The sequence below is a fragment of the Solea senegalensis genome, linkage group LG7 (genome assembly GCF_019176455.1).
Source record: "Solea senegalensis isolate Sse05_10M linkage group LG7, IFAPA_SoseM_1, whole genome shotgun sequence".
NCBI classification, from domain to species: Eukaryota; Metazoa; Chordata; class Actinopteri; order Pleuronectiformes; family Soleidae; genus Solea; species Solea senegalensis.
Genome location: NC_058027.1, coordinates 8,106,020 through 8,178,108, shown reverse-complemented (window position 1 = coordinate 8,178,108; position 72,089 = coordinate 8,106,020). Strand labels below are relative to the sequence as shown.

The 72,089-nt window shown below is 39.7% G+C and overlaps 2 protein-coding genes and 1 long non-coding RNA gene across 5 annotated transcripts; 1 reads left to right on the top strand and 2 right to left on the bottom strand.

Moving 5' to 3' along the window:
- Positions 1–38,998: 38,998 nt before the first annotated feature.
- Positions 38,999–41,956, bottom strand: LOC122772591 (very-long-chain (3R)-3-hydroxyacyl-CoA dehydratase-like). Of its 3 annotated transcripts, XR_006360788.1 has the most exons (5): positions 41,787–41,956; positions 40,449–40,494; positions 40,256–40,329; positions 39,789–40,103; positions 38,999–39,254 (listed from the first exon to the last, which is right to left on the bottom strand). XR_006360788.1 is itself a non-coding variant. In XM_044030770.1 (4 exons), exons 1-4 carry the CDS (start codon positions 41,865–41,867, stop codon positions 39,213–39,215), a joined length of 243 nt encoding a protein of 80 aa, XP_043886705.1. In that variant the 5' UTR covers positions 41,868–41,956; the 3' UTR covers positions 38,999–39,212. The 3 variants fall into 3 exon arrangements, 1 of the variants encoding a protein (XP_043886705.1); XM_044030770.1 differs by lacking the exon at positions 39,789–40,103; XR_006360789.1 differs by lacking the exon at positions 38,999–39,254 and having other exon boundaries at positions 40,069–40,097.
- Positions 41,957–43,611: 1,655 nt separating this feature from the next.
- LOC122772711 lies at positions 43,612–45,038 on the bottom strand. Its single transcript, XR_006360807.1, has 3 exons — positions 44,177–45,038; positions 44,037–44,088; positions 43,612–43,957 (listed from the first exon to the last, which is right to left on the bottom strand). It is a non-coding gene; the product is annotated as an uncharacterized LOC122772711 (long non-coding RNA).
- A 3,159-nt stretch (positions 45,039–48,197) lies between these two features.
- Positions 48,198–56,941, top strand: slc22a18 (solute carrier family 22 member 18). Its single transcript, XM_044031232.1, has 10 exons — positions 48,198–48,688; positions 50,267–50,364; positions 50,468–50,613; positions 50,747–50,879; positions 51,223–51,335; positions 54,371–54,481; positions 55,242–55,342; positions 55,452–55,553; positions 55,911–56,031; positions 56,395–56,941. Exons 1-10 carry the CDS (start codon positions 48,434–48,436, stop codon positions 56,577–56,579), a joined length of 1,365 nt encoding a protein of 454 aa, XP_043887167.1. The 5' UTR covers positions 48,198–48,433; the 3' UTR covers positions 56,580–56,941.
- Positions 56,942–72,089: the final 15,148 nt, after the last annotated feature.

Below are 72,089 nucleotides of genomic sequence, written 5' to 3'. Positions count from 1 at the left end.
TTTCGGGCTGATTGGTCAATGTTTGGTGAATTTGAAGGGCACTTCCTCTTTTAGACAATCTACTTCCTGTGTGCAGGTGACGTCTTGCAGATGTGTTCAGGACGGGCCCTTGGTCTCACATATCAAGTTTTGGGCTGAGTGGTGAATTTTTGGTGAAGTTACAGGGCACTTCCTGTTTAGCGGCGAAACACGCAATTCAAAATGGCCGACATCCCGTTGGGGTCAAGTTCGCATTTGTAGACGTGTTCAGGGGCGGGGTCTGGTGTCACATATAAAGTTCCGTGCCGATCGGCGAATGTGTGGTGAAGTTATAGCACACGTCCTGTTTTGTGGCGAGCCGCCGAAATTCGACAAAATTCCGATGGCTGCCGTGGCCACACCCCTTTGAATCTGCGAAAGCTTCCTATAACTTTTGATCTTGGATGGGTCTGGAACAATTTGACGCATTTTCCGTGTTGCTACGATGAACGCCCTCAGACAAGTTAGTTCAGTTACGAATCTTGTAAAACGCCATGGTGGACACCAAATCCAAGATGGCCGACTTCCTGTTGAGTTGAGGTCATGGTGACAAATGGATTTTTTGTTCGGCTTGCGCTGAACAATCACCCCACCACATTTCGGGAAATTCGGTGAAACTAAATGTCGATTGGTCAATGTACGGGCAAATGGCCTGGCACTTCCTGTTTCGAGCGACCTACTTCCTGTGTACAGGTCATACTTTGCAGACGTGTTCAGGGCGGGCCCTTGGTCACACATATCAAGTTTCAGGCTGATTGGTCAATGTTTGGTGAAGTTGAAGGGCACTTCCTGTTTTAGACAATCTACTTCCTGTGTGCAGGTGATGTCTTGCATATGTGTTCAGGGTGGGCACATGGTCTCACATATCAAGTTTTGGGCCAATCGGTAAATGTTTGGGCGAGTTACAGGGCACTTCCTGTTTAGTGGCGAAACGCGCAATTCAAAATGGCCGACATCGCGTTGGGGTCAAGTTCGAATTTGTAGACGTGTTCAGGGGCGGGGTCTGGTGTCACGCATGAAGTTTCGTGCGGATAGGCCAAAGTATGGCAAAGTTATAATGCACTTCCTGTTTCGTGGCAAGCCATCGAAATTCGCCAAAATTCCGATGGCTGCTGTGGCCACGCCCTTTTGAATCTGCGAAAGTTTCCTATAACTTTTGATCTTGGATGGGTCTAGAACAATTTGATGCGTTTTCCGCGTCGCTATGATGAACGCCCTCAGACAAGTTAGTTCAGTTACGAAACTTGTAAAACGCCAAGATGGACGCCAAATCCAAGATGGCCGACTTCCTGTTGAGTCGAGGTCATGGTCTCAAAAGGGTTTTTTGTTCGGCTTACGCCGAACAATCGCCCCACCAAGTTTCGGGAAATTCGGTGAAACTAAATTTTGCCTGCTCCATAGGCACGTGACCTGTGGGGGCGCTACTGAGCCATTTTTCATTGGTTTTTCGCAATTCCAGTATTTTATCGAATTTTTCGGCAGTTCTGGTGTGCGTGCCAATTTTCGTTCGTTTTCACGCAGGTTCAGGGGGTTAAATTTGAGATTCCCCGCGGAGAAAAATAATAATAATGAAAATAACTAGTACCGCGCGCGGTTCTGAACGGGTTCGAGCCGACCCACGCGGGTCGCCGTGTGCCACGGCTCCCCGCGTGCCTCGCACTCTCACCCGTTCATTCACCGCGCGCGGTACTAGTTATTTTCAGTACTAGTTATTTTCAGTACTAGTTATTTTCAATACTAGTTATTTTCAGTACTAGTTATTTTCAGCGGCGTCCCCGCACATGTCGATCCAAATTTCGGGGGGGATCGGCAATGTATGGCAAAGTTATAGGGCACTTCCTGTTTAAAATGGCCGACTTCCTGTTCGGTCAAATGCGCGTCCGTAAACGTGTTCAGGGAAGTTCCCTTGTCTTACATATCAAGTTTTGTGCAGATCGGACAATCTTAGAGTTTACTTCCTGTTTCGGGCATGCCACTTCCTGTTGGGAGGTCATCTTTTGCAGACATGCTCAGGACAGGTCCCTGGTGTGACATATAAGGTTTTGTGCAAATTGGACAACGTACTGCAAAGTTAGCGGGCACTTCCTGTTTAAAATGGCCAACTTCCTGTTCGTCTCTGGAAACATGTTCAGGGAAGGTCCCGTAACTCACATATCTAGTTTCGTGTCAATCGGACAATGTAAGACTTTACTTCCTGTTTCGGGCATTCCACTTCCTGTTGGGAGGTCATCTTTTCATAACTTCCTGTTCGTCAACGGCCTCATGTTCAGGGAAGGTCCCTAACTCCTGTTCCAAATCAAAGTTAGAGGGTTTAAAATGGCCGTCAAAGAACATGTTCAGGTCCCTAAGGTTTGTGTAAATTGACAAACGCAAAGTTAGAGGGCACTTCCTGTTTAATACTTCCTGTTCATGTTGTCCCTTAACTTACATATCTGTTTGTCAATCGGACAATGTAAGACTTATCACTTCCTGGGAGGTACATGTTGAGGAAGGGTCTGGGGTCCCACATACTAAGTTTCAAGTGGATACAACGCTCCCTGTTGGAGCAGCATCAAAAACTATATATGTAATTCTGTCTGCTGTCACCAGGGGGCGCTGTATTTGAAAATTAATATTTTCATATAGACGTGTTCAGGGCCGGACTGTCATCAATCCCAGCAACTTTGGTTCAGATCGGACCAGGATTGGCAAAGCTGTAACAGTTTGTTTTTTCAGAATTTTCTACCACCACCAGGAGGCGCTGTTTTCAAAATGTACCGTTTCAGCAACACAGTCGTCTTCAGGAACTAACCATCATCAACTAAAGCAAGTTTGGTTGGGATCAGACCTTCCATCGCAAAGTTATAAGAGTTTCACTGTCTGTTGTGAAAAATTATTATTATCTCCAACTTTGGCGCCCCCTATCTCGTACGCCATACAATATTTTAAAAAGCTTTTGATAACTTTTGATGCTCAACTCGTCCACATTGATCTCACCAAGTTGGAAGGTGATCGCACAAAAGCTCTAGGAGGAGATAATTGAAATACAAGCTGTCATACTGTCTGCTGTCACCAGGGGGCGCTGTTTTTGAAATTGAATATTTTCATATAGACGTCTTTAGGGCCGGACTATCATCAATCCTAGCAAGTTTGGTTCAGATCGGACCAGGATTTGCGAAGTTGTAGCAGTTTGATTTTTTGTCCCAAAAATCCGACTTTGCGTCGTTGCCATGGCAACACCGTTAAACGATTTGTCGTCATATTGATCACGCATCATCTACCATGTGTTTTGACTGTTGTCACTAATTTTGAGTGCGGTACGATTATCTGTGTAAAAGTTATTCCCGAAATCGTAAAAAAACTTTTTTTTTGTGTATTTTCTTTCACCACAAGGAGGCGCTGTTTTCAAACTTCACCGTTTTTTCATAGACGTCTTCAGCCATGGCCCATCATCAATGGTAGCAAGTTTGGTTCGGATCGGATCTTCCATCGCAAAGTTATAAGAGTTTTGTTTTTCTGATGCGAAACATCAGAATCATCACGAACTTTGCCGCCCCCTATCTTGCGCGCCATGCGACATTTGAAAAAACTTTTGATACCGTGAGCTCCTCAACTGGTCCACAGGGACCTCACCAAGTTTGAAGGTGATCGCACGAAAACTCTAGGAGGAGTTAGTTCAAATACCATTGCTGCGAATTCGCCAAAATCGCTAAAAAATCGCCAATCAACCCAAGATGGCGGATTTCCTGTTGGGTTTGGATCATGGTCATAATGTAATTTTTTCTTCATCCTGACCCACTACACATGTGTACCGAATTTCGTGCATGTGCGATATTTGTATTGGTCATGGTGAATTTGGACAGGTGGCGCCGCACTTATTGGCCCCTCCCACATTCAATTTTCAACGCACATTCCCCGAACCTTTTTCAGACGTAAATTTACACCAGGATTGATGCGGTCACAAAAATCTGTGAGTTTTGGGGTATGGGAAAGGCCTCAAAAATGCGATTCATTTGGGGGAATAATAAGAATAATAATAATAATAATAATAATAATAATAATCCTTCCAGTTTCAAGAGGGTTCTTGCAACCTTGTTGCTCGAACCCTAATAATAATTAAAGCTGCAAGCAGCGTTGTACGGGACCTCGCGGCAGCCACCCTCTACCGGCATGTCATGTATAACGTGGGCTCTGGCCGGGTTACTTATCTCACATGTGAAGTTTATTGCAGATTGGTCAACGTATGGCAATGTTACGGGTCACTTCCTGTCCGGGAAGACCTACTTCCTGTGTGCAGGTCATGGTTTACAAACATGTTCAGGGCGGGCCCTTGGTACCACATATCAATTTTGGAGCTGATTGGTCAATGTACGGGCAAATTACAAACCACTTCCTGTTTAGGGCTACCTACTTCCTGTGAGGAGCAGATGATGTCTTACAGCATGTTCAGGGCGGCCCTTGGTACCACGAGACAAGTTTCAGCCAATTGGTCAAAGTTTGCGGAGTTGAAGGGCACTTCCTGTTTCGGTGACCTACTCCTGTGTGCAGGTGACGCCCTTGTGATGTGTCTCAGGGCAGGCCCTTGGTACTACATATCAAGTTTTGGGTTGATTGCTTAATTTTTGGTGAAGTTACAGGGCACTTCCTGTTTTAGGCAATCTACTCCTGTGTGCAGGTGACGTCTTGCAGGTGTGTTCAGGACGGCCCTGGTCTCACATATCAAGTTTTAAAGGCTGATTGTCAATTTTGGTGAAGTTACAGGGCACTTCCTGCTTAGCGCTAAACGCTAATTCAAAATGGCTGACATCCCGCGTTCAAGTTCGCATTTGTAGATTTGTTCAGGGCGTGTCTGTCACACATAAAAGTTTTGTGCCGACGGGCTAATGTGTGGCCGTTATAGCACACGCCCTGTTTCGGCGAAGTCACGAATTCGTACCCGGATGGCTTCTGCCACACGCCTTTGAATCTGCTAAAGCTTGCTATAACTTTTGATCTTGATGGTCTGGGAACAATTTGACACATTTTCCGCGTTGCTACGATCTCAGACAAGTTAGTTCAGTTACAAAACTTGTAACGCCATGGTGGACGCCAAATCCAAGATGGCCGACGCCCTGTTGAGTTGAGGTCATGGTGTCAGATGGATTTTTGTTCTGCGCTTTCGAACAATCACCCCACCTTTCGAAATCTCGTGAAACTAAATGTCGATTGGTCAATGTACGGGCAAATGGCCTGGCACTTCCTGTTTCTGGCGACCTACTTCCTGTGTGCAGGTCATTTTGCAGACGGTTCAGGGCGGCCCTTGGTCACACATATCAAGTTTCAGGCCGATTGGTCAATGTTTGGTTAAGTTAAAGGGCACTTCCTGTTTCAGGATCTATTTCCTGTGTGCAGGTGATGTCTTGCATATGTGTTCAGGGCGGGCACATGGTCTCACATATCAAGTTTTGGGCCAATCGGTCAATTTTTGGGCGAGTTACATGGTACTTCCTGTTTAGCGGCGAAACGCGCAATTCAAAATGGCCGACATCGCGTTGGGGTCAAGTTCGAATTCATAGACGTGTTCAGGGGCGGGGTCTCGTGTCACGTATGAAGTTTCGTGCGGATAGGCCAAAGTATGGCAAAGTTATAGCGCACTTCCTGCTTCGTGGCGAGCCGTCGAAAATCGCCAAAATTCCGATGGCTGCCGTGGCCACGCCCTTTTGAATCTGCAAAAGTTTCCTATAACTTTTGATCTTGGATGCGTCTAGAACAATTTGATGCGTTTTCCGCGTCGCTATGATGAACGCCCTCAGACAAGTTAGTTCAGTTACGAAACTTGTAAAACGCCAAGATGGACGCCAAATCCAAGATGGCCGACTTCCTGTTGAGTCGAGGTCATGGTCTCAAAAGGATTTTTTGTTCGGCTTGCGCCGAGCAATCACCCCGCCAAGTTTCGGGAAATTCGGTGAAACTAAATTTTGCCTGCTCCATAGGCACGTGACCTGTGGGGGCGCTACTGAGCCATTTTTCATTGGTTTTTCGCAATTCCACTATTTTATCGAATTTTTCGGCAGTTCTGGTGTGCGTGCCAATTTTCGTCCGTTTTCACGCAGGTTCAGGGGGTCAAATTCAAGATCCCATGGAGAGAAAGAAAATAATAATAATAATAATAATACTAGTACCGCAAGCGGTAATGAACGGGTTCGAGCTTGAGGGCTCGCGAGTTGCCGTGCGCCCACGTCGCTGTGCGAGTCCTCTAGCTCATCTCCCGTTCATTCACCGCTTGCGGTAGTAATTATTTTCAGCGTCCCTGTGCTAAGTCAGAGGCACTTCCTGTTTAAAATGGCCAACTTCCTGTTGGGTGAAAGGCGTGTCCATAAACGTGTTCAGGGAAGGTCCCTTGACTCACATATCAAGTTTCGTGTGGATCGGACAATGTTAGACTTTACTACCTGTTTCGGGAGTTCTACTTCCTGTAGGGAGGTCATCCTTTACAGACATGTTCAGGGCAGGTCTGAGGTTTCACATATCAAGTTTCAAGTGAATACAACCATCCCTGTTAGAGCAGCTTGAGAAACTGTAAATGTTAGATTTGATAGATTTGTAGGCAAATGCCTCCATCATGTGGCGAAAAATGGTATTGCATGAACAAACCACTCAGTTGAGGTAATCCATTGCATCTTGCCATGGCAACACCGTTAAACGATTTCTTCTCATATTAGGCACGCATCATCGACCATGTGTTTTGTTTGTTTTCACAAATTTTGAGTATGATACAAAAAAGTCTGTAAAAGTTATAAGGGAATTGTGAATTTGTTGTATTTTCTGTTACTACCAGGAGGCGCTGTTTTTAAAATGTACAGTTTTTGCATAGACTTCGTCAGCCATGGTCCATCTTAGCACCCAAATGTGCACCCTAGCACATTTGGTTGTAAAAAGGACCTTCTATCGCAAAGTTATAAGAGTTTTGAGTGAAAGCTTTGCAGTGTTGACATGGCAACACCGTTAAAGGATTTGTTATCATATTATGCACACATCGTCTACCATGTGTTTTAAATTTTTTCACCTATCTTGAGTTTGCTACAATAAATTCTGTAAAAGTTATATACAAAATTGTGATTGAAATTGTGAAATGTGTTGTATTTTCTGTTACCACCAGGAGGAGATGTTTTCAAAATGTACAGTTTTTGCATAGATATCTTTAGCAAGGGCCCATCATCGGATCGGACATTGTACAGCCCAGTTAAAAGGGCACTTCCTGTTTAAAATGACCAACTTCCTGTTGGGTGAAAGGTGTGTCCGTAAAGGTGTTCATGGAAGGTCCCTTGACTCACATATCAAGTTTTGTGCGGATCGGACAATGTTACACTTTACTTCCTGTTTCGGGCGTGTCCACTTCCTGTGGAGAGGTCACGTTTTACAGACATGTTCAGGGCAGGTCTGAGGTGTCACATATCAAATTTGGTGCAGATTGGACAATGTATGGCCAAATAAAAGGGCACTTCCTGTTTAAAATGGCGGACTTCCTGTTGGGTGGAAGACGTGTCCGTAAACGTGTTCAGGGTAGGTCCCTTGACTCACATATCAAGTTTCGTGAAGATCAAACAATGTCAGAGTTTACTTCCTGTTTGGGGCGTTTCCACTTCCTGTGGAGAGGTCATGTTTTAAAGACATGTTCAGGATGGGTCTGGGGTGTCACATATTAAGTTTCAGGTGGATACAACAATCCCTGTGAGAGCAGCATCAAAAACTGTATATGTAGTTCTGTCTGCTGTCACCAGGGGGCGTTGGCTTTGACATGGAATATTTTCATGTAGACGTCTTCAAGGTCGGACTATCATCAATCCTATCAGGTTTGGTTTGGATCGGACTAGGATTGGCAAAGTTGTAACAGTTTGTTTTATTTAGTACTTTCTGCCACCACCAGGAGGCATTGTAGTAAAAATTTACTCTCTTTTGCAACGTGGTTGTCTTCAGCAACTACCCATCATCAATTATAGCAAGTTTGGTTGGTATAGGACCTTCCATCGTGAAGTTATAAGAGTTTTGTTATCTGTCACGAAAAATGAGAATCTGCGCCAACTTTGGCGCCCCCTATCTCATACCCCATGCGACATTTTAAAAAGCTTTTGATTACTAATTTTCCTCATGTGGTTCACAGTGACCTCACCAAGTTTAAAGGTGATCGCACAAGAACTCTAGGACTAGTTCATTCAAATACCAAGGGTCATATTGTCTTTGTCACCAGGGGGCGGTGTTCCCGAAATTGAATATTTTCATATAGACGTCTTCTGGGCCGGACTATCATCAATCCTAGCAAGTTTGGTTCAGATGGGACTAGGATTCGCAAAGTTGTAGCAGTGTGTTTTTTTGACGCAAAAATCTGACTTTGCATCATTACCATGGCAACATAATGTAACGATACGCCATCATATTGAGCACGCATAGTCTACCTTGTGTTTAGAGTCCTTTAACCAATTTTGAGTTTGATACAATAATTTCTGTAAAAGTTATTCCCGAAATTGTAAAAGTAACTTTTTTTTTTAGATGTTCTGCCACCACCAGGAGGCGATGTTTACAAACTTGACAGTTTTTGCATAGGCAATTCAGCAAGGGCCCATCATCGATCGCCACAAGTTTGGTTAAGATCGGACCTTCCATCGCAAAGTTATAAGAGTTTTGTTGTGCGTTGCGAGAAATTGGTAATTTACTCCAATTTGGCGCCCCCTATCTTGAAAACCATGATACTTATTAGAAACCTTTCAATGACTTAAGCTCCTCAACTTGTCCACAGTGACCTCACCAAGTTTGAAAGTGATCCCATGTAAGCTCTGGGACAAGTTCGTTCAAATACCGATGGTGCGTAATGGGCAAAATCGCCTCTGTTTTGGCGTGCAATCCAAGATGGCGGCCTTCCTGTAGGATTCACAGGGAAGTCGTCATCGACTTTTTTGACTGTCCCCACCTCATGAACATGTGTGCCAAGTTTCGTTAATGTACGGTAAACCCGAGAGCAGATGACCTAATAGAAGTTTTTTGCGTCAGTTTTTAGCCCCGCTAGGGTCCATCTTGAGACCCTAGCACATTTAGCCCCGCCCTCTTTCATTTTTTTACGCACATTCCCCGAAACACTAATATACGTAAATTTACACCAGGTCTGATGGGGTTACAAAATTTGGTGAGTTTTGGGGCATGGGAAAGGCCTCAAAAACGCGATTCATTTGGAGGAATAATAAGAATAAGAATAATTCTAGCGATTACAATAGGGTTCTTGCAACCAAGTTGCTCGAACCCTAAATAATAATTCCTAGAATAACAATATGTCCTCGCCCACTGCGTGGTGCGTGCCCGGTCCTCTGTCCTTGCACACTGCTTTGTTAGTGCTCGGTCCATGTTGCTAGAATTTCAATAGGTCCTCGCACACTGTGTGAGTGCTCGGTCCCTAATAATAATAATAATAATCCTTCCAGTTTCAATAGGGTTCTTGCAACCTTGTTGCTCGAACCCTAATAATAACTAGTACCGCAAGCGGTAATCAACGGGTTCGAGCCTGACGGCTCGCGAGTCGCCGTTCGTCCACATCGCCGCACGAGTCCTCTAGCTCATCTCCCGTTTATTCACCACTTGCGGTACTAGTTATTTTCAGCTGCATCCCTGCGCCATGTCAGATGGCGCAGGGATGCAAGGTCAAAATGGCCGACTTCCTGTTGGGTGAAAGGCGTGTCCGTAAACGTGTTCATGGAAGGTCCCTTCACTCACATATCAAGTTTCGTGCGGATCGGACATTGTACAGCCCAGTTAAAAGGGCACGTCCTGTTTAAAATGACCAACTTCCTGTTGGGTGAAAGGTGTGTCCGTAAACGTGTTCATGGAAGGGCCCTTGACTCACATATCAAGTTTCGTGCGGATTGGACAATGTTAGACTTTACTTCCTGTTTCGTGAGCTCTACTTCCTGTAGGGAGGTTATCCTTTACAGCACATATGTCAGAGTCAAGGCCCGTGAATGAGTTATCTCTGGCTTGCGGGATGATATTTAATTACTACTAAAACCGGCTTTCAGTATTATGTGCCCTCAGCACCATAATACTACAAATCCCAAGATGCACTGCGAGTGCATTGGCGCGTACCGAGTGCCCGCAAGCGAGCGCGATCCCATGTCATCCTTCATGAACTGCATAACAGTCACAGTGGAGGACTAAACATCGCCGTCAATTTTCATCTCCCTCTCCCCCAAATAGGCAAATAGAAAGGTAGACAGTGAAAACATGGGGTTTCAAGACAGGTGGGAGGCAGAATAATGTTCATTGAATTAAAAGGAAAGCCTGTGTGTCTTAGAAAGAAGGAGACAGTGTGTCGTTATGAAAGAATATAACTCAAGAAGGCACTATGAAACATGCAACTGTTTTGCACTTTTAGGATCAGAGCAGCACACTGATTTGTTTTGTAACACATGCTGTTTCATTTTTGCATTTATCTTGCCAGTGAGCTTTGAAGGAAATTAACATTTTGCTGTTTACCTGTTAAAAAGAAGAAGAAGGAAAAAAATGTTTCAATTTGTTACTGAAAGAGCCTTGAGAAAATATTGCAACTGATTTTATTTATGTTTTGCTTAATTTAATTTAATTTAATTTAATTTAATTTAATTTAATTTAATTTAATGATTAAGTGCAATATAGGCTGTGGTATTGGTATTGGTATTGGTTCAATATGTGCAATAAATTGCAAGTTTTAATAAACATTGAACTAGCCCAGCCCTCCACTTTTTTTATTTTTGCCCCCCGTGTATTTGACTTTGGCATTACTGCTTTATAGACATGTTCCTGACGGGTCTGAGGTCTCACATATCAAGTTTCAAGTGGAAACAACAATCCCTGTCAGAACAGCATGAGAAACTGTAAATGTTAGATTTGATAGATTTGTAGGCGAATGCCTCCATCATGTGGCAAAAAATGGTATTGCATAATTGAATCACTCAGTTTAGGTAATCCTTTGCATTTTTGCCAGGCATCACGGTTAAACGATTTCTTCTCATATTAGGCAAGCATCATCTACAATGTGTTTTGTTTTTTTTCACAAATTTTGAGTATGATGAAGTCTGTAAAAGTTATAAGGGAATTGTGAATTTGTTGTATTTTCTGTTTCTACCAGGAGGCGCTGTTTTTAAAATGTACAGTTTTTGCATAGAGTTCATCAGCCATGGTCCATCTTGAGACCCTAGCACATTTGGTTGGAAAAGGACCTTCTATCGCAAAGTTATAAGAGTTTTAAGTGAAACCTTTGCAGTGTTGTCATGGCAACAATGTTGAAGGATTTGTTATCATATTATGCACACATCATCTACCATGTGTTTTAAATTTTTTCACCTATCTTGAGTTTGCTACAATAAATTCTGTAAAAGTTATATGCGAAATTGTGATTGAAATTGTGACATGTGTTGTATTTTCTGTTACCACCAGGAGGCGATGTTTTCAAAATTTACAGTTTTTGCATAGAAATCTTAAGCAAGGGCCCATCATCGATTGTCACTTGTTTGGTTAATACCTGACCTTCCATGGCAAAGTTATAAGAGATTGTTGTGTGTTGCGAGGAATGGGGATTTTTGCCAACTTTGCCGCCCTTCTTTTTGTTCACCGTGATACTTAATGAAAAGATTTTGATACCTTTGGATCCTCAACTTGTCCACAGTGACCTCACCAAATTTTAAGGTGATCCCATGAAAGCTCTATGACAAGTGCGTTCACATACCATTGGTGCGAAATGGCCAAAATCTGCAAAAAAAATGTACTTTCAATCCAAGATGGCGGCTTTCCCGTTCGTTTTAGAGCATAGGCTGCTTTGAATTTTTTGACCGTCCTGACCTAAGGAACGCGTGAGTACCAAGTTTAGTGCATGTACATTAAACGTGCTCCACAGGAGGACAAGTTTTAGGGGTTATAAGAGTTTTGCCTTTTGTTGTGAAAAATATGAATGAAAGCCAACTTTGGCGCCCCCTATCTCAAAAACCATGCGACATTTTGAAAAACTTTTAATAACTTTAGATCTTCAACTTGTCCACAGTGACCTCACCCAGTTTGAAGGTGATCCCATCAAAGCTCTATGACAAGTGCGTTCACATACCATTGGTGCGAAATGGCCTAAATCTGCAAAAAATGTACATTCAATCCAAGATGGCGGCTTTCCTGTTCGTTTTAGAGCTTCTGCTACGCTGACTTTTTTGACCATCTGGACCTAACGAACGCGTGAGTACCAAGATTTGTGCATGTACATTCAGCGTGCTCCTCAGGAGGACAAGTTTTACGGGTTGTAAGAGTTTCGCCTTTTGTTGTGAAAAATATGAATGAACACCAACTTTGGCGCCCCCTATCTCGTACACCGAGCGACATTTTAAAAAGCTTTCAGAAACTTATGCTCGGCAACTTGTTCAGAGTGACCTCACCAATTTTCAAGGTGATCGCACAAAAACTCTAGGACAAGTTCATTCAAATATCAGGTGTCATAGTGTCTGCTGTCACCAGGAGGCGCTGTTTTTGAAAGTGAATATTTTCATATAGGTATCTTCAGGGCTAGACTATCATCAATCCCAGCAAGTTTGGTTCAGATTGGACTCGGATTCGTAAAGTTGTAGCAGTTTGTTTTTTTGTCACAAATATCTGACTTTGCAGTGTTGCCATGGCAACACCGTTGAACCATTTGTTATCATAATAAGCACGCATCATCTATCATGTGTTTTGAATGTTGTTGAGTTTGATACGATTAACTATGTAAAAGTTATTACTGAAATTGTGTATTTATTGTATTTTCTGTTACCACAAGGAGGCGCTGTGCTAAAAATTTACGTTTTTTTCACAGACTTCTTCAGCAATGGTCTATCATCAACCCTAGGTAATTTGGTTGGGATGTGACCTTCTATCGCAACGTTATAAGAGTTTTGTTGCCTGTGGCGAAAAATAAAAATTTTCACCAACTTTGCCGGCCCCTTTCTCGTACGCCATGCAACATTTGAACTAACCATAAGCATCGTAAGCTCCTGAACTTGTCCAAAGTGACCTCACCAAGTTTGAACGTGATCCCATGTAAGCTCTAGGACAAGTTCGTTCAAATACCGATGGTGCGATATGGCCAAAATCAGCAAAAAATGAACTTTCAATCCAAGATGGCGGCTTTCCTGTTCGTTTTAGAGCTTAGGCTTGCCTAGGTTTTTTGACCGTCCCGACCCAAGGAACGCGTGTACCAAGTTTCGTGCATGTACATTAAACATGCTCCTCAGGACGACAAGTTTTAGGGGCTGGAGCAGTTATTTGCCCCGCCCACTTTCATTTTTTAACGCACATTCCCGGAAACACTAATAAACGTAAATTTTCACCAGGTCTGATGTGCTTGCAAAAATTGGTGAGTTTTGGGGCATGTTCAGGGCCTCAAAAAGGCGATTCATTTAGAGGAAAAATAATAATAATAAGAACTAGTACCGCAAGCGGTAATCAACGGGTTCGAGCTTGACGGCTCGCGGGTCTCCCTGCGCCCACCTCGCCGTGCGAGACGTCTAGCTCATCTTCCGTTCATTCACCGCTTGCGGCAGTAGTAATTTTCAGCTTAGACTATTTTCAGCGTCCATGTGCTAAGTTAGATGGCACTTCCTGTTTAAAATGGCCGACTTCCTGTTTGGTGAAAGGTGTGGCCGTAAACGTGTTCAGGGACGTTCCTTTGACTCACATATCAAGTTTTGTGAAGATTGGAAAATGTTAGACTTGACTTCCTGTTTCGGGAGTTCTACTTCCTGTAGGGAGGTTATCCTTTACAGCACATATGTCAGAATCAAGGCCCGTGAATGAGTTATGTCTGCCCGCGGGATGATTTTGAATTACTATTAAAACCGGCTTGCACTATTTTGTGTTCTCAGCACCATAATACTACAAATCCCAAGATGCACTGCGAGTGCGATCCCGTGTCATCATTCATGAACAGCATCACAGTCACAGTGGAGGACTAAACATTGCTGTCATTTTTCATCTCCCTCTCCCCCAAATAGACAAATAGAAAAGTAGACGGTGAAAACAGGGTTTTCAAGACAGGTGGGAGGCAGAATAATGTTCACCGAAGTAAAAGGAAAGCCTGTGTGTCTTGTGTGTGGAGACAGTGTGTCTTTATGAAAGAATATAACTTAAGAAGGCACTATGAAACTTGCAACTGTTTTGCACTTTTCAAGTTTGCATTAACTTCTAATTTTATTATAAAAGACAAACATTGGTGAGGATCAGAGCAGCACACTGATTTGTTTTGTAACATGCTGTTTCATTTTTGCATTTATCTTGCTATTGAGCTTTGAAGGAAAATAACATTTTGCTGTTTACCTGTTAAAAAGAAGAAGGAAAAATGTTTTCAATTTGTTACTGAAAGAGCCTTAAGAAAATATTGCAACTGATTTTATTTATATTTTGCTTAATTTAATTTAATTTAATTTAAATTAATTTAATGATTGAGAGCAATATAGGCTTTTGTATTGGTATTGGTTCAATATGTGCAGTAATTGCAAGTTTTAATAAATATTTAACCCTCCACCTGTACCATTTTTTTTATTTTGGCCCCCGTGTATTTGACTTTGGCATTACTGCTTTACAGACATGTTCCGGACGGGTCTGAGGTCTCATGTATCAAGTTTCAAGTGGATACAACAATCCCAATTAGAGCAGCATGAGAAACTGTAAATGTTAGATTTGATAGATTTGTAGGCAAATGCCTCCATCATGTGGCTAACAATGGTTACTGCATGAACAAAACACTCAGTTGAGGGAATCCTTTGCATTTTTGCCAGGCAAAACCGTTGAACGATTTGTTATCATATTCAGCAAGCATCATCTACCATGTGTTTTACATGTTTTCATTCATTTGGAGTATGATACAATGACATTTGTTAAAGTTATAAGGGAAATTGTGAAATTGTATTTTCTGTTACCACCAGAAGGCGCTGTTTTCAAAATGTACAGTTTTTGCATAAGCATCTTCAGCAAGATCCCATCATCGATCGTCACAAGTTTGGTTAAGATCTGACTTTCCATCGCAAAGTTATAAGAGTTTGTTGTTGTAGCGAAATACCAGACGTCATATTGTCTGCCGTCAACAGGGGGCACTGTTTTTGAAAGTGAATATTTTCACATAGGCATCTTCAGGGATTGAATATCATCAATCCTAGCAAGGTTGGTTCAGATTGGAATAGTATTCGCAAAGTGGTAGCAGTTTGTTTTTTGTCGCAAATATCTGACTTTGCAGTGTTGTCATGGCAACACTGTTGATTAATTTGTTATCATATTAGGCACGCATCATCTACCATGTGTTTTGAATGTTTTCCCAAATTTTGAGTTTGATACAAGGAAATTTGTTAAAGCTATAAGGGAAATTGTGAACTTGTACTTTCTGTTACCACCAGGTGGCGCTGTTTCCAAAATTTACAGTTTTTGCATAGGCATCTTCAGCAAAAGCCCATCATCGAGCATCACAAGTTTGGTTAAGATCTGACCTTCAATTGCAAAGTTATAAGAGTTTGTTGTGTGTTGCGAAATACCAGACTTCCTAGTGTTTGCCACCACCAGGAGGCGATGTTTTCAAAATTTACAGTTTTTGCATAGACATCTTTAGCAAGGGCCCATCATCGATTGTCACTTGTTTGGTTAATATCTGACCTTCCATGGCAAAGTTATAAGAGAGTGTTGTGTGTTACGAGGAATCGTGATTTTCGCCAACTTTCCTGACCTTCTTCTTGTTCGCCGTGATACTTAATGAAAAGATTTTGATACCTTTGGATCCTCAACTTGTTCACAGTGACCTCACAAAGTTGCAAGGTGATCCCATGAAAGCTCTATGACAAGTGCGTTCACATACCATTGGTGCGAAATGGCCAAAATCTGCAAAAATGTACTTTCAATCCAAGATGGCTGCTTTCCCGTTCGTTTTAGAGCATAGGCTGCTTTGAATTTTTTGACCGTCCTGACCTAAGGAACGCGTGAGTACCAAGTTTAGTGCATGTACATTAAACGTGCTCCTCAGGAGGACAAGTTTTAGGGGTTATAAGAGTTTTACCTTTTGTTGTGAAAAATATGAATGAACGCCAACTTTGGCGCCCCCTATCTCAAAAACCATGTAACATTTTAAAAAACTTTTAATAACTTTAGATCCTCAACTTATTCACAGTGACCTCACCCAGTTTGAAGGTGATCCCTTTAAAGCTCTATGACAAGTGCGTTCACATACCATTGGTGCTAAATGGCCAAAATCTGCAAAAAATGTACTTTCAATCCAAAATGGCGGCTTTCCTGTTCGTTTTAGAGGTTCGGCTACGCTGACTTTTTTGACCGTCTGGACCTAACAAACGCGTGAGTACCAAGTTTTGTGCATGTACATTCAACGTGCTCCTCAGGAGGACAAGTTTTACGGGTTGTAAGAGTTTTGCCTTTTGTTGTGAAAAATATGAATGAACACCAACTTTGGCGCCCCCTATCTCGTACACCGAGCGACATTTTAAAAAGCTTTCAGTAACTTATGCTCGGCAACTTGTTCACAGTGACCTCACTAAATTTCAAGGTGATCGCACAAAAACTCTAGGACAAGTTCATTCAAATATCAGGTGTCATAGTGGCTGCTGTCACAAGGGGGCGCTGTTTTTGTAAGTGAATATTTTCATATAGGTGTCTTCGGGGCAGGACTATCATCAATCCTAGCAAGTTTGGTTCAGATTAGACTCAGTTTCGCAAAGTTGTAGCAGTTTGTTTTTTTGTCACAAATATCTGACTTTGCAGTGTTGCTATGGCAACACCGTTGAACCATTTGTTATCATAATAAGCACGCATCATCTTTCATGTGTTTTAAATGTTGTCACAAATTTTGAGTTTGATACGATTAAATATGTAAAAGTTATTACCGAAATTGTGTATTTGTTGTATTTTCTGTTACCACAAGGAGGCGCTGTGCTAAAAATTTACAGTTTATCCACAGACTTCTTCAGCAATGGTCCATCATCAACCCTAGGTAATTTGGTTGGGAAGTGACCTTCTATCGCAAAGTTATAAGAGTTTTGTTGCCTGTGGCGAAACATTAAAATTTTCTCCAACTTTGCCGGCCCCTTACTCTTACGCCATAATACCTATTGAAAAGATTTTGATACCTTTGGATCCTCAACTTGTCAAAAGTGACCTCACCAAGTTTGAAGGTGATCCCATGAAAGTTCTAGGACAAATCTGTTCAAATATCATTGGTGCAAAATGGCCAAAATCAGCAAAGCATTTCCTTTCAATCCAAGATGGCGGCTTTCCTGTTCGTTTTAGAGCATAGGCTACGCTGACTTTTTTGACCGTCCCGACCTAAGGAACGCGTGTACCAAGTTTCGTGCATGTACATTAAACGTGCTCCTCAGGCCCACAAGTTTTAGGGGGTGGAGCAGTTATTTGCCCCGCCCACTTTCATTTTTTAACGCACATTCCCCGAAACAGTAATAAACGTAAATTTACACCAGGTCTGATGCGCTTGCAAAAATTGGTGAGTTTTGGGGCATGTTCAGGTTCTCTAAAACGCGATTTACTTTGGTGAAGAGGAAGAAGAAGAAGAAGAAGAAGAAGAAGAATCTTTACAGTTTCAATAGGGTTCTTGCAACCAAGTTGCTCGAACCCTAATAAGAATAATCTTCGCAGTTTCAATAGGGTTCTTGCAACCAAGTTGCTCGAACCCTAATAATAAGAATAATCTTCACAGTTTCAATAGGGTTCTTGCAACCAAGTTGCTCGAACCCTAATAAGAATAATCTTAGCGATTATAATAGGGTTCTTGCGCAACCAAGTTGCTCGAACCCTAATAATCTTCACAGTTTCAATAGGGTTCTTGCAACCAAGTTGCTCGAACCCTAACTAGTACCGCAAGCGGTAATCAACGGGTTCGAGCTTGACGGCTCGCGAGTCCCTGTGCGTCCACGTTGCAGCGCGAGTCCTCTTCCTCATCTTCCGTTCATTCACTGCTTGTGGTACTGGTTATTTTCAGCTGCATCCCCGCGCAATGTCAGGCGTGTCCGTTTAAAATGGCCGTCTTCCTGTTGGGTGAAAGGCGTGTCCGTAAACATGTTTAGGGAAGGTACCTTGACTTACATAATAAGTTTCGTGTGGATCGGAGAATGTCAGACATTACTTCCTGTTTCGGGAGTTGTACTTCCTGTAAGGAGGTCATCCTTTACAGACATGTTCAGGGCCGGTCTGAGGTCTGAGGTCTAACAGTGTGATTTTGTCTATAAGTTGTTATTTTTGTGAAAAACACCTGATGGTATCAGAATTGAAGCTGAATTTTAGAAATAACTAGTTATTTTTGTGATAGAACATCTGATGGTATAAGAATTTAGGGTGCATTTTCTCTTTTTTCCCTATGTTACTTTTTCGCTCTTCCCATTTTCCCTGTTTTTTTTTCCTTGGCCCCTCTTGCAGTACCTTTTGCCCCATCTTTCCCTTTCAGAGCAGCATGAGAAACTGTAAATGTTAGATTAGATAGATTTGTAGGCAAATGCCTCCATCATGTGGCGAACAAAGGTTACTGCACTGACGAACCACTCAGTAGAGTAGATCCTGTGCAGTGTTCTTATGTCAACGCCGTTGAACTATTTGTTATCATATTCAGCAAGCATCATCTACCATGTGTTTTACATGTTTTCATTCATTTTGAGTATGATACAATGAAATTTGTTAAAGTTATAAGGGAAATTGTGAACTTGTATTTGCTGTTACCACCAGAAGGCGCTGTTTTCAAAATGTACAGTTTTTGCATAAGCATCTTCAGCAAGATCCCATCATCGGTCGTCACGAGTTTGGTTAAGATCTGACCTTCCATCGCAAAGTTATAAGAGTTTGTTGTTGTAGCGAAATACCAGACGTCATATTGTCTGCCGTCAACAGGGGGCACTGTTTTTGAAAATGAATATTTTCATATAGGAATCTTCAGGGATTGACTATCATCAATCCTAGCAAGTTTGGTTCAGATTGGAATAGCATTCGCAAAGTGGTAGCAGTTTGTTTTTTGTCGCAAATATCTGACTTTGTAGTGTTGTCATGGCAACACTGTTGAACAATTTGTTATCATATTAGGCACGCATCATCTAACATGTGTTTGGAATGTTTTCCCAAATTTTGAGTTTGATACAAGGAAATTTGTTAAAGTTATAAGGGAAATTGTGAACTTGTACTTTCTGTTACCACCAGGTGGCGCTGTTTCCAAAATTTACAATTTTTGCATAGGCATCTTCAGCAAAAGCCCATCATCGATCATCACAAGTTTGGTTAAGATCTGACCTTCAATCGCAAAGTTATAAGAGTTCGTTGTGTGTTGCGAAATACCAGACTTCCTAGTGTTTGCCACCACCAGGAGGCGATGTTTTCAAAATTTACAGTTTTTGCATAGACATCTTTAGCAAGGGCCCATCATCGATTGTCACTTGTTTGGTTACTATCTGACCTTCCATGGCAAAGTTATAAGAGATTGTTGTGTGTTACGAGGAATCGTGATTTTCGCCAACTTTCCTGACCTTCTTCTTGTTCGCCGTGATACTTAATGAAAAGATTTTGATACCTTTGGATCCTCAACTTGTTCACTGTGACCTCACAAAGTTTCAAGGTGATCCCATGAAAGCTCTATGACAAGTGCGTTCACATACCATTGGTGCGAAATGGCCAAAATCTGCAATACATTTACTTTCAATCCAAGATGGCGTCTTTCCCGTTCGTTTTAGAGCATAGGCTGCTTTGAATTTTTTGACCGTCCTGACCTAAGGAACGCGTGAGTACCAAGTTTAGTGCATGTACATTAAACGTGCTCCTCAGGAGGACAAGTTTTACGGGTTGTAAGAGTTTCGCCTTTTGTTGTGAAAATATGAATGAACGCCAACTTTGGCGCCCCCTATCTCAAAAACCATGTGACATTTTAAAAAACTTTTAATAACTTTAGATCCTCAACTTATTCACAGTGACCTCAACCAGTTTGAAGGTGATCGAATTAAAGCTCTATGACAAGTGCGTTCACATACCATTGGTGCGAAATGGCCAAAATCTGCTAAAAATGTACTTTCAATCCAAGATGGCGGCTTTCCTGTTCGTTTCAGAGCTTAGGTTGCTTTGAATTTTTTGACCGTCCCAATCTAAGGAACGCGTGAGTACCAAGTTTAGTGCATGTACATTAAACGTGCTCCTCAGGAGGACAAGTTTTACGGGTTGTAAGAGTTTTGCCTTTTGTTGTGAAAAATATGAATGAACACCAACTTTGGCGCCCCCTATCTCGTACACCGAGCGACATTTTAAAAAGCTTTCAGTAACTTATGCTCGGCAACTTGTTCACAGTGACCTCACTAATTTTCAAGGTGATCGCACAAAAACTCTAGGACAAGTTCATTCAAATATCAGGTGTCATAGTGGCTGCTGTCACAAGGGGGCGCTGTTTTTGAAAGTGAATATTTTCAAATAGGTGTCTTCAGGGCCAGACTATCATCAATCCTAGTAAGTTTGGTTCAGATTGGACTCAGTTTCGCAAAGTTGTAGCAGTTTGTTTTTTTGTCACAAATATCTGACTTTGCAGTGTTGCTATGGCAACACCGTTGCGCCATTTGTTATCATAATAAGCACGCATCATCTTTCATGTGTTTTAAATGTTGTCACAAATTTTGAGTTTGATACGATTAAATATGTAAAAGTTATTACCTAAATTGTGTATTTGTTGTATTTTCTGTTACCACAAGGAGGCGCTGTGCTAAAAATGTACAGTTTTTCCACAGACTTCTTCAGCAATGGTCCATCATCAACCCTAGGTAATTTGGTTGGGAAGTGACCTTCTATCGCACAGTTATAAGAGTTTTGTTGCCTGTGGCGAAAAATAAAAATTTTCACCAACTTTGCCGGCCCCTTTCTCGTACACCATGATACTTATTAAAAAGTTTTTAGCAACTTTAGATCCTCAACTTGTCCAAAGTGACCTCACCAAGATTGAACGTGATCCCATGTAAGCTCTAGGACAAGTTCGTTCAAATACCGATGGTGCGATATGGCCAAAATCGGCAAAAAATGAATTTTCAATCCAAGATGGCGGCTTTCCTGTTCGTTTTAGAGCTTCGGCTACGCTGACTTTTTTGACCAGCCCGACCTAAGGAACGCGTGTACCAAGTTTCGTGCATGTACATTAAACATGCTCTTCAGGCCCACAATATTTAGGGGGTGGAGCAGTTATTTGTCCCGCCCACTTTCATTTTTTAACGCACATTCCCCGAAACACTAACAAACGTAAATTTACACCAGGTCTGATGCGCTTGCAAAAATTGGTGAGTTTTGGGGCATGTTCAGGGCCTCAAAAATGCGATTCATTTGGTAGGCGGAAGAAGAAGAAGAAGAATAACTCTTACGATTACAATAGGGTTCTTGCGCAACATTGTTGCTCGAACCCTAATAATAATAATAAGAACTAGTACCGCAAGCGGTAATTGACGGGTTCGAGCTTGACGGCTCGTGAGTCCCTGTGCGTCCACGTCGCAGCGCGAGTCCTCTTCCTCATCTTCCGTTCATTCACCGCTTGTGGTACAGGTTATTTTCAGCTGCATCCCCGCGCAATGTCAGGCGTGTCCTTTTAAAATGGCCGTCTTCCTGTTGGGTGAAAGGCGTGTCCGTAAACGTGTTTAGGGAAGGTACCTTGACTTACATAACAAGTTTCGTGTGGATCGGAGAATGTCAGACTTTACTTCCTGTTTCGGGAGTTGTACTTCCTGTAAGGAGGTCATCCTTTACAGACATGTTCAGGGCGGGTCTGAGGTCTAACAGTGTGATTTCATCTATAAGTTGTTATTTTTGTGATAGAACATCTGATGGTATAAGAATTTAGGGTGCATTTTCTCTTTTTTCCCTCTGTTACTTTTTCTCTCTTCCCATTTTCCCTGTTTTTTTTTTCCTTGGCCCCTCTTGCAGTACCTTTTGCCCCATCTTTCCCTTTCAGAGCAGCATGAGAAACTGTAAATGTTAGATTTGATAGATTTGTAGGCAAATGCCTCCATCATGGGGCGAACAAAGGTTACTGCACTGACAAACCACTCAGTAGAGTGGGTCCTGTGCAGTGTTCTTATGTCAACACCGTTGAACGATTTGTTATCATATTCAGCAAGCATCATCTACCATGTGTTTTACATGTTTTCATTCATTTTGAGTATGATACAATGAAATTTGTTAAAGTTATAAGGGAAATTGTGAAATTGTATTTTCTGTTACCACCAGAAGGCGCTGTTTTTAAAATGTACAGTTTTTGCATAAGCATCTTCAGCAAGATCCCATCATCGATCGTCACTAGTTTGGTTAAGATCTGACCTTCCATCGCAAAGTTATAAGAGTTTGTTGTTGTAGCGAAATACCAGACGTCATATTGTCTGCCGTCAACAGGGGGCACTGTTTTTGAAAATGAATATTTTCATATAGGCATCTTCAGGGATTGACTATCATCAATCCTATCAAGTTTGGTTCAGATTGGAATAGCATTCGCAAAGTGGTAGCAGTTTGTTTTTTGTCGCAAATATCTGACTTTGTAGTGTTGTCATGGCAACACTGTTGAACAATTTGTTATCATATTAGGCACACATCATCTACCATGTGTTTGGAATGTTTTCACAAATTTTGAGTTTGATACAAGGACATTTGTTAAAGTTATAAGGGAAATTGTGAACTTGTACTTTCTGTTACCACCAGGTGGCGCTGTTTCCAAAATTTACAATTTTTGCATAGGCATCTTCAGCAAAAGCCCATCATCGATCATCACAAGTTTGGTTAAGATCTGACCTTCAATCGCAAAGTTATAAGAGTTTGTTGTGTGTTGCGAAATACCAGACTTCCTAGTGTTTGACACCACCAGGAGGCGATGTTTTCAAAATTTACAGTTTTTGCATAGACATCTTTAGCAAGGGCCCATCATCGATTGTCACTTGTTTGGTTAATATCTGACCTTCCATGGCAAAGTTATAGAAATTGATGTGTGTTGCGAGGAATCGTGATTTTCGCCAACTTTGCTGCCCTTCTTCTTGTTCGCCGTGATACTTAATGAAAAGATTTTGATACCTTTGGATCCTCAACTTGTCCACAGGGACCTCACAAAGTTTGAAGGTGATCCCATTAAAGCTCTATGACAAGTGCGTTCACATACCATTGATGCGAAATGGCCAAAATCTGCAATACATTTACTTTCAATCCAAGATGGCGGCTTTCCTGTTAGGTTTAGAGCATAGGCTGCTTTGAATTTTTTGACCGTCCCGACCTAAGGAACGTGTGAGTACCAGGTTTAGTGCATGTACATTCAACGTGCTCCTCAGGAGGACAAGTTTTTGGGGTTATAAGAGTTTAGCCTTTTGTTGAGAAAAATATGAATGAACACCAACTTTGGCGCCCCCTATCTCGAAAACCATGCGACATTTTGAAAAACTTTTAATAACTTTAAATCCTCAACTTGTCCACAGTGACCTCACCTAGTTTGAAGGTGATCCCATAAAAGCTCTATGACAAGTGCGTTCACATACCATTGGTGCGAAATGGCCAAAATCTGCCAAAAATGTACTTTCAATCCAAGATGGCGGCTTTCCTGTTCGTTTTAGAGCTTCGGCTACGCTGACTTTTTTGACCGTCTGGACCTAAGGAACGCGTGAGTACCAAGTTCCGTGCATGTAAATTCAACGTGCTCCTCAGGAGGACAAGTTTTACGGGTTGTAAGAGTTTCACCTTTTGTTGTGAAAAATATGAATGAACACCAACTTTGGCGCCCCCTATCTCGTACACCGAGCGACATTTTAAAAAGCTTTCAGGAACTTATGCTCGGCAACTTGTTCACAGTGACCTCACCAACTTTCAAGATGATCGCATAAAAACTCTAGGATAAGTTCATTCAAATATCAGGTGTCATAGTGTCTGCTGTCACCAGGGGGCGCTGTTTTTGAAAGTGAATATTTTCATATAGGCGTCTTCAGGGCCAGACTATCATCAATCCAAGCAAGTTTGGTTCAGATCGGACTCGGATTCGTAAGGTTGTAGCAGTTTGTTTTTTGTCACAAATATCTGACTTTGCAGTGTTGCTGTGGCAACACCGTTGAACGATTTGTTATCATATTAAGCACGCATCATCGAACATGTGTTTTAAATGTTTTCCCAATTTTGGAGTTTGATACGATTAACTCTGTAAAAGTTATAACCGAAATTGTTTTTTTTTGTATATTTTGTTACCACAAGGAGGCACTGTGCTCAAAATTTACGTTTTTTTCACAGACTTCTTCAGCAATGGTCCATCATCAACCCTAGGTAATTTGGTTGGGATGGGACCTTCTATCGCAAAGTTATAAGAGTTTTGTTGCCTGTGGCGAAACATTAAAATGTTCACCAACTTTGCCCGCCCCTTACTCTTACGCCATAATACCTATTGAAAAGATTTTGATACCTTTGGATCCTCAACTTGTCCAAAGTGACCTCACCAAGTTTGAAGGTGATCCAATGAAAGATCTAGGACAAATCTGTTCAAATATCATTGGTGTGAAATGGCCAAAATCAGCAAAGCATTTACTTTCAATCCAAGATGGCGGCTTTCCTGTGCGGTTTAGAGCATAGGCTACGCTGACTTTTTTGACCGGCCCGACCTAAGGAAGGCGTGTACCAAGTTTCGTGCATGAACATTAAACGTGCTCCTCAGGACCACAAGTTTTAGGGGTTGGAGCAGTTTTTTGGCCCGTCCACTTTCACCAGGGGGAGCTGATTTTGACATGAAATATTTTCACATAGGTTTGTTCAGGGCCAGACTATCAACAATCCTAGCAAGTTTGGCTCAGATTGGACCAGGATTGGCAAAGTTGTGACAGTTTTTTTTTTTTTTGTATTTTCTACCACCACCAGGAGGCGCTGTTTTCAAAATTTATTGTTTTCGGCAATATAGTCGCCTTCAGCAACTACCTATTATCAATCATAGGAAGTTTGGTTGGGATTGGATCTTCCATCACAAAGTTATAAGAGTTTCGCTTTTTGTTGTGAAAAATAGGAATTTACACCCACTTTGGCGCCCCCTATCTCGTACACCATGAGACATTTTAAAAAACTTTTGATAACTTAAGTTCATCAACTGGTTCACAGTGACCTGACCAAGTTTAAAGGTGATCGCACAAGAACTCTAGGATTAATTCATTCAAATACCAGAGGTCATATTGTCTCCGTCACCAGGGGGTGCTGTTTTTGAAAGTGAATATTTTCATATAGGTGTCTTCAGGGCCGGACTATCATCAATCATGGCAAGTTTAGTTCAGATTGGACAAGGATTCGCAAAGTGGTAGCAGTTTGTTTTTTTGTCGCAAAAATCCGACTTTGCATCATTACCATGGCAACATCATGTAACGATACGCCATCATATTGAGCACGCATAGTCTACCATGTGTTTAGAATCTTTTAACCAATTTTGAGTTTGATACAATCATTTCTGTAAAAGTTATTCCCGAAATTGTAAAAGTAACTTTTTTTTTTGATTTTCTGCCACCACCAGGAGGCGATGTTTACAAACTTAACAGTTTTTGCATAGGCATCTTCAGCAAGGGCCCATCATCGATCGCCACAAGTTTGGTTACGATCGGACCTTCCATCACAAAGTTATAAGAGTTGCGTTGCGTGTAGCGAGAAATTACAAATTTTCGCCAACTTTGCCGGCCCTTTTCTCGTACGCCATGCGACATTTCAACTAACCATAAGCATCGTTAGATCCCCAACTTGTCCACAGTGACCTCACCAAGTTTGAACGTGATCCCATGTAAGCTCTAGGACAAGTTCGTTCAAATACCGATGGTGCGAAATGGCCAAAATCGCCTCTGTTTTGGCGTGCAATCCAAGATGGCGGCCTTCCTGTAGGATTCACAGGGAAGTTGTCATCGACTTTTTTGACCGTCCCCACCTCATGAACATGTGTGCCAAGTTTCGTTCATGTGCGTTAAACCAGCGAGCAGATGACCTAATAGAAGTTTTTTGCGTCAGTTTTTAGCCCCGCCCTCTTCCATTTTTTGACGCACATTCCTTGAAACACTGATATACGTAATTTTACACCAGGTCTGATGGGGTTGCAAAATTTGGTGAGTTTTGGGGCATGGGAAAGGCCTCAAAAACGCGATTCATTTGGAGGAATAATAATAATAAGAATAAGAATAAGAAGAACTAGTACCGCAAGCGGTAATTGACGGGTTCGAGCTTGACGGCTCGCGAGTCCCCGTGCGTCCACGTCGCCGCGCGAGTCCTCTTCCTCATCTTCCGTTCATTCACCGCTTGTGGTACTGGTTATTTTCAGCTGCATCCCCGCGCAATGTCAGGCGTGTCCTTTTAAAATGGCCGTCTTCCTGTTGGGTGAAAGGCGTGTCCGTAAACATGTTTAGGGAAGGTACCTTGACTTACATAATAAGTTTAGTGTGGATCGGAGAATGTCAGACATTACTTCCTGTTTCGGGAGTTGTACTTCCTGTAAGGAGGTCATCCTTTACAGACATGTTCAGGGCCGGTCTGAGGTCTGAGGTCCAACAGTGTGATTTTGTCTATAAGTTGTTATTTTTGTGAAAAACAACTGATGGTATCAGAAGTGAAGCTGAATTTTAGAAATAACTAGTTATTTTTGTGATAGAACATCTGATGGTATAAGAATTTAGGGTGCATTTTCTCTTTTTTCCCTCTGTTACTTTTTCGCTCTTCCCATTTTCCCTGTTTTTTTTTCCTTGGCCCCTCTTGCAGTACATTTTGCCCCATCTTTCCCTTTCAGAGCAGCATGAGAAACTGTAAATGTTAGATTTGATAGATTTGTAGGCAAATGCCTCCATCATGTGGCGAACAAAGGTTACTGCACTGACGAACCACTCAGTAGAGTGGATCCTGTGCAGTGTTCTTATGTCAACACCGTTGAACGATTTGTTATCATATTCAGCAAGCATCATCTACCATGTGTTTTACATGTTTTCATTCATTTTGAGTATGATACAATGAAATTTGTTAAAGTTATAAGGGAAATTGTGAACTTGTATTTTATGTTACCACCAGAAGGCGCTGTTTTCAAAATGTACAGTTTTTGCACAAGCATCTTCAGCAAGATCCCATCATCGATCGTCACGAGTTTGGTTAAGATCTGACCTTCCATCGCAAAGTTATAAGAGTTTGTTGTTGTAGCGAAATACCAGACGTCATATTGTCTGCCGTCAACAGAAGGCACTGTTTTTGAAAGTGAATATTTTCATACAGGCATCTTCAGGGATTGACTATCATCAATCCTAGCAAGTTTGGTTCAGATTGGAATAGCATTCGCAAAGTGGTAGCAGTTTGTTTTTGTCGCAAATATCTGACTTTGCAGTGTTGTCATTGCAACACTGTTGAACAATTTGTTATCATATTAGGCACGCATCATCTACCATGTGTTTTGAATGTTTTCCCAAATTTTGAGTTTGATACAAGGAAATTTGTTAAAGTTATAAGGGAAATTGTGAACTTGTACTTTCTGTTACCACCACGTGGCGCTGTTTCCAAAATTTACAGTTTTTGCATAGGCATCTTTAGCAAAAGCCCATCATCTATCATCACAAGTTTGGTTAAGATCTGACCTTCAATCGCAAAGTTATAAGAGTTTGTTGTGTGTTTCGAAATACCAGACTTCCTAGTGTTTGCCACCACCAGGAGGCGATGTTTTCAAAATTTACAGTTTTTGCATAGACATCTTTAGCAAGGGCCCATCATCGATTGTCACTTGTTTGGTTAATATCGGACCTTCTATCGCAAAGTTATAAGAGTTTTGTTGCATGTGGCGAAAATCTTAAATTTTCACCAACTTTGACGCCCCCTTTCTCGTACGCCATGATACTTATTAAAAAGTTTTCAGGAACTTTAGATCCTCAACTTGTCCACAGTGACCTCAGCAAGTTTGAAGGTGATCCCATGAAAGCTCTATGACAAGTGCGTTCACATACCATTGGTGCGAAATGGCCAAAATCAGCAAAAAATTTACTTTCAATCCAAGATGGCGGCTTTCCCGTTAGTTTTAGAGCATAAGCTGCTTTGAATTTTTTGACCGTCTGGACCTAAGGAACGCGTGAGTACCAAGTTTAGTGCATGTACATTCAACATGCTCCTCAGGAGGATAAGTTTTACGGGTTGTAGGAGTTTCGCCTTTTGTTGTGAAAAATATGAATGAACGCCAAATTTGGCGCCCCCTATCTCAAAAACCATGTAACATTTTAAAAAACTTTTAATAACTTTAGATCCTCAACTTGTCCACAGTGACCTCAACCAGTTTGAAGGTGATCCCTTTAAAGCTCTATGACAAGTGCGTTCACATACCATTGGTGCGAAATGGCCAAAATCTGCAAAAAATTTACTTTCAATCCAAGATGGCGGCTTTCCTGTTCGTTTTAGAGCTTCGGCTACGCTGACTTTTTTGACCGTCTGGACCTAAGGAATGCGTGAGTACCAAGTTTTGTGCATGTACATTCAACGTGCTCCTCAGGAGGACAAGTTTTACGGGTTGTAAGAGTTTCACCTTTTGTTGTGAAAAATATGAATGAACACCAACTTTGGCGCCCCCTATCTCGTACACCGAGCGATATTTTAAAAAGCTTTCAGGAACTTATGCTCGGCAACTTGTTCACAGTGACCTCACCAACTTTCAAGGTGATCGCATAAAAACTCTAGGATTAGTTCATTCAAATATCAGGTGTCATAGTGTCTGCTGTCACCAGGGGGCGCTGTTTTTGAAAGAGAATATTTTCATATAGGCGTCTTCAGGGCCAGATTATCATCAATCAGAGCAAGTTTGGTTCAGATCGGACTCGGATTCGTAAAGTTGTAATAGTTTGTTTTTTGTCACAAATATCTGACTTTGCAGTGTTGCTGTGGCAACACCGTTGAACGATTTGTTATCATATAAAGCACGCATAATCGACCATGTGTTTTGAATGTTTTCCCAATTTTTGAGTTTGATACGATTAACTCTGTAAAAGTTATTACCGAAATGTTTATTTTTTGGATTTTCTGTTACCACAAGGAGGCGCTGTGCTAAAAATGTACAGTTTTTCCACAGACTTATTCAGCAAAGGTCCATCATCAACCCTAGGTAATTTGGTTGGGATGTGACCTTCTATCGCAAAGTTATAAGAGTTTTGTTGCCTGTGGCGAAACATTAAAATTTTCACCAACTTTGCCGGCCCCTTACTCTTACGCCATAATACCTATTGAAAAGATTTTGATACCTTTGGATCCTCAACTTGTCCAAAGTGACCTCACCAAGTTTGAAGGTGATCCCATGAAAGTTCTAGGACAAATCTGTTCAAATATCATTGGTGCAAAATGGCCAAAATCAGCAAAGCATTTACTTTCAATCCAAGATGGCGGCTTTCCTGTTCGTTTTAGAGCATAGGCTACGCTGACTTTTTTGACCGGCGTGACCTAAGGAACGCGTGTACCAAGTTTTGTGCATGTACATTAAACGTGCTCCTCAGGACCACAGGTTTTAGGGGGTGGAGCAGTTTTTTGGCCCGTCCACTTTCACCAGGGGGCGCTGATTTTGACTTGAAATATTTTCACATAGGTTTGTTCAGGGCCAGACTATCAACAATCCTAGCAAGTTTGGTTCAGATTGGACCAGGATTGGCAAAGTTGTAACAGTTTTTTTTTTGTAGTATTTTCTACCACCACCAGGAGGCGCTGTTTTCAAAATGTATTGTTTTCGGCAATATAGTCGCCTTCAGCAACTACCCATTATCAATCATAGGAAGTTTGGTTGGGATTGGATCTTCCATCGCAAAGTTATAAGAGTTTTGCTTTTTGTTGTGAAAAATAGGAATTTACACCCACTTTGGCGCCCCCTATCTCGTACACCATGAGACATTTTAAAAAACTTTTGATAACTTAAGCTCCTCAACTGGTTCACAGTGACCTCACCGAGTTTAAAGGTGATCGCACAAGAACTCTAGGATTAATTCCTTCAAATACCAGAGGTCATATTGTCTCCGTCACCAGGGGGTGCTGTTTTTGAAAGTGAATATTTTCATATAGACGTCTTCAGGGCTGGACTATCATCAATCCTAGCAAGTTTGGTTCAGATTGGACTAGGATTCGCAAAGTTGTAGCAGTTTGTTTTTTTGTCGCAAAAATCCGACTTTGCATCATTACCATGGCAACATCATGTAACTCTACGCCATCATATTGAGCATGCATCATCTACCTTGTGTTTTGGGTGATTTTTACCAATTTTGAGTTTGATACGATAATCTCTGTAAAAGTTATTCCCGAAATTGTAAAAGTAACTTTTTTTTTTAATTTTCTGCCACCACCAGGAGGCGATGTTTACAAACTTGACAGTTTTTGCATAGGCCTCTTCAGCAAGGGCCCATCATCAATCGCCACAAGTTTGGTTAAGATCGGACCTTCTATCGCAAAGTTATAAGAGTTTTGTTGCGTGTGGCGAAAATCGTGAATTTTCACCAACTTTGACGCCCCCTTTCTCGTACGCCATGATACTTATTAAAAAGTTTTCAGGAACTTTAGATCCTCAACTTGTCCACAGTGACCTCACCAAGTTTGAACGTGATTCCATGTAAGCTCTGGGACAAGTTCGTTCAAATACCGATGGTGCGAAATGGCCAAAATCGCCTCTGTTTTGGCGTGCAATCCAAGATGGCGTCCTTCCTGTAGGATTCACAGGGAAGTTGTCATCGACTTTTTTGACCGTCCCCACCTCATGAACATGTGTGCCAAGTTTCGTTCATGTACGTTAAACCAGAGAGCAGATGACCTAATAGAAGTTTTTTGCGTCAGTTTTTAGCCCCGCCCTCTTCCATTTTTTGACGCACATTCCTTGAAACATTGATATACGTAATTTTACACCAGGTCTGATGGGGTTGCAAAATTTGGTGAGTTTTGGGGCATGGGAAAGGCCTCAAAAACGCGATTCATTTGGAGGAATAATAATAATAAGAATAAGAATAATCTTAGCGATTATAATAGGGTTCTTGCGCAACCAAGTTGCTCGAACCCTAATAATCTTCACAGTTTCAATAGGGTTCTTGCAACCAAGTTGCTCGAACCCTAATAATCTTCACAGTTTCAATAGGGTTCTTGCAACCAAGTTGCTCGAACCCTAATAACTCTTACGATTACAATAGGGTTCTTGCGCAACATTGTTGCTCGAACCCTAATAATAAGAATAAACTTCACAGTTTCAATAGGGTTCTTGCAACCAAGTTGCTCGAACCCTAAATAATCTTAGCGATTATAATAGGGTTCTTGCGCAACCAAGTTGCTCGAACCCTAATAAACATCACAGTTTCAATAGGGTTCTTGCAACCAAGTTGCTCGAACCCTAATAATAATAATAATAATCCTTCCAGTTTCAATAGGGTTCTTGCAACCTTGTTGCTCGAACCCTAATAATCCTTCCAGTTTCAATAGGGTTCTTGCAACCTTGTTGCTCGAACCCTAATAATAATAATAATCCTTCCAGTTTCAATAGGGTTCTTGCAACCTTGTTGCTCGAACCCTAATAATTCTAGCGATTACAATAGGGTTCTTGCAACCAAGTTGCTCGAACCCTAATAATCCTTCCAGTTTCAATAGGGTTCTTGCAACCTTGTTGCTCGAACCCTAATAATCCTTCCAGTTTCAATAGGGTTCTTGCAACCTTGTTGCTCGAACCCTAATAATCCTAGCGATTACAATAGGGTTCTTGCAACCAAGTTGCTCGAACCCTAATAATCTTTCCAGTTTCAAGAGGGTTCTTGCAACCTTGTTGCTCGAACCCTAATGATTTTGGTGACTCAATGTACAGTAGCAAAGTTATTGTAAATTATTTGTTAGAGCAATTCTTTTGGCTTATGTGTTTGTTTATTTTATGTAATACCTGAGCCACAGTAGGTGGCGCTCGGTACTCTGGGGTGCAGGAAATTGCTAAATAGAATAGCAGGTAATAACTCAGCATGTGTGCTGCTTACTGAGGAAGCACACAGTATTAAGTTACAGAGTTCATGTTAGTGTCTGCACAGTTTGGCGGAGTTCACTTATTTGTCAAGAGTGCAAAACCATGTATAAATGTTTGGTGACTGCATACAACGCTCACATGTTTCATTCATTCATTCATTGGACCTGACGCGTCAACTACAACGAAGTACCAGTATAGCAGCCCCTCAATGGCTTAGGTTAGTTTTGTTGTTTTTATTTTGTTAAAACCAAGTCACTACATTATTTGAAATAAAAAATAGTTTTTTTCCAAAATAAGAGGTGTATTGTGTCCATGGGAAGGTCATCTTTGTCCGAGGTGACTCTACAATGTACAGTAGCAAAGTTATTGAAAATTATTTGAAATAAAAATTCATCAAAATTGTCCAAAAGCATTTTTTGTCCAAACTAAGAGCTGTAGTGTGACCATGGTACGGTCATCTTTGTGTAAGGTGCTTTTGGTGACTCTACAATGTACAGTAGCAAAGTTAATAAAAATGATTTCAAATAAAAATTTACAAAAATTGTTTAAAAGCATTTATTGTCCAAAATAATAGGTGTAGTGTGACCATAGTAGGTACATCTTTGTCTGAGGTGGTTTTTGTAACACTACCCTTAAGAGCAGTGAACCTATTGATTTTTTTTTTCGAGCTTGTATTTTCAGCGACACAATTTGCAGATGGTACCTGGGCATTCGCCTCACACCCGTCTCGCTGCCACTGCACATAGAGACGTTATTCTTCCAGTGCAGAATTCAGGTCACTTGGATGAAAATGTAACTGTAGCTCATTGAGTACACAATTCTGATTGGAGAGAGACCATGCTTGTGTTTATAGAATGTTTCATTTAGACGTTATTGAACCGGAAAGTCAGAATCTGTCAATATCTTTCCAACTTTACCGACAGGCTGACCATCAGAATTCCGTCTGTTTTATACGGTGCTTTGGTTTAGGTAAGAAAATGTAACTTTTGGTTACCTGTAACACTGGCAGCGAAGAGTAAGATGTAACCCTGTCGCCGATTGTGCAGCAAATGCCGGGGTAAAAAGTGTAAATAACAATCTGCAATCATGAAGCGAACGTCAGGTAAAACTGACGGATAAGCCGCCATTGGAGGTGGAGCGCAAATATCTGTTGAATATCGAAATTAGAGACTTTAGGTTTAGGATATAACTAACTTGAGTTTGGGTGTAATTCAGGTTGTTGTTTTTATTATTAATTTCATGACTATTATCAGATAAACATTTAGAAGGCTATAATGGTATTGACTTTTTCACTAAAAAGTTGTTCAAATGTCAGTGAATAGTACTCTAATAAATATTACATATTTCTGTTCAAGTTACTGAAGTTACTTTAACAAGAGTTCGGATGGTTATTGTGTCACACAGGTGTATGAGAAGAAAATGTCCAGCTACATCCAGAACTACAGAGGTCCACTGTTTCTCAAACTTGTGTCCACAATCTACTGTCATACTGACACCAAACACTGAACATGTCAAAGCACAATTATCATAAGAAGAGGGTGGTCTCTGAAGTTTATGATACATTTTAGGCTTGGGATTAAAAGATGATCATAACAGAACTCAACTCAACTTTTGTAGAATAAACTGTAAGGTGTGAATAAAGAGTCAATAGTGGGTACATTTATGACTCAGTCTGCTGTAGTGTTGGATGTTCTATTCCTTGAATTCCATACTGTAACTACTGTTGGCAGTAAATTATCTTATAACCTGTAGCAACAATACATCAATGAAAAAGTGTTTTGCCCCTTTCCTGATATTTTATTTTTTTGCATGTCTGTAACACTTAAACATTTCAGATTATCAAACAAATTTAAATATTAGACAGAGATAACCCAAGTTAACACAAAATACAGTTTTTAAGTGATGATTTTATTTATTATGGGGAAAAAACTATCCAAACCTACATGGCCCCATGTGAAAAAGTAATTGCCCCCTTTGTAAAATCATCAGGTCACTGTGGTTAGTCACATTTTTGGGAAAATTTTACTTGCCACACCTAGGCCTGATTACTGCCAGACCTACTGAAGCCAACTTGGGGTCTGCAGCAGGACAATGATCCGAAGCACACCAGCAAGTCCACTTCTGAATGGCTAAAGAAAAACAATATTAAGACTTTGGAGTGGCCCAGTCAAAGTCCTGACCTGAATCCTATTGAGATGCTGTGGCATGACCTTAAAAATTCGATTCATGGCTTCCGGGTTGACGCATGGAGTAGTCGGACGCACGTGAGGTCGCTCTCCCACACAAATCATAATTTCAACCCAAGTTTACTTTTAATTCAGTTTTGGTTGAAAAGAAAGTTAGATGGATTGGGGAAGATCACTTCGAAGCCAAAAAGTCGACGATAAAGAGCCTGCAAAGCAGAAAAACACGACGACTGCCAGAGACAGCAGCAGTAATGTCGATCAGACCGTCATGGCGCCAGCAGACATAATTCAAATGACCTCAAAGTTGGCGATAACAACACTTTGTGACAAGAATTCAGTCATCTCGGACAAGAAATAAATGATAAACTGGATATACTCGGAGCAGAAGTTCACCGCTTAGCGGACCGGGTGGATGAGGCAGAGACCAGGGTGGAGAGAGTCGAGAGATGGGCTGCTGAAGCAACCAAGGCTGAGCTCTTGCCTGAAACAGAGTCAAGCTCCAGAAGCAATAACATCCGCATCTTCGGAGTGGCAGAAGGAAAAGAGGGAGAAGACTTGGTGGCGGAGTTTGTCGAATCGCTCATCCGAAGCAAGTTGCCGATCCCAGCTGACATGGAGTTAAATATTCACCGTGCACACATCTGGAACTCAGAGGTCCGCTCCCGACAACCGCCCAAGAGCATTCATGTTACATTTTCAGGAATTCGCAACCAAAGAATGGAATGGAAAGGAAAGCTGCTGGCATCATGGCAGAAGGTACCGGGTCGTTGCTAGGCTGAGGACGACGTTGCCCAGAGAGCACGATCTAAGCTTCAGAGTTTCCAGAGTGATCGCACCGATACTCAGAGAGATGATCCCCAGCGCAAGTGAGGTAAAATTAAGAAATAGAAATCATCACTGTCACTACGAGTCTGGAGTACAAAATTTGAATTGGACTAATTTCTGGCTTCATTTAGGGTATAATGACAATAACTGTCTGGGAGTGTCGAAATAGTTTACATTGGACTTTAGGATGGAAGGGTTTTTCTCTTCAAATGGCCTAGCCATCCTACGCTTAGGGCCCTGTTTTAGTGATAGGATCTACCCTCGACCCACCAACGGGGTCTTGGTGAGGAGTTTTCTCCTCCTAGTTTGGAGGTCTGTTTTTTACAGTGTTCAGTTGACATTGTTCTGTCTTTGTTATTGTTTGTGTTATCAGGGGTTTACACTACTACAAAGTAATTAATATTTTTCTGTTTAAGTGATGTCACAGAATTTGAAAATTTCTTCTCTGAATGTTAATGGCTTGAGTAACCCGGCCAAGAGGAGTAGGGTGCTAGCAAAAATTAGGAAAGATAAGTCCCAAGTGGTATTTTTACAAGAGACACACAAAACCGGAACCGAAATTGGAACAGGAAATTGGTGAATGTATAAATGATAATAAGGATGACCAGGTCGACCCAACTATTCTTTGGGACACAATCAAAGCAGTTATAAGAGGGAAGCTAAAATCACGGACCGCTCACCTAAGGAAAATCTGGTGATCAAAATATGATCAATTAGAGAAGGAATTGGAAAACCTAGAGAAACAACAACCCAGAAATGTCAATAAAGATATAATAGGGAACCAGATTAAAGAAAAAATAACTTAATTAACAATGTAATTGAAAATAAAAGACTGGAACGTTTTTTGCCTGACCTGATACATGAGGACCAGACAGGTTTTGTAAAGGGACGGCAAACACAGGACAACATCAGGCGCACACTTCATATTATAGAACATGTCAATAAACACCTTACAAGCACTGCACTGATCAGCTTAAATGCTGAAAAAGCGTATGATCGGGTCAGCTGGGCTTTTTTGTATAAAGTACTGGAAAGGATGGGATTCAATAATAAATTCATAAATGGCATAAAGAAATTGTATACTGACCCATCAGCCAGTTAAAATTAACGGGCACCTGACAGGCACTTTTAAACAGTACAGAGGGACACGACAAGATTGTTGTGCTAGTCCTGCCCTCTTCTCAATTTTCATAGAGCCACTTGCTCAACTAGTCAGACAAGAAGATGAGTTGACAGGAATCACGATAGCAGGAGATGAACACAAAATAGGATTATTTGCTGACGATATAATTACCTTTCTTCAAGACCCAAACACAACATTTACCACATTATTAAAGATAATGGAAGAATATGGATTGATGTCGGGTTACAAATTGAATATGTCAAAAACTCAGGTTTTATCCTTTAATTACAAGCCAAATAAAGAAATCAGGAAGAGATATAATTTAAATTGGAATTCTAAGTCAATAAAATACCTAGGAGTAATAAAAACTCAGGATATGACATAATTTATGAGACAAATTACAGGCTAATCAACGATAAAATACAAAAAGATGTAGCAAAGTGGTCATTGTTAGTGATGGATTTCAGCTCAAGAATTGAGGTGATCAAGATGAATCTTTTACCCAGGTTGTTGTACCTTTTTTTTTTTATCTCTCCCAGTTAAAGTACCAGATTCACAATTCTCAGCATGGGACAAGCGAATATCCAGGTTCATCTGGACGGGTGCCAGGCCTAGGATACGATTCAAGACCCTTCAACTAGACAAAGAAAATGGAGGATTGGCATTGCCAAGTCTCAGAGATTATTACTATGCTGCACAGTTAAGATATGTTGTCTATTGGTGCTCTCCGTGTTATCAAGCCAGATGGAAGGACATTGAGATGAACCTGGGTCGGGCCCCCCCACAGTCAACAGTTGAACATTCAACCTTAAGATCCATATGATCTTAAGGTTGAAAACTCAATTATGAGAGGAATGTTCGAAATATGGCATGACGTTAAAAAATACAGGTTAACAGGTGACTGTAAACTGTTGATCTGGCCTTCTCACACCAGGTTCAGACCAGGTGTAACAGACATAACCTTTAAAAAGTGGAGAGACAAACTTAAGAATGAGTTTGATTTGGACAACAGAGATTTTTATAGATTTTTAGACACTTTTATGAGACAGAAATTAAGAAAGACCTCTCATTGGAAGGGAACGATGTGATTCCTCAATCACATCTGCATAGTAGCAGACCTGCACTGTTGACAGGTAAGCAAACTCCATCAAAAATAGTCTCTAAACTGTATAGAGGTTTAATGAAGCAACAAGGAAGGAATACAATGTATATAAAAATAAAAAAATATGGAAAAATAAATTTCCATTGAGTTGTCTGAGAGTGATTGGCAGTCCATTTAAAGACCCAACACACATCCACAAATTCTAAGAGATGGAGGGAGTTTGGTTGTAAAAACTTAACACGTTTTTTTATTACACCACAAATGTCCTGTATGAAAATACGAACATTTTGGGACGGGGTTCTGAGGATCGTGGTGGAAATTTTTGGATATAATATTCCTGATGACCCCAGGTATATATACCTGGGACTGATACCAGATGGGGTAATAGCTAAAGACGATGTGTATCTGTTCAAGATCCTATCCCTTGCGGCTAAGAAAGCCATTACAAGAAGTTGGCTGAAAACTGAACCACCTGGACTGAGCCACTGGCTAGATATTGTTGAAGAAATTTGATCAATGGAACAAATGACCGATAGCCTACGGATTAAATCAGAGTTATGTATTGCGAGATGGACAAAATGGCAATTGTTCAATACAACCGTTTGATGTGACCTGAGACCAGTGACCCTTTGTATTGTTAATGTAACTGTTTGATGTGACTTGTGAATAGAAACAATGGGTCTGCGACTCAGGGCAAGGTGATAACAAACCCACAGAGGTGGGGGTCTGCACCTTATGGCAGGGTGATAGCTGGCCCATTGAGACAGATAAATACCATGCGTTTCCTCCAAGACGGGGAGTCTTCACTTTGTAACTGGCCTGTGTGTTGCTTTGTGAATGCTCCTCTTGTACAAGATTAAACCCTTGTTTGGACACTGAGCTGACTCCGATCTCCTTCCTATGGATCTCAACAATTCTTTTAACACCCATAAACCCTCTAATGTGGCTAAATTACAACAATTCTGCAAAGACGAGTGGGCCAACATTCCTCCACAGCGTTGTAAAAGACTCATTGCAAGTTATCGCAAACGCTTGACTGCAGTTGTTGCTGCAAAGGGCGGCCCAACCAGTTATTAGGTTTAGGGGGCAAACACTTTTTCACACAGGGCCATGTAGGTTTAGATTGTTTTCCCTCCCTTAATAATAAAAACCTTAATTTAAAAACCGCATTGCGTTTACTTGTGTTGTCTTTGACTGATATTTAAATTTGTTTGATGATCTGAAACATTAAAGTGTGACAAACATGCCAAAAAATAATCAGGAAGGGGGCAAACACTTTTTCACGCCACTGTATTTCAGACTGTATACCATTATGTACCAAACTGATTTTCCATGTGCCACTTGCAGCAGCAGTCATTTCTCAAAGTGGATTCTATGGAACCCCAGGTGTCTTTTGAGAGGTTACAGCAATCCTAGCAAGAGGGATAATTTATTTTGAACTATAACTACATTTATATTACATAAATTTTGCATACTTTTGTTTTCCTTTACCACTTACTGTTCAATACTAGACTATAGTCATAGAAATAAAGATAAAAAGTTAATTGAAAATGTTAAGTTAAGAAAAAGATAATATCCATAACAATGGGAAATTTATTTTTCAATACTCCAAAATCTCATGAATATTGGTAAAACAATTTTTAATAGCACAAAGTAAAAACATGTACAAAAAAAGTTTACTGTATTTGTTGTATTAGATTACCATGTTTGCTTGTAAAGTATAAATACATAAAACATGAGTTAACAAATACTGGTACAATATATAATATTATAATAATAATAATAATAATGAATTATATACATTTACTTGTTGTAAGAGTTTAACTTTTTTTCTTCACTAGTCAGTACAGACTGAAGTGTGCACACAGAGTAGGTGTCCCTTGGATCAGGATATTTATGCCTTATTTTCCAAACACAGAAGCTTGAAATGACCACCCATGTGACCATGCTGTCATTAAACAGTGTTTTTCTGGTGCTGCTTAAATCCAGGCTCCGGAATGTGGTCGTTGTCTATGCCGCTGAAGAGCTTGTGCTGAGAGGTGAGGAGTAATCCTGTGATAAATCCATGAGAAAGAAAGCATGTTGTGAAAGGTTTTAACCAGTGTTACACTGTGAGTTATTCATTTTGAATAACCTGCAAATTAGAATTGAACACAAGCTCATTTACAAACGCTACACTTAACTGATATTATCTGTGGCCAATATCATAAAACCATGATAAATCATGCAGCACGTGCTGTACAGTGTACATGATTTTCACGTCAGAACACACTCAGCCCTCGTCACTTATTTTATTATTTTACAACAGCATAGACTTGCAGCCGTAGCTTCTATGAGCTCACCTCTACACCTGACTCTGCAGTGAAATGGAGTATTTTCAGTGATTCCACGACTCTCAGCTCACTGATATTATTATACTTCTGTGTCACCTCTACAGCTAAAGCTACAGGTCTGCTAAACGATGCACTAGTGGGAAACTTCCACACAGAAATATAAACCTGACTTGCTCTAACTTTATTTTATATGACAAAATTACAACTGTGTGAGATAAGCACTATTCCTGGAAAACATGAAAAATTACTGTACCTTGTCGGACGACATTGTTGTTTTCTGCAACGCTGTGCTGATCGAGGAGCAGTGGAGGAGGAGGCTTGGCACGGCGTCAGAGTGGTATTTACGACAGTGCTGTTACACTCGGTGGGGCGCTTGAGAATCGAAAAATCTAAAATAATGCCCTGTATTACTTTAAACCTGACACAAATTAGATCGAGCATGCCATTGTGTTGTTTGTTATTTTCTGGCAACAGTACCGCAGTTTATAAGTCGTCTCCTTCTACTTCCAGGTTGAAGACCGGAGGAGGAAATTTTGGTGCATGTGCAAAGTCCGACTCCAGTCTAGTGCTTACATGAAACAGTAATCAAATTATAAATCGCATTATCCAGGTATGTAATCCATTTAAACACACTGACTGATGTGAAAATAAATTAAATGTAAATTATACTACAATAAATAATTAGCTGGCTTTAATAATTGATGAATAAAAGATCAATACCTCAGGTCTGACAGGCTCCAGGAAAGCCAAACTGAACTCATAGTCATTATCTCCTTTAGCTCCATGGCCTTGTGCTAGGGAAACAAAAATTGGAATGCATTACAATATGTAACTTTTCTAAAAATAATGTGAACATGGAATATGTGGAATAACTCTGAAACATACATGTAACTATGGCAATCAAAGTACCAACCTCTGAACTGAAGTATGTTGTTTTCTTGCAGGCTGATGTCAAGGTTCTGAAAAACACAAAGATCGGTGTTAATTCAACTCAATATTATTTGACTGCATTTTTGTAATTTCTCTATATTAAAATAGGTGTAGAAGAGTATTTGTAAAGGGGCTCAGAATAACGACAGTGCATGTGTGTTTTTTGTAATAAAGAAATATGTGACTGAAAACAGCAAGACTCACAGTGTTTTTAATGTACTTTTTAAAAGTATCAAATCAATCTTGAGGATGAATTGTGCTGCTAATGGATTGTGAAGAATACGACTCAGAGGAAATTACTTTATTTAATCATAAATCTACTGTCATTGATATAAATGGGCCCAATATGTGTAACATGACAGGTGTTCTGTCAGTTGGTTTCCGTCTTTCACTTATCTTCTAAGAGCCTAAACAAAATCCACAACTACCATTAAAGTTGTGAATATTTTATGAGTCATTTGTCCAACAGATGCAAGATGAGGGTGGAGAAGGCTCAGGCTACACATGGTGAGGAGAACCTGTATTTCATGTTTCTGATGCAAACACTCAGCTGACAGAAGCAGAATAAAGAATTTAGTGCCTGGCTAAATGTTGAGGTGAAGACAAAAACCCAGCAAAACCGGAAGAATTTAACCTTCTACCCTTACTAATGTATTAATAAAATGTATTACCTGATACGATGATAAGATGACTTATATGTATAACTGCAGACCTGATGGCTTGGAAGGGTTTTAATAATGAGTTTCAGTGCTATGAAATAGGGCTAAGCGATATGCTTATGCTACATCTAATTGCAATGTGATTTGTGATACAGCTTTTAGGTCAGGATTCCGTTCAATATTTACTGTATTATAGATTTAACACAAGATTCAGCATTACCATGTGAGATAACATCAAAAAATTAAAAACACAGAACAATTAAAAATAGAATGAATGAATTGCAGTCTGCAATATGCTAATGTTTTATGGCTGAATAACAACACAAGACTGTCAAATAAATGTTAATCAATATAACAGAGATTATGAACAACATGCTGTATGCTTCCATAAGTTATTTATGCTGAATTGCACTGATGGCTAATGTATATTGACTTCATTTCTGCCTTCAGCATTTGAGGTTAATATAGCCACATTTGAACTGTTCATACTCCATCCATTTAGCTAACTGTTGTACTACAACACAGTGGAAGGAACATTAGCAAAGGTGACACTCGCTGCACTAAGAAATCAAACATAATGTAAAACTTGTCTACATTTAGTTTAAACAACAGCAGAGAGACCACGGGACATCACAGTGAAATGATGGGACTATACTTCCTACCTTTGCATCGCTCAGTTCCACCCGCAGATAAATCTCTCCGTGACGCTGAGCCCAGTAAACACGAGGAGTCAAAATCTGCATCGTCACCACGTCTATTTTTTAACGGTGTCTTCAAAACAAAAAAATCGGACGGAACAAAGTCGGTCAATCTACCTCAAAACCAGCACCCAGCCCCCATCACACACACACACACACACACCGGACAATACGGATGATGATGGCGCACACTTCCGGGTCGAGGTGGCTCAAATACTTAAAAATAAGAGTCCCAAATCACAGCTTCAAAATAAAAGTATATTATTAATGTTTTATTTATTTTCAATTTGAATGTCAGCTGAGATTGGCACACCCACACACACACACACACACACACACACAAACACAAATGTAACACAGCTGCAGCAGCGAAGGAGAGAGACCGCATGGGAGAAAATAGCTGCCCGAGTCAACGCGTAAGTTTGAATGTACTATTCCATTGACGTAACATTTAACCGTAAGATCGTACCATTGCCTATAGTTATGAATATAAGTAGGAATTAAATCTGAGTTTTTCATTTAGGTGCAATCCAACAGGAGAAAAGAGGACTTGGAAGCAGCTCAAAATGAAACATAAAAACATCATTCAAAAAGGTAAGGCATATTTTGCTAGGCTATGATTGCACCTCACTTTGATTTTTATTTTTAATTGACTTAGGATATTAAACGTAACGTAAATTTTAATTCAGATTGCAAACATTGAGTTCTGCTCAGCCAACAGAAAGAAGGCAGAGGCCCGAAAAACGGGTGGAGGGCCACCTCTACCACCTCTGACAGAGGCTGAGGAGCTGGCTTCAGCCAAAACAGGGGTCGCCCTGTGGCTGAAGGCATCCCCGGAGGAAGCTCATCTGAGCCTGTCACCCCCCAGGACACAAGTGCCTACATCAGATGCAAGTATACACTTATGTCTTTTTTTTAAATAAAAAGCGCCTACTTTTTAACAAATATATATCCACCCACCCAACAGTTGTGGATGGTGTCATCTGCCTGGTTCAGCCTCCCACTGAAACAATTGTTAACCCTGCAGCTGTAAGTATTCCATACTCAGATCTTGCCTCAGATGGTAGTTCAAAGTATTCTGAAACAGTATCTTTTCCTGCATCACAGGAGGAGGAGGAGGAGGAGGAGGATGATGATGATGAGGAAACGCTGTCTGCTGCCACAGGGAGAGATCCGGAGGGGCCTACTGAAGTGTGTCTTAATATTATGTATAGCTACTGGCACTGCTCTACCCATTCATATTCATTTCCATTCTTGAGTGGAATTTGGAGTTTGGGTTAGGGTAAGGGTTAGGGTTAGTACACTGAAGTGATGAGCATAGATAATGGACAAACTAGCACATTCTTGTCCTTCAACAGAACATGGCTGGGCATCACCAAGAGGAGGGTCCTTCAACTTCTAGAGCACAGCTTGACACAGTGAGATTTTCGGTCAATACCATGTTAAATCTATATGTAGAACTGCAGGAATTAAATGTCGTCCATATGTTTCCCAGTTGCCGGTAAAAGAGTTGTACAGGGTGCACCTAATGAAAACCATACAAAAAACTGAGAAAGAAATGGTGTACCTGGACCGGCAAATAAGAAAAACAGACTTGGAAATTCTATTACTTGAACGCCAGTTGAGGTGGGTGCATTGTCATGGTGAAACAAGTGAATATGTGAAATATGTTAATAGTTGGAACTATATTACAAATCCTGACTGTTGCTTTTGTACTTTTAGGGAATAAAGAAGAACCAAATCACATGTGAAATTGTCTTTTATTTTTAATCAAAAGTGATTTCGGGCGATGAGGTCCCTTACAGCCCTTCCATCCTGAACATCTGCAGGGATGGGATGGTCATCCTCAGCATCATTGATTTGTACGGCAGGGTGTTGCTCTCCTCTAATAATTGCAATATTATGGAGAACAACACATGCCACAATGATGTCACATGCCCTCTCTGGGGTGACCCTGAGCTTACGCAGGCACTGGAACCGGGATTTGAGTATGCCTATGGTCATCTCAACCCGGGCTCTAGTCCTGCAGTGGGCCACATTAAAACGTTGTTGGGGCCCTGGCTCAGGGTAAGGGGTCAACAGAGAGGGCTGGCATGGATAGCCTCGATCCCCCAGCAGGTAGCCATCAAACTCTCCTGTAATTATAGAGGACACATTTGAGTGCATTTAGAAAGGGAGACAAAGAACATTTGTACAAAGCTTTAGCTTCCTTACCACGTGCAAATCTGTTGCTCAGACTACACACTGAGGTTGCATCACATATGATCTTTACAGTGCAGAGAATGACATGAGTTAGTTGTATTGTTATGTATACATTTTCATGTACACATTTTTTAAGATGGTAGGTCACATACCTGGACATTGATGCTGTGAAAGGATTTTCGATTCACATAGTCCCCTTCATTTTGTGTAGGCGCAGTAATAGGGATTTGTGTATGTGCATCCTATCACATTTGGAAGGCCTGCAAAATGACAGCTAATTAAGCTACTGACCCCACTCTGAGGCCGCCGCAGAATGTAGGCCTATATCATAATTTCTAATAACAGAATATATGATTTCTACATCAGTCACAACCCGCAATCCTGTGGAATTCCTCTTTGATGCTGCGAACAGGTTTGTGTCCGGGGAACACCACCATCACTGGTAACAGGCGTTTCAGTGCGAGGGTTACCTTCCTCACAGCTCTACACACTGTTGCCTTTCCATAATGCTCTGCATCCCCGGTGTTATACAGAAAACTGCCGTTTGCAAAAAAACGTAGTGCTACGCATAAAATTTGCTCTGATGTGAGTGCTCGTCCGCGGTGTGTGAGGTTGGTGATATGTGGCCGGAGAAGGTTATTGAGTGATACCGTTGGATGAAAAGCGGTAGCGTTCGAAAAGAAAATCCTCGGGAAATGATCAAACGTCTAATCTGGGTCGGAAGATTCTCTCACGACGTAATGCATTTCGAATCATTACGGCTTCGATGTCGATTGGATTTCGAATGAATGGGCAATCCATGTCTAACTGCTTTCTTCGTGTGGGAGGAGACAGGTAGAAACTCTGGGTTTCTTATAGTAAACCTGCCAGCGAGCAGGTTATGTTCACAGAGTAAGTTACCGCAGTAACAGACCCACAGTTTAAGTTACCTCTCTTTCTGGAACGGATAACTCAGAGTTTCCCTCATCTCAGGGTTAACAAACTCAGAGTTCTCACATAACCCGCTTTCTGGAATACCCCCCTGGTGACCTTCACTGAACATACAACTTCAAAATAAAAGCACAGAATAATAATACATGAGAACACACAACCTAACAGTACTGTATATTTCTATAAAAATAAATTAATAAATTAAGTTTAATATTTAATAATATAATATACATATATACGCATTTATTAAAAGTAGTTATTATGTTCATTTATCAGCAGTCTGTGATGAGGCTTAATCTAGTGACTGCGATGTCTCAGCCAGCGGATCATTTCATCAGGACAGGCCGAGGTAACGCTGCTCGGCCCCACGCAGCGAGCGTCCGCTGAGGCGGAGTTTATCACCTCCGATACCGTCGCTGCCAAACTATAAATACGTCATATCTTAATACACAAACCACATTCTGATTGACTAATTTCACGCCTCAAATGATCTCAAAACTGCGTTCGGGGACATCGCGCGCACACAATACTGTAACGTCGGCGCACACACAGTAGGCAGCAGACGTTTCTCTTTAAACAAGAAGACTATTTATTCAGTCATCAACACGGGTTGACGTTTCGGCCGCAACCCACGCCGCTCAGAACATGAACACACTTCCAGAAGTCTCCGATAACAACACAGACTCTGCGCATGCGCAAACATGGAATCACTCGTAAAAACCTTAAAGAAACAGTAACAGTGCACTTTTGTCAACACACACATTGAAAATGAATCGTGCAACTAACACATGCCTTTCAGAATTGTTACAATACTTTCTGGTGCGCACCAGAAACATTTAATTTTGTTTTTTTTCGATGTCCCTTTAGGGGCTCCGTACATTTCTAATATTGCCTTGTTGAGACATTTGTTCTAAATAGTTAAGAATATTTATTTAGTCTAGTTATATGGTAAGATGTAACACTCATACCCTCCACCTCTGAGTTGAATAGAAAAGATTGAGTATCATGTCCTGTAAACTGTTGAGTTACATTTCTGACCTCTGAATACTTCAACCTAGGCATTAGGACTAATCTTCCATGTAGAAATAGGTAACTGAATGGTTTTTATAATATAAACCATCCCTGAACTAGACCGATGTCAGATTTCTTGACAGTAGAATTTAATTCTTAAAGGGTTTACATTTTCAATGATTGGTTAACTTCAATTCCGAACGACATTATTATTATTATTATTTATCATAATTTATTATAATTAGACAGAGCTGCCAAACTGACCTACAGGGGATCAGTAACTGTGTTTGAAGAAAATAGTCATTTGCTGTTGCATAAATAGAATAAAGGTCAGAGATGAATAACCTTACTGCATAACAAGACAACAACTCAAAGCTCTGCTACACAATGGAAAGGGATTTTTCACCCCTTTCAGCACTGTCAGAGCTACTATGAAGTACATATAGTACATTTTCTCACGTGTACTGCTCTTTACATAGATTGTATGTCTGCTTTTTAAAGCAAACAATGCAAATGGAGAATAAAGGAAATGTGTTTTTGACAGTTGACCAAGCAAATTTACATATTCATGATATTTTATAAAGAGCGGTGGCTGCCCTTCAAGGTTTTTGCCATGCTTTCTCATATATGGCCATATATTTCTCAACATCACAAATATTTGTTTTATATTTGTTTTTTATCATCACCACAAAATATTACATTTTGTGGTGATGATTATCTATTACAAACTGTCCAGGGTGTACCCCGCCTATTCATAAATAATAGAACTATTGTCATCTGATGTCAGTATCCAACCAATATTTGTTTTACCTCACAAATTCTGTCAAAAGAGTGCACCATGGGACTGCATTATGGTATGTGACTTGCATTTAACCTTTTGATATATTGTTTTACTACAGTGTAACTGTCTCTGTTAATCCTTAACATAGACAAGATTAAGTCTGTTTTGTCCAACTTTGACATGGAATAAAAAGCTTATTTTCCATAAGGAGTCCAAGATTCATATATCGCTGAACTTAGTACTTCCTAGACTACTTGCATGCAGAATATGACATACTTTTACTGTGTACTTTCTTAAGTTATCCTCTGTCAAAACCCTTAACAAGGGTGGACAAGATGTATGAATCTTGGACTACTTATGGAAAATAAGCTTTTTATTCCATGTCAAAATTTGGACAAAACAGACTTAATATTGTCTATGTTAAGGATTTTTAACAGAGGATTACACAAAAAGTACTTCATAGTATGCATGCAGGTAGTCTGGGAAGTACTTAGTTCACTACTTTAGTTTTCTCTTTGTTTCTTCTGAATCCTCTGTTTCGGTGTTTAAGCAAAGTTTAAATAATAATGATAACTTAATAACACTGTAACGCCGTGTTGTTGTCACGCCATGTTGTTGCTCTCCAGGGCTGCAGCTGGATGCTACTTAGTCCAGGGGCCGGTTTCAGAAAGCGGGTTCAACAAACTGAGTTAAAACCTTAACTGTAGGTTGACCAACTCTGAGCTGTCAAACTGAGTTTTCAGAACAGCTGATCAGCATTAGTTTAATCAACTCTGAGTATGTTCACTCTGAGTTAAGCGTGTGTGTTGGGAATGAAAAAAGCCATCATCAATGGAGCTCTGATACTACGATTCACCATGGCAACAGGTAAACAAAGAGCACAGCCTCCATTTTAATCTAGTTTAATCCATCAGAAATATTAACACATGCCAATGACCATGACATTTATGTTCAAAAACAGGAGTGAAGAGACGAGTGAATAAATGAACTCTATTTTACATTAAAACATCCTGCTCAACGCTATTTCAGGAGGAGGAGACACAGACAAACTCAGGGTTCGTTGAAGAAAACCTGCCAGCGAGAAGGTTAGGTTCACGGAGTATGTTGCCGGGGTAGATGACTTAGCGCTTTGTGAAACCGAAAAAACAGAGTTTCCCTCATCTCAGTGTTAACTAACCCAGAGTTGTCACTAAACCTGCTTTCTGAAACGGGCCCATATGAATCTTGAGCTACGCACACAGTCACTTCCAGCTCTGTCTTGTGGACTTCAGTGCTGTTTCATTACGATTACCGTAAATATTAGTAGATTCCGCACTAGAAAAAACGTGCGGCTGATTTGACCAGGCAAACGCTAACCACGGCTTGCTTGAACGCAGTCTTTTCCCCCAACACACTGGAGTCGATATAGAAGTCACAACAACATCGAATTACGACATTCTGCGGTACACTTGAACGCATCACTGTAGAAAACGTCTACACGTCCGATGGGTCTGTCTTTACGTATTGTTTTTCTGGGCTGAGGAACTTTTCCAAACAGGAACTGGACAGACATGTCCGGCGGTAAACAGTGCTTATGCCAGTTTTCCATTCGCGGGTTGTAACTTATATTGATCTACTTATCTACTAGTTAGGTAACGCCTCCTCCTCTTCTCCGTCGCCCCTTCTGCTACAAAGTTCAACCGACTTTATGTTTCATGGTTTATGTGAAGGTTCAAGGTGTGATCGGACTGTGTGCAGCCGCCAGGTAACACCAGTTAGACTGGTTTCCCTCTGTTACTACCAACTCCGTGCAGTAGCTCCAGGTGAGTTTTCTTCAAACATCAATATGACTGGAAAACGTGACGTTTTGGACGAACCAAAGAGGAGGACAATTATTCACGCCGTCTACCTCATCACTGCTTTGGATATAACATGGATGTTTTTACAGTTTTCTATCACACCTGTAAGTATACTGTCATATGTAAGGAAGAGCAGCACATTTATGTGACTGTTAATGTGAACGTGAAAACGCCTATGGTAGCGCAGTTAAAATAAATGCAAATTTATTACACGGCCGGTCGTAACATTTTTGGTGCCCTTGGGAAGATTGGGTATTGGTGCCCCAAATGTTCACCACAATTTCTCTGAGACCCATATACATATCAATAATATATGTATTATTTTAAACTGAATGTAATGTATAGACGAATCCGGTGAGCGGTTTGTGTGATGAGTAGCAAATTATGATTTTAAAAGTAACCAAGCCGATAACAATGTAATGTAAAATTACAGACTTAAGAAAAAACAAAAGTATGAGTACTCCACAATGAATTACAGTAATGTGAGTAGTTGTAGTTATTTACCTCCATTAACTCAGCTACTTTATGTTTACATTGTGGTTATTACGTTGCCCTAGTTAGAGCAACTTACGTCATATTTCACAATAACACCACATTGAGTTATTTTACTCTGTGCGACCATGGCAGCCTTGATAGAGACGTCTAACATGAGCTAGCTAAGCTTAGTTAGCTGACATTAGTTTTTTAACTGTGTTATCCTAGGCAGCTGCATGCTATTCATTGTGAGATTGACGAGTGTTACCCAAAAGTTATCGTGCTGTTGCTATTGGGAACAAAGTCCCCTCTGTTAATATTTTTGATCCACTTCTGGCGAACATCGTGGTCCTCTGCACGTCAAGGGAATTGATTTAGACCGTACGGCTTGATTTAAAGGTTTGTGTAGTTCGCATTCAGTTCTTATCCAAATTTGAAGCTTCCCACTGTTGTTGGAGCAGCCGATAATTGTGCAGGTTCTTCCCGACCTCCTAGACATTGTTGTCAAAATTAATGCTGCATAAAAGTACAAAAAGTAGAAATGTACACTTCTTATAACAGCTCCCACTAAAGTGTGTGTATACTGGAGGGAGACACCACCACACCAATGCCGGCTTGTTTACGTCCGGTACTACGGATTCGTCAGTAAAAAGACATTCCTCTATGTCTGGCTATTTGTTCTCCTTTTCCTTCCTTCACACATGAAGGCTTGTCAAATGTAAATACAGATGTTATTTGCCTCCAGTTGATATCTATGTGCATCACTCATGTTACATAAGCTGAGAAATTGGCTACTTGTACCATATGTAAACATAAATTTAGTTTTAATTTTAAGTATTATTTTTGTTGTATCATCTGGCACAATTATACAATTAAAAATATTCATAATACACATGCTTTCATGATTAGCTTATCACTTTGTTTTATTGACTTCTTGCTGTTGGAAATATCAGCTTCAGAAAAGATCAATAACTCAGACTTTGGACTCCTGTTTTTACATAAGTATGTACATTTTTGAGTGCTAGCAAGGTTAATACTGTGTAGTACTTGACTTAACTGTTGTTTATCGATGGATTTTATCCAAAGTTCTGTGAGTTGTGAGTTTTCTGCAGATTTTTTATGTGTTATAGAACCTGCATTACTGATGACTTTACAATCAGTACATGATGTGCATTTTAATGTCACTATGTTCTGTTACATCTGAATAGTTTTTGGCAAAGAAACTTGGCTTTGACACTTTGTGGTTCGGTTATTTGCAAACAACGGTGGGCATCATTCAGCTGTTTGGTGGGCCTCTGTTCGGAAGGTAAGTGTAAGAAAATGCTGACAACACAAAATAAATACTTTGATAGAACTGCATGGAGACTGATCTTAACTTAAAACTGAAACTTGTGGGTGTACTTTGGCAGGTATGCAGATCTCTTCGGGGCACGAGTAGCCTTGTCTCTAGCTTGTAGTGCAACTGTTGTTTTCTTTCTGCTGCTGGCAATAGCAGAAAACCCTCTAATGCTGTTCATACACAAAATCCCTACAGTCTTCATGCATGTACTACCTGGTGAGCACCACTCATTTACAATCCTCCTCACTTATTTTAATATTTTAAAATGTCAAACCTGTATTATAATTAGTCTTAGTATATGTATACTTCCTTTTTCATAATATATGTATATCTCGTCTTCCATGTGCAGCATCTCAGATGGTGGTGGCTGACCTCACTGAACCTGAAAAACGGGCAGACGCTTTATCTAAACTGGGTCTGTGTTTCGGCATTGGTATAATAGCTGGTTCAACATTGGGTGGACATCTTACCAAACAATACGGGTGAGTGTCCCTGTATATGTCCAATGTCTGTGTTGGAAGAATAATGCTTGATTGAGTTATACAGTGGAGGTGGGTGTGGTTCTATCAGGTGCTGAGGTTTGGCTTTCCAATCAATCTCTACTGGGTGTGAAACTAGACAAATATTTACATGGTTGACTGATACTTCAATGACTTGACAGTTTTTTCCCAGGTCACCAAAAATGAAAATTATGATTTCACCAAATATGGAAATGCTGTGAAAAATGACCATCATAAACAACAAATGTTGGAATGTTTTTAAGATTTATATCTAGAATGTCTAAAGTTTTTATCTACCTAACACTGCTTATGTGATGTTTCCCAGGGAGTCATTTGCTGCATGTGTTGGTGCTGTGGGCAGTGTCTTCAGTTTACTGCTGGTCTTAAAGTTCATCCCAAAAACCACTAAATTTCAAGCTCCAACAACCCAAACAGAAAGTAAGACACAGTTCCTTCTGCTACAATTAATTTTACAACAAACAATGTAGGACATGAGATTTTACCAATAAAACATGTACATGTATGATGACAGCACAACTTTTTTAAAGTCTTTTAAAAGCTGTTCACCTCTGCATTCACTGATTTTGATACTTGTATGGTTGAACATATGTGACCCGCCACGGCAAAAGTAGCAACAAGTCGGCCCAACGCAAAACGAGTAAACAAAAAAAGGGTATTTTCGTTTTTTGAAAATTATGAGCATCCACAGGGGCAACCTGATCACCTCTGACAACGTCGCTGCCAAACTATAAATATGTCATATCACAAACCACATTTTTGAATTCTAAATTAAATTTGTCCTAGGAAGAATGCAATTGTGGATATCCACAATGTTAATTTTGACTAGGAAGAATTCAGTTGTGTATATCTCGAAGTGAAAGCCCAATACACATGAATGACAAAAGTGACGTCATTTGTCAAGTCAGTTTTATTTGTCAAATGTACCATATGCACGACATACAGCACAGATGAAATTGCAGTCCTCTCAGACCCACGGTGCAAAACAGGCATTTAAACATAAATAAACAATCAACAATCAACAAGACATGAAATAAACAATCAACAATCAATAAACAATCAACAACAATTTGTCATAGGAAGAATGTTCATTTTGACTTCAATTACAGATATCTGTAATACATATCCAGTCTAGCTATTAAATGTTAAAACGGCTTGCTATATGTCCTACTTTTTAAGGACTTAAAGATATCTGGAATTGAATTTTGAAATAAAGATTTAGATATCTTTAAATACAATTTCTACTAGTCAGAATGTTATTGCAGATATCTCTAAATACAATTTCTACTATTCAGAATGTTATTGCAGATATCTCTAAATACAATTTCTACTATTCAGAATGTTATTGCAGATATCTCTAAATACAATTTCTACTAGTCAGAATGTTATTGCAGATATCTCTAAATACAATTTCTACTATTCAGAATGTTATTGCAGATATCTCTAAATACAATTTCTACGAGTCAGAATGTTATTGCAGATATCTCTAAATGCTATGATGGATATCTAAAATGTAAATATGGATAGTCAATTAGCCCTTTTTATGTTAAAATGGCGTCCTCGTCAACAGATAGTCACAATACATTTGTGGATATCCATAATGACATATTTACTTGTCATAATACAAATTGTGGATATCCATAATGACATTTTTACTAGTCACAATGTATAGTCAAAATTACAATCTGGATATCTGTAATAATTTAAAATTTTGGATCTCTGAAATAAAAATGACCAGTAACAATTGGATTGAAGATATCTGAAATGGGAGTTTGTCCTAGTAATAATGTAATTGTGGATATCCACAGTGTTCATTTTGACTAGGAAGAATTCAATTATGGATATCTCAAAGTGAAAGCCCAATACACATGAATGGCAAAAGTGACGTCATTTGTCCTAGGGAGAATGTAATTGTGGATATCTGAAATGATAATTGTGGATAGTCAGTCAGTCATCATCTAACCGCTTTATCCTCCACCAGAGGGTCGCGGGGGGTGCTGTGCCAATCTCAGCTCGCCAGTTCGCCAGTCCATCGCAGGGCCACACACAACTAGAGACAAACAACCATTCACACTCACACTCACTCCTATGGTCAATTTAGAGTGTCCAGTTTACCTAATCCCCACATTGCATGCATTACATGCAAACTCCATGCAGAAAGGCCCTTGTCCCAACCGGGGCTCGAACCCGGGTCTTCTCGCTGCAAGGCGAGAGTGCTAACCACTACACCACCGTGTGGCCCATAATTGTGGATAGGAAGAATGTAATTGTGGATATCTTATATGTTCTTTATGACTAGAATTTCAATTACAGTTTAATTATCTGTAATACATATCCAGTCCAGCTGATAAATGTTAAAACGGCCACTTGTACTTTTTAAGGATTTAAAGATATCTTGATTTGAATTTTGACTAGGAGAAATAAAGATTAATATATCTCTAAATACAATTTATACCAGTCAGAATGTTATTACAGATATCTCTACCTGCCATTTCTTGTCAAAATTACATTTTGACTAGGAGAAATGCTATTATGGCTATCTAAAATGTAATTCCAGATAGGAGTGTGGTTTGATTAAATGTTAAAACGGCTTGCCATATATACAGGGATTAAAGAAAAATGTTTCATGCTGGACGCTGTCTTTTCATAATCCACTGTGCGTTTCAGAACGTTATGTGGCAACATTGTAAATATTACAACTAAAAGTAGCCTCCTGACTAAAATGGACTATGCAACGATGAAATGGACTATTTACTACAACTGCACTGCAAACTGTTATCTCAAAAAGAAAAGAAACAACAACAACAGATGATGGAAATATGACAACGCTAGTGTAAGGACAAGAAATACAGAATAAGCCACCCCCCCTCCTATATATTTTTCAAGTTATTTCATTTCAAATTTTAAGAGGTTATTATGTCCAGTTGTTTATGTATTGTATATTTATTGATCTGTGTAGCAGTGTAGCTCACAAAATAGTATCTGTGATCCAGTTTCTGTGATGAGAAATAGCACATACAGAAGTAAAGAAATCACACTTTCAGAAAATCTATATAACTCAAAATGTCCCTCAGTCTACTTGTTCCTGTTTTTTTCCATGGCGGGTCACATATATTTGTGATGTGCTTTGTTTGTTGTGCATTTTATGTCATGTGTTCATTCTATGTGTAAATGTTGCATGTTGCATTTTAGTTATGTTATTGTAGTTTGTGCTGCTAAATACTATTGCTAGTGTCTGGAACATAATAGAGGTGGTCTGTTCCAATGGTGGGCAAGTTGATCATGAATGGCCCTTATCTGACCTCTTCACCCTATTTTCCTGATTATTTTATATTAAAAACAAACAGACACATATTATGATTTTCCAAGATCTAACCACTTAGAGATGTAATCTGGCAGGTAGTGTTTGTTTCATTGTACATCAATCATATTTTTTCTCTTTGAATCTGTTGCAGGCGAGAACAAAAGCAAGTCTGTCTTCAATGTGGGAGAGATCAAGAAATTGATGGAGTATCCGGGTGTGACTCTAAAGTTTGTTGTGAAGATAGTTGCAGGTTTACCATCAGGTAAGGATCACTTTTTTGAGTAACTTTTTAAATTAAATTTTTAAAAACATTTAATTTTAAATTTATTTTTTTTCAATTTAATTTTTAAAAACAATGTACTATGGTGTTTTTAAAAGTCTGTGCAAAAATCGGTAAGCTTTTAGGCAGAGATCTTTGTCAGGTTGGCTAGATTGAGTGTGAGGATGTTTCTTTCACCTTAGATAAAAATGGTATCAGGTGAACATTGTTTTTCTAAAAACCTTTTTTAGATCCTACATTTTTCTATCAGTATTTACTGCAGTAAATGCAACAATTTCACCAAAGACATTCCACTTTGATAAGATTTATTTATTTATTTGTTTAACCTTTTTGTCGTTCATTATTTGAGTCCACTGTATACATTTGACCTGGAAATGTAAATTTACATGCTCAGTGATCTAATTGGGGGACCATAGGTGTGGATGTGGGAGTGAATGCTTGTTCTTATGTGTATGTTGACCCTGCAATGGACTGGTGACTTGTCCAGTCACCAGTAGATATCCAACTGGGATTGGCACTAGCCCCCACAACCCTCATTTGTAGGATAAGCAGTAGAGTGTGTGAGTGAAGTGATCTAAGTGGTCTAAGGAGTCTAAGAAATGCATATCTTAACCTAAGGTCAAATTGATCTGGACTGAACATGTGTGATGTGTAAAGTCAGTAAGAAAATGACATCAAAACTGTGGGTAAAAAAAAAAAGTCCTGTAAATCAAACAGAACATTTTCTCCTCTCTTTTCAAAGGGATTTTTCAAGTAATGTTTTCAGTTATTGCATTGGAGATCTTTGAACTGCAACCAGAGCAGAATGGATATCTTATGGCCTTCTTTGGCATTGTACAAATGGTAGGTGTCGCTTGAACTGAAACTCAATTTGATGGATAATCCAGTGTTTTATGTGATGCAGCTGATGATGGTGGTGTCAAACTGTAAAACTGATTAAATGTATTTTCAGGTTATTCAAGGAGGAGTGCTTGGGCGACTTACACAAAAATACTCTGAGAGCTCGCTGCTGCTTCTGTCCATTGGACTTTCTTCTTTGGTTGGACTGGGTCAGGTAGGCACATAAATATAAATGTATATATACATGTATATATATAAATGTATATATACATGTATATATATATATATATATATATATATATATATATATATATATATATATATATATATATATGTATATATATATATATATATATATATATATATATATATATATATATATATATATACATTTTCCCCAGAGAACCATACTTATTGATGATTTCAACAAACATTTTGTTTCTGAAAATTTGTTTCAAAAACGTCAAAAAGTAATTTTTAGTAAATTGTTGATGTATTAGGACTATAACCACTGAAATCAATCACCCAATAATATAAATTCATAGTTTTTGATATTTCTTTCTGTCTTCAGGCTTATATGCAGAGTGTGTTGCACTTATGCCTCACCATCATTCCGATGATGCTGTCCATCAGTTTGTTCAACGTCATCATAGACAGCATGCTCACCAAGAGTGTGCCATCCTCTGAAACAGGTAACATCATCACCTGCACAGCACAAAGTATAGAAGTGACACTAACAACATTGATTAAAATTGTAATTAATTGTTATTGTAATTTGGATTGACTTGGATTGAATTTGGTGAATGACTGTTGCTACGCTGATTACAGCTAAAGGACGAAAACAATACAAAACAATACAACAATACAATATTTTAAGCAAATACAATATTGAACTGAAATTACAGAAAACAAATAGAGACTAAGCGCATAACAGATTATAGAGACTAAGCGCATAACTGAACTAAGGCCAAAGTAGTTTGAATACAATTTCAAAATGGAAGTCAAGAAGTTGTTTAAATCCTGTAATATTAAACTGGCTCTGCTCTTATACACAGGCACAATGTTGGGGCTGTGTTCATCTGTTCAATCTCTGCTTCGCACAGTTGGCCCGACTGTTGGTGGCTTCCTGTATGTGAACTATGGTTATTCCTCAATAGGCATAATCCAATTTCTTGTGAATATTGCTGTTTTTGTTTATTTGTGGCATCGACAGCTCAAGACAGAAGAGCATAACCAATGACATATTTTAACGTTTTTATAAATGCTCAAAATCTCTGAAACCTAACAGAAATGATGAAAGACAATATCTGATTTTAGCAGCAATAATTTTTATATTGTTTATTTCTTATATGATGTGATTAGAGTAGATACCACTAGATGGCAGCAAGTCCTTCATTTTACCAGATAATGTTTTCAGTTCCTGGAGTTTACCATTCACTTTAAGAGATTTTATTATACATCATTACATTATAAACATTACATACATCATAAAATATTACCTAATATCAGAAACTTTGTAATGATGTTTATTGTCACATGTCATTGGTTCTTAATAAAATGATTGTATTTCTTTACATTAAAAGACACAAACACTTCTGTTTATCTGTTTATCTAATCTTTTTGATTAACTAATCTTTTAGTGTACAGTAATGGTCTAAATATAAAGCTTATATTGTCCAAATACAAAGAAAACATTAAAAATAGCATTAAATCCACTGTACTACTGTAATAACCATGTAGCCTAACATGTATTGAATAACTTTTTACATACAGTATATTCTCAAGTAACTTAATTTAAGTGACTGGATTGAACTGAAACTGAGACTATTTCATTCCTACAAATGTGGAAAACATACAGTACTTTGCAGAGCCAGTACAGTCAGTACCTCAAATGAAAAGTAACTCAATGAACGTTCAGAGCACAAGCTACGCTGCAACACTATCCTTCTGCTCCTCTACACTTCTACAAGTACTACTGTATGTCAAGAAAAAACGTAAGTTTAACAAAAATCAAAAACATTCATTTATCCCAAACATTGAATTGATTTACTTGATTCCATTTATCCTTTGCAGAGTTCTTGACTCTCAACTGCTGGACTAAATTACCTGCTGCAACAGTAAAGTCTTTTGTAATTTTACTTAAAGTAAGATATCTTTACTCTTATTTGCTCTTATCTGAGCAAATAATCTGAATATGGTATCTAAAATAATATGTTATGCAAATATTTAATCAAAATAGAAACAAAAGCCATACTGTGAGGAGGATAAGTTGACTCTTTAGTGTTAATCACAGTGTCAGTCTTCTGTCACATTATACAGTTTTCTGTTACCGCAGTTGCCAAAATGCAGCTTCTTGAAATTATGTCACAAAATCTGGAGCAGGTGTTTTCATTGTTTTTACAGAATACTTTGTTTTTGAAATATTATGCCTGACAATCCCAGATAAGTATGATCTTATTTTAACAGCAGGGGGTCAGTAGTGCAATTATCTAGCACGCTACACCTTCAACAGATGTCTGAGTGTTTTCCTGGGCAATTTGTAAGTTCAATGTAGACTCTCATGATATGACATTTTTAAGTAAAGGATTAAGCCACAATAAAGTTTTAGTTATTTTCAAAATTAATATTTTCTTTGACAAGCTTAGGAAATAAAGGCAGAGATATCTGAAATTGTCAGTCAGTCAGTCATCATCTAACCGCTTTATCCTCCACCAGAGGGTCGCGGGGGGTGCTGTGCCAATCTCAGCTATCGGACGATAGGCGGGGTACACCCTGGACAGTTCGCCAGTCCATCGCAGGGCCACACACAGCTAGAGACAAACAACCATTCACTCTCACTACGGTCAATTTAGAGTGTCCAATTCACCTAATCCCCACATTGCATGTTTTTGGACTGTGGGAGGAAGCCGGAGAACCCGGAGAGAACCCACGCACACACGGGGAGAACATGCAAACTCCATGCAGAAAGGCCCTTGTTCCAACCGGGGCTCGAACCCGGGGCTTCTCGCTGCAAGGCGAGAGTGCTAACCACTACACCACCGTGTTGCCCATCTGAAATTGTATTTAATTTAATAAAAACATTTTTTAATTCAGTAAACATTAACACTAAAACTGGACTCCCTGGCACTACGCATAGTGATACCCAAATCATGTCAGACAGTCAATCATTATGCAATGAATTAGGTAACACCCATTTATTTTGATTTAAGGGTAAAATAACATTCAATGTAAAAAATAATAACAATAATTTTATTCATGTGCACTTGTAGCATGAATGTATATTCAGTAGTACCTAATTGGTACTCTGTGAGTCAGTTTAGGTGGACTGCAACTTTAATTTGATCAGCTGTCTGGGTAGTAGTCGTCACATCACAACCTGATGCCACAGCTCACTCATTATTCACTGCAGTTGTGGTAATCAGTGTAGAAATCAAATGTTTTCTACACTTTACACTGAGCTGGTAAAAACTGAGGCACTTCCATGTCTACATCTTTTTCTCTGTCTGAGGGGTATCACTGTATCTGTGGACCTGGGGGGTAGGTCCTGACCACTTGAGGGGGTGCCTTGTTACATTTAGCCCTTTGAGTCAAGGGGAGTGGGGACAATGTTGTTGTTAACACTCCTGACGGGGACCTTTGGGTCCTTTGAAAGTTTAATGTGACTCTGTGAGCGACCTGCGCTCACTGAGGTCAGAGATGAATGTGGCCCGGCGAAGGTCCAATGTTGCCTTGTGTCTGCACATTGGAAACTGAATGCCAGTGTGCAGGGGGGAGCATCAGGTCCTGCCATTGTTATGTCTCCTGTGACATGGATAATGAGGCATCTGTCTCCACCTGCCTCATGGAGAGATGAGGCTCACTGTCTCACTTAAAAAGCACACAGGTTACCTATCTGATTTGTCCAAAGCAAGGTTAGGGGACATGATCTGAAACAGAGGAGACTTCACTCTAAATGTTTTATCCCACAGCTTCCTTAGTTCTTTTTGTGCTACACAACACAAACCTCATCACTAACACTTTGCTCTGTGTGTCTTGTTAGCTGCATCTAGAATTGTATTGTGTTACTTTTAAATATAAACAAATGTCCATTCAAACAACAGACAAAATAAATCACTCAAAGTCTGTCATTGACTCTCTGTGTTTCTCAACCTAGTGGTGTTGAGATCAAGTGGCACCTGGTTGTGATGTCACCTGTTATAATCTAAACTTTTGTTTTGAAGCCTTCTGAATTTTTGAAAATTTTTCGCCATCTTGAGTTTTTGCAACTGGACTTTTACAGGCGTCACCTTTAATCAAGCTACTATCAGATGATACTAGTTGTCCAACTAGTGATTGAGACCATTAACACCTCAGGAAAATGTTTTTCTGTCAAAAATCAAGTAAGAAGTAGACACATTTTCAAAATATCCACATCAAATCTTTTAAGAATCTGGCCATTTGTTTTCAAGAATCCCTCATTAGGGTCCAATGCTTTGAATTAATTCACAATTGGTTAATCATTTTTATTTAGTATAATAAAAGCAAAAATAATATACACATATGTATATATATATATATATATATATATATATATATTCAACAGGATCTTAGAGAGTGAGGGGATGCCTGAAGAACATATATATATATATATATATATATGTATATATTTATAATGACACAATAAAAAGACTAATAACATTTGCAAAATCACAGTAAACAAAACAAATAAATCCATTGTCAGGTGACCAAAAGGAGAAGGAAAGGAGTGTAAAATTATCGAGCCTGACCCCTAATTTTCTGTGTTATGCTTCAATTACCATATGTGAATATATAAATATGAATATCATTCATATTTATTCAAACAAATATAAGAAAATTGTAAAAAGAAAAATTCAGGCAACCTACATAAACACCATCTTCCAATACATATTCATGTAGTATGTTGATACAGATAGGTGTTCTAATATGGTCATATGGATATATATACATATTTTTCTTATTTAAAATAAATATCTGCACTGTTGCACAAAAAGGCAGATGTCACCTTGTGCTTTGGGAAATGTTTTTATTTTTATGTTTTACAGACCAGACAATTGATGACCAAATATTGTAATTCTGAAAAAATATATTGCCTAATTGATAACAAAAAAGCATAACAATAATAATTATAATTAGTGGAAGATCTTGTTAAGTGCATATAACTTCATAAGAGTCATATCTTGACTCTTATGATATCATATTTTGCCCAAAATATTTTATAAAATATATAGGCATTCAGACTAAATTTATAGTGTGTTTTTTAATTACACATTACTGGTCAGCACTGTGCATTGTCCTGCATCTGTGTTATCACAGTTATCTATAGAGACAGGCTGCCCCTCCTTCCTTTGTATCTGTATTTGTATCTTCTTATTATTATTGTTTTTTAACAGTGGCTGGCCACCAACATTATGGAGCATTACTGCCACTGTATCTGTATCTGCGCTGAAGCATCCTTGGTCGTGTGTCAGCAGCTCTGAGCCTATGACACCAGGACTGATTATAATGTTCTGGTCCACACTCTCACTCCATGACATGTGCCACTGCTCGCTAATCCTTCACTGACGCCTCCCTGCAGCATTGCACTCAACAACAGAACAATGAATGACCACAGCGCTGACCTCGCGGGGCAACTGGCCCTCACTGTGTCAGAGGGAATCTTCCATTTTACCCTTTGTTGAAAACCATATTATTTTTTCTATGCCATTCTAAACCAACTGTATATGCTAGCAGATTATTTTATAGCAACCAGGGGTTCTTTTACAATGTACTGTATATGCTCCTGTATGGAAATTATTGTTAGGACAGTTGAAGATTTGGATGTTTGAAGATAATATGGTTCAAAAGAGAGGATGTGGATATCAGTTTAATAATGACTGAGCCGATTAGATAACAATATGATGCATTTGTAAAGGGCGGGAAAAAGTGTGCCAGCAGTGGCATCTGTTTGAATTAGTGACTGTAAGCTCTGTATGTTGTTTGCATGACTCATACGGATCAGCATCTGTGTTCTTCAGGGATAAATCTGACCATTATTGGTCATATTGGTAAACTTGGTTTATGTCCAAGGCAATCTAGTCAGAGGTGAAAATATAATCTGAATAGACTTTTAGAGCAGGATTATGTATCTATAGAGCTTCTACAGCGTTCAGTTTGATAAGGTGAGTTTCAAAACTGTGGTAAAATTTATGATTGATTGATGCATGAAATTATATATACTCAAATAATTTTGGGTATATTTAACTGTGAGTTTGCATGTTCTCTGGGTTCTCCGGTTTTTTCCCACAGTCCAGAAACATTAGATTTGGGGATTAGGCAAAACTCTATAGTGACTGTAGAAGTGAGCATGAGAGTGGATGGTTGTTCATCTCTATGTGGCCCTGTGGTGGAATAACGACCTGTCCAGGGTGTAACCCGCCTTTCAGCCTATTTCACTTGGGATTGGAATCAGCGCCCCCATGACCCTCATGTGGAGGATACAGTGGATAAAGAAGATGAATGAATGAATATTAAACTGCATAAAGCAATCATGAATATATCAAAAAGCCTACTTCATATAATCTTTACACATTTATGCCATGAAATAATTCCCAATAATTCGTTTGACAGCACTAGATTTCACAAATCTGTGCTCTGTTTGATGTTGCGTTGAGATCCAGAAGAGACAACTTTCTACCACGTGAGCATGTGAAGGACATTTGTTCAAGTTCTACTCAGGAGTCAAACTAAACTACGTAAAATGAAGCAACATGATATTTACTCAGGCAATTGATTTCCTAACACTGATTGTTGTCTGGATGGCAGATGGTAGGCTTGTGATAATCCTGACCCTTTGCACTCCACCCACCTCCTCCCAAAACTAACATGTGAACACCCCTGCCCCCCAGGAAAACTTAACGAACCCACTGAGCTGCACAACCAAAGTGCTGCTTTAAACTGGTGAGTAAGGGCTGTGTCAGCAGTCAGTGATGAGCCAGAGGGTCAGGGAGTATTACCACCCCATTAAAGCTAAGTAAACTGCATTGTAAATGAAGATCATATTGTAAAAACTCTAGCTACTGTTACTCTACAGTCCTGACACAATAAAATCTGTTTGTTTTTCCTGTATTGAAATAAAAACAATTGACAAAAGGATCAAATGCACATTTTTGCAAATTAGTGGACATGAAAACCATATTACCACAACTTAAACTGAGTTATTTAACTTAATAAATTAACTAAAATTAACTGTAGAATATACAGGTTCTAGGTGGTGTTTTCTGCCTGTCACACCTCCACCCATGCACAAGAAAAGAATTAAGTCACACAACGGTTTCTCTGTGCAACATATGATGAAAAATAAAGTGTTTTCACCCAAATTATCCATAATCCATAAGATCAAGAAATGCAGGATAAATGGTGCTTTTCACATGTCTGATAGTTTTAACAAATTTGTACAGATGGTACAAAACTACTCATGTCATGTAGAAAGTACAAGGCTTGTAACAACATCCTCCCATGTGTTGAAACAAAATGGTGACAGAAATGTAACAATAGTCATTTCAGTTACCTCATATGTTATAATCTTCTTGCTTCCTCTGTTTCAATAGGAGCCAAATCTAATCTTAGATCATCTGAACTAATCCACAGCAGCACCAGGGACAGTGGTCGAGGTAAATTAGTTCTCTGACTGACAGCCATCTGCTGGGCATGTGTCTTATTAGTTTGTTTTACTCACTTAATATAAAAATGAAATCTAAATAGGTGTAGCATGGCCATGGTGTGAGTAATGGAAGACAAACTGTTTCCTGCTGTCTCTTCAGAATTTTTGTCACCAAAAAAAGACTTCAACAGAACTGAAAAAAGGACATACATTTAAACTGGGTGCAGTTACAGCAGTTTTGACAAAAATCTGAAAAATGCTACTATTGAATAAAGGCAACATCTAATGGTTTCTGTACTGTGTATAATAGTTGATCAGTGACAGTGCTCAGCTGTTGACATACAGGACAGATTTGTTACAAAATAAATATCAGTAAAAGTAAAAAAACAACAACAAAATATAACTTTTCTGTTGGGGTGGTGTCTAATTTAACTCTTCACATTTAATTTGGAGGATTTGTTGAACACAGCACGAGGCAGCACTACCACAAACAACCACAAGTAACACTGGAGGTTTATTTTTCTATAACATTATACATACCCTTATGTTTGATTTTGTACTATGTTTTGGCAGCTGCTGGCTGTTAAGAGTCTATGAATCTCCTGTACAAACCATGAGGCCTTGAGCTGCATCAAGAGGCTCAGCCGAGGTCCAATCTGACATTTATCTCTCAGGGCTGTTCTGCTGATGGCAGCGCGATGTCGCTTTAGGAAGCAGCTGTTTACTGTCAGAGATCTAGAACACGCGGCAACACACACTCCTGCCAACAGTTTACATGCAGAATGGAGACCATCCTCCTGGAGGAGTGTGTTTACCAATCAAAATGTTATTGTCATTTCAGTATAGTTACAAGGAATAAGAGCACAAAAACAAGAAATTATTAAGACATCAGACAAATGGTAAAAACATAGAACATAAGAATAAAAATAAATGAAGCGGTAGATGATGGATATACATTAATAAATATAAATAAATATACATAATATAAATATACAACATATTATGTGTTCCTTTGTGTACAAATTATTAAGTTCCCATTTGAATGTATGCCACAAGTCAAGTTTTTCACATGATCGTCATCAGCTTGTTCTTTGAAAACATTTTAAATTGATCTCAAACATTTGTACAATTTATCACATAAAAAGTATATTAAATAACTATATTTATAAAATGATTTTCGCCTGATATAGGTAAAAATTAGGAATCAGGGTTTCTGTCAAAGTAGACAGTCAAAAATAGCACAAAACTGTGTTTCTGGCTGCTTTTTCAACTCAACGTTCACTGAGATGAGTGATATGGAAGATCTGCTCCGGAATCGTTCCACCTGACACAAGGTAAGAGGCTCAGCAGCCACTGTCAGATCCCAATGACGGCTTTATCACACTGTTATACAACACACACACACACACCGTTGCTGGGCTGATGTGAGCACGCAGCCACACTGCTGCCATCAGCACTGGACAGATCAGATTTAACATCCCCCCCACACACTCCTCCTTGAGTTTCCTGCTGTGTGTGTGTTTGTTTAGTCTTCTATCCTCTTTCACATGTGTAGCCTGCTGCTCAATCACGTGAGGTTATACTGATGGTGTTAGGTGATGGTGATGGAATCAGGTGTATCGTTAAACAACAGGAGGTTGATCTTAGTTTTTTGCGAAGAAACATCTGATGACAAAAACTTCATTCTGATCATCACAAAAAGCAAAAATGATAAAAGGAAGCAAATCTGATCTTAGATACATAGATAATAAAAGGCTTTAAACAAGTTGCTGATTGTACATGAGGGGTGATGTTTGTTGCTTTGTCTGCCTCAGATTTATTGATGTAGATCTTCTTTGTAGAAGGCAGATTCTGTCAGTGGTGAACAGTCTTCCATGATCTCTCTATATCACATTGGGATTCAGCAGCTCACTTCTTCACTGCACTGCAGTGATTCCCAAATTGGGGTATTTGTACCTCCAGGGGTACGCAAAGTGATGCATGGGGTACATGACTGGAGGTCAAATGTCTGAACTGTCTAGGACTGTGTCAAGTTTGGGAACCACTGCTGCACTGTAAAAAGGGGTAAAAAAGGGTAAAAAGGGACTCCCTCCTCCAGTATCTCCACCATATCCTCGCTGACCTCCTGGTGTGATAAATCCCTTGAGATTGAGAAAGCAGATTATATTATATAAATGCTGATTTTATCCCTTTTCTCAGTGCTGACTTTGTATTTTCAGTGACCTGGAAATAGCTAATACCATAATGTCATTGTTAACCAGCTTTGACACTGTATAATAGTGATTTATTCTTATTTCCAATTTCAGAAAATCTGGAACCCATGCTTCTCCAATATTCTTTATTAATTGGGATTGTACTTACTGCTAAATGTGCTAAAGGCTATATATTGTACATAAATCACCTGTAAGTTCACATGCATGTATCAAAAACTAACCTTTTCTTTCTACCACATGGCCTTCTGGAGAACAGAATAAATAGTAAAAGACTTTGTCTTTTCAATTGTTACATGTCATTTAGCAGACGCTTTTATCCAAAGCGACTTACAATAAGTGCATTTAAACATTTGGGTACAAATAAGAGCTAGAAGTAAGTAAGAGCTTCAAGTAAACCAAACTATGAAGTGCTAGTCATAAGTGCGATGTATACGTTTTGTTTTTTTTGTCGTCGTCTTAGTTGAGGTAGAGTCGGAAGAAATGTGTTTTTAGTCGGCGGCGGAAGATGTGGAGGCTTTCCGCTGTCCGGATGTCGATGAGGAGCTCGTTCCACCATTTGGGAGTGAGGACATTGAACAGTCTTGAGTTCTGCGAATGCCTCTGCGATCCTCTCAGGAGGGGGCAGCAAGCCGGTTTGCAGATGCAGAGTGAAGTGGGCGGGCTGGGGTGTAGGTTTTGATCATGTCCTGGATGTAGGCTGGACTGGATCCGTTTGTAGCATGGAACGTAGCACTAGAGTCTTGAAGCGGATGCGAGCAGCTACAGGAAGCCAATGAAGGGAGCGGAGGAGCGGTGTAGTGTGGGAGAATTTTGGTAAGTTGAAGACCAGTCGAGCTGCTGCATTCTGGATGAGTTGCAGAGGTCGTATGGCACACGCAGGGAGACCAGCCAGGAGGGAGTTGCAGTAATCCAAGCGTGAGATGACAAGAGCCTGGACCAGAACCTGTGCCGCCTTCTGGGTTAGAAGAGGCCGTATCCTTCTGATGTTGTGCAACATGTATCTGCAAGATCGAGCTGTTGCAGCAATGTTGGCAGTGAGGGAGAGATGGTCATCAAGTGTTGGACAGTGAAATCCAGCATTAAGGAGTTTAATGTCTACAAGAAGACAAACCAAATAAATTATAAAAAACATTATTAAAAATAACTAGTACTGAAAATAACTAGTACCGCGCGCGGTTCTGAACGGGTTCGAGCCGACCCGCGCGAGTCCCCGTGTGCCACGGCTCCCTGCGCGCCTCGCGCTCTCACCCGTTCATTCACCGCGCGCGGTACTAGTTATTTTCAGTACTAGTTATTTTCAGTACTAGTTATTTTCAGTACTAGTTATTTTCAGTACTAGTTATTTTCAGTACTAGTTATTTTCAGTGGCGTCCCCGCACATGTCGATCCAAATTTCAGGGGGGATCGGCAACGTATGGCAAAGTTATAGGGCACTTCCTGTTTAAAATGGCCGACTTCCTGTTCGATCAAATGCGCGTCCGTAAACGTGTTCAGGGAAGTTCCCTTGTCTTACATATCAAGTTTTGTGCAGATCGGACAATCTTAGAGTTTACTTCCTGTTTCGGGCATTCCACTTCCTGTTGGGAGGTCATCTTTTGCAGACATGCTCAGGACAGGTCCCTGGTGTGACATATAAGGTTTCGTACAAATTGGACAACGTACGAGAAGGGTCTAGCTGCAGACCCGCAGACCACTCAACGAAACGCCCCTTCACTCAACGAAACGCCCCTTCACTCAACGAAACGCCCCTTCACACTACACGACACTCTGATTGGCTCTCAAGAGACTGCGTCTGAAACGTGATGACGTTTACGTTGACCGAGTATGAAGAGAGAACCCGAAAAAGTAACACGGGGAAAATGACGGAGGAAAAGGTAAGAATGGATAAAAAACACATTTTGATATTGAACACTGGATGAATAGTCATTATTTGTATCCATTAAATCAATTAAGTGCAGTTTATTAACCAGTAATGTCTGCATGCTGTAACGATAGCGATTGTAACAGCAAGCAAGACGCAGCGATTTTCTCCCTTTTTTTTCTTTTTTTCCTTTTTTTCTTTTATTTATATGTACAGGTTATAATATTGACAATATAACACTGTCTCATTTTCAACCAAGAAACGTATAAGATAAACTATATGATCTCTATATATTAGTATTTATCTGTTTTTTAATCTTTAAATGACTCTGACAAGTTGCACACAGCTTTGCTCATTTGAAAACGTGTGACCTCAGTTCTACAATTGTTAAGATAAAAGATTTGATGATGAATAATATTTTTCATGTTTAGAAATGAGAAGTTCTGTTGAATCACAGTCAACAGTGTCATTTGATTTGATTTATTTCAGTTAGCCTGCATATATTTTAGGACAGGGAAAGTCTTAAAGGCAAATGCAGTCCAGTGTATTACTACTTGATTCTGGATTAAAAATGTTTCCATGTTAAAAATACAAAATACAATTTTAATTTACATTTTCTCTTATAGAGCAACACTACGTTCAATGAAGGAGCAGACCCTGAGCTGAGGAGATGCGACTCGGACACTTATCAGTGTCTGATCTGCACAAAAAAGGGGAGCTATGCAAAGCTTGTGTCTCATCTGCAGGGACACCAAAGGTCAATGGTGGAGTACGGTGGTAAGTCCTAAATTATCAAATATTTTTTCATTTCAACGCTGAAAGGCTTTAATTTCCCCATGAGCCTTATGTATTATTAAATGTGATGTTATTTCTGTTTGTCCTGATCATGGATAACTGTGACCATCAAACTATTCAACTCATCCATTTGAGTATCAGAAACTCAAAATAAGTAAAGTAAAGTAAACTAATGCTGGAGCCATTTCATCTATGTGTACTGTACTTCATGTGTGTAGAATCTTAAGTCAATGTGTATTTTATTTTCACTCTTGTTGAGAATTTAGATATTGAGAAAAAGTTTCAAGATTCCTGCATTTTTATAGATGCCCCTGATAATAATGATTGTTCTCAGAAGTAATGTAACAATTTGCCTCTCAGACAGGCTTATCTGTATATCCATTTAGGGCAGTGATGTTACTGTGGCCAAACAAGTTGCCAGCCAGGATGACACCTCTTATCAGAGGAAGTGCAAATAATCAGGGAAAGAAAATGTCTTATTCAAAGTTCTTAATCACATGTATTCAGTGTTGCATATTATGTGTAATTTAATTTTAGGAAATGGCCCAACAAGCCCAACAGAAGCGACGCGAGGCATGTTGTCTGTTAACCAGTGTAATCACAGAGGATCAGGGCATGCTGCAACACCTTAAAGTGAGTGACAATGGCATTTAGTGTGGTGTTTGTGTATTTGTATATGAATACCCAAACTAAAATCCTAAACAATTTTTATAGAACATCATCAGATACCAATGTGTCACATATCTTCCTGGAAATAGGTAACATCTCCTTAATGACATACTCAGCAGATCTTGTATACTTAACTTCTGTCTACCATCACCTGGACCACACCAGCACAGAATTTAAGGAGGGTTTCTTTCAGGTTAAAAACCTGATCAAGTAGACTTTTATTAGATTATACCGATCTAATCGTTGTTCTGTCCAGTTGAACAACATGTCAAACTACAGACTATAAATATACTATATACATTCAATAAATGTAGGCCTATATTAAACACACCTTTTTGTAACATACAGGTTGCCATGATGTTGGAAGTTTGCAAAAACAAATGAAATTATTCAAAGTGTGTGTTCAAAGTGGAATTTGTGATATTATATTGTATAAACGTGATATTATATTGTATAAACATTGTATAAACGTGATATTATATTGTATAAACGTGATAATTATATTGTATAAACGTGATATTATATTGTATAAACGTGATAATTATATTGTATAAACGTGATAATTATATTGTATAAACGTGATAATTATATCACTTAAACGTGATATTATATTGTATAAACGTGATAATTATATCACATAAACGTGATACTATATTGTATAAACGTGATAATTATATCACAAAAACGTGATACTATATTGTGTAAACGTGATGTTCAAAGAACTTTTCCAATCGGCATTTATATATTTTAGCAGTTTGGCTATAACATTTCATACTTTACAAAGTGACATTAATTATTCACAAATTTCACAGAAAGTACATTTCTGTGTTCATAAAAGTCAACACAAGTATTTATTCTTCTCTTTTCCTGTCGCACACCGGGATAAAAGTCTCTTGTCAACAAGTGTCTATGAGATACGCGTGTGTAAATAAAGTTTCAATAAAAGAAGACGTTATCACGTTAGTAAACGTCATCACGTTAGTAAACGTCATCACGTTTCAGACGCAGTCTCTTGAGAGCCAATCAGAGTGTCGTGTAGTTTGAAGGGGCGTTTCGTTGAGTGAAGGGGCGTTTCGTTGAGTGAAGGGGCGTTTCGTTGAGTGGTCTGTGGGTCTGCAGCTGGACCTACTTGCAACGTACGGCAAAGTTATAGGGCACTTACTGTTTAAAATGGCCAACTTCCTGTTCGTCTCTGGAAACATGTTCAGGGAAGGTCCCGTAACTCACATATCTAGTTTTGTGTCAATCGGACAATGTAAGACTTTACTTCCTGTTTCGGGCGTTCCACTTCCTGTAGGGAGGTGACCTTTTACAGACATGCTCAGGACAGGTCCCTGGTGTCACATATAAGGTTTTGTGCAGATCGGACAATGTACTGCAAAGTTAGAGGGCACTTCCTGTTTAAAATGGCCGACTTCCTGTTCGGTCAACGGCGTCTCCGTAAACATGTTCAGGGAAGGTCCCGTAACTCACATATAAGGTTTTGTGCAAATCGGACAACGTACGGCAAAGTTAGAGGGCACTTCCTGTTTAAAATGGCCGACTTCCTGTTCGTCTCCGGAAACATGTTCAGGGAAGGTCCCGTAACTCACATATCTAGTTTCGTGTCAATCGGACAATGTAAGACTTTACTTCCTGTTTCGGGCGTTCCACTTCCTGTAGGGAGGTGACCTTTTACGGACATGTTGAGGAAGGGTCTGGGGTCCCACATACTAAGTTTCAAGTGGATACAACAATCCCTGTTGGAGCAGCATCAAAAACTATAAATGTAATTCTGTCTGCTGTCACCAGGGGGCGCTGTATTTGAAAATGAATATTTTCATATAGACGTGTTCAGGGCCGGACTATCATCAATCCCAGCAACTTTGGTTCAGATCGGACCAGGATTGGCAAAGTTGTAACAGTTTGTTTTTTTAGAATTTTCTACCACCACCAGGAGGAGCTGTTTTCAAAATATACCGTTTCAGCAACATAGTCGTCTTCAGCAACTAACCATCATCAACTATAGCAAGTTTGGTTGGGATCAGACCTTCCATCGCGGTTATAAGAGTTTCATTGTCTGTTGAGAAAAATTCTTATTATCTCCAATTTTGGCGCCCCCTATCTCGTACGCCATACAATATTTTAAAAAGCTTTTGATAACTTTTGATGCTCAATTCGTCCACATGGATCTCACCAAGTTTGAAGGTGATCGCACAAAAGCTCTAGGAGGAGATAATTGAAATACAAGCTGTCATATTGTCTGCTGTCACCAGGGGGCGCTGTTTTTGAAATTGAATATTTTCATATAGATGTCTTTAGGGCTGGACTGTCATCAATCCTAGCAAGTTTGGTTCAGATTGGACCAGGATTCGCGAAGTTGTAGCAGTTTGATTTTTTGTCCCAAAAATCCGACTTTGCGTGGTTGCCATGGCAACACCGTTAAACGATTTGTCGTCATATTGATCACGCATCATCTACCATGTGTTTTGACTGTTGTCACCAATTTTGAGTGCGGTACGATTATCTGTGTAAAAGTTATTCCTGAAATCGTACCACAAGGAGGCGCTGTTTTCAAACTTCACCGTTCTTTCATAGACGTCTTCAGCCATGGCCCATCATCAATGGTAGCAAGTTTGGTTTGGATCGGACCTTCCATCGCAAAGTTATAAGAGTTTTGTTTTTCTGATGCGAAACATCAGAATCATCACGAACTTTGCCGCCCCCTATCTCGCGCGCCATGCGACATTTGAAAAAACTTTTGATACTGTGAGCTCCTCAACTGGTCCACAGGGACCTCACCAAGTTTGAAGGTGATCGCACGAAAACTCTAGGAGGAGTTAGTTCAAATACCATTGCTGCGAATTCGCCAAAATCGCCAAAAAATGGCCAGTCAACCCAAGATGGCGGATTTCCTGTGGGTTTTGATCATGGTCATAATGTAATTTTTTCTTCATCCTGACCCACTACACATGTGTACCGAATTTCGTGCATGTGCGATATTTGTGTTGGTCATGGTGAATTTGGACAGGTCGCTTCGCACGTTTTGGCCCCTCCCACATTCAATTTTTGACGCACATTCCCCAAACCTTTTTCAGACGTAAATTTACACCACGATTGATGCGGTCACAAAAATCTGTGAGTTTTGGGGTATGGGAAAGGCCTCAAAAAGGCGATTTACTTTAAGGAATAATAAGAACTAGTACCACGCGCGGTTCTGAACGGGTTCGAGCCGACCCACGCGGGTCGCCGTGTGCCACGGCTCACCGCGCGTGGTACTAGTTATTTTCAGTACTAGTTATTTTCAGCGGCGTCCCCGCACATGTCGATCCAAATTTCGGGGGGGATCGGCAACGTATGGCAAAGTTATAGGGCACTTCCTGTTTAAAATGGCCAACTTCCTGTTCGTCTCTGGAAACATGTTCAGGGAAGGTCCCATAACTCACATATCTAGTTTTGTGTCAATCGGACAATGTAAGACTTTACTTCCTGTTTCGGGTGTTACACTTCCTGTAGGGAGGTGACCTTTTACGGACATGCTCAGGACAGGTCCCTGGTGTCACATATAAGGTT

Excerpts from the sequence above, each read along its gene's own strand:
- LOC122772591 (XM_044030770.1), bottom strand. The coding sequence starts at position 41,867 with ATGCAGATTTTGACTCCTCGTGTTTACTGGGCTCAGCGTCACGGAGAG. Across the intron at positions 40,495-41,786 it reads TGGAACTGAGCGATGCAAAG|AACCTTGACATCAGCCTGCA; the intron begins GTAGGAAGTATA and ends TGTGTTTTTCAG. Across the intron at positions 39,255-40,255 it reads TGGAGCCTGTCAGACCTGAG|GATTACTCCTCACCTCTCAG; the intron begins GTATTGATCTTT and ends GATTTATCACAG.
- slc22a18 (XM_044031232.1), top strand. The coding sequence starts at position 48,434 with ATGTTTCATGGTTTATGTGAAGGTTCAAGGTGTGATCGGACTGTGTGC. Across the intron at positions 55,343-55,451 it reads TCTTTGGCATTGTACAAATG|GTTATTCAAGGAGGAGTGCT; the intron begins GTAGGTGTCGCT and ends ATGTATTTTCAG. Across the intron at positions 55,554-55,910 it reads CTTTGGTTGGACTGGGTCAG|GCTTATATGCAGAGTGTGTT; the intron begins GTAGGCACATAA and ends TTCTGTCTTCAG.